This window comes from Podarcis filfolensis (genome assembly GCF_964270895.1).
Source record: "Podarcis filfolensis genome assembly, chromosome: 17".
NCBI classification, from domain to species: Eukaryota; Metazoa; Chordata; class Lepidosauria; order Squamata; family Lacertidae; genus Podarcis; species Podarcis filfolensis.
Window position 1 is genome coordinate 9,282,104 of NC_139621.1, and position 70,407 is coordinate 9,352,510.

Consider the following 70,407-nt stretch of genomic DNA (forward strand, 5'->3'; position numbering starts at 1 on the left):
CATAATACTCATCAGATGCCCTCCACCAAGCTGCTTTCTCTCCCCCCCCCCCCCCCGTATTCTCAATTTACGTTATACAGCACATGGCTGAAGCCAACAACCTTTTTTTTTTACATCTGTTGCTATGGTTGAAAATCTTGTACCTTATGAATTTGGGGGGTCCTTTCATGCATGGAATTGCCTCTACATTCACAGACTGCAGCAGCAGACACATCTATGGCTGGATTATGGGTGTTGTCAGCCAGAGAGCTATGTTCGGTCATTGACTATAATGGCAAGAAGAACTAGACTGGCCACCTTCCTACTAGTACATTCATCTTCTGGCTAATTCCATCTGGTCAGGGTGATTCACCCTCCATAAGGTTATTTAGCTTCCTCCTATGCTGCCCCACTTTTATATTATTTTTATCCACTAGGCCAGCTCACAGAATATCAGCCTTTCCAAATATAGCCTGGTCTTTATTTAAGCAGCTTTCAGGGTTTCTCCAGACAAATACAGTGCAACAGAACCCAGCAACATAGGGTGGGACACAGTTCCCAACCCTCATGGCAATATAATGGACCTGCAAGCTGGAGAGGGTGCAGAGAACACACTAAAGCAGGGGTAGGAAATCTCAGGCCCTAACTAGGATATTATCAAAGGCCACTCTGTTTTACAGACAGGATGCCTGCAGCAGACAGAAGTTTATTTTGCCATGCAAACTGGGACTCGTTCCCAACAGTGGTTATGTAAGAAAGAGCTTCACGATCGTGGAGTGCATATACTTCATTTGGGGATGATGGGAATTGTAGTCCAAAACAAAAACAAAAAACACCTAGCTGGTGGCCCAAGTTGGGAAACCGTCTCTAGGTGACAACAAATGGTGTTCTGTCCCTTTCTTTTCAAGACCTGGAAATTTCAGCTATCAATCTGGGCTTGTCCATCTGCCTCCTCACTTTTTGGGGTAGTTATCATAAAGCAACAAATACGGTTGTTTGGGCTGCAGACAGTGGGGCTTATGGTAGAAGCCTGTTTAGTACTTGTGGTGGTTCTAAGATACTCTGTCTCTGTGTCCTTGCTTCCTGAAAGGGTGAAAGCTTCCTTCTCTTAAAGTATGGGTAGGCAAACCAAGGCTCAGGGGCCGGATCCAGCCTAATTGCCTTCTAAATCCAACCCGCTGACTGTACGGGAATCAGTGTGCTTTTATTTCAAATGCATCTCTGGGTTATTTGCGGGGCATAGAAATTCATTCGGGTTTCCCCCCACCAAATATAGTCTGGGCCCCCCCACAAGGTCTGAGGGACAGCGGACCGGGCCCCTGCTGAAAAAGTTTGCTGACCCCTGTCTTAAAGTGACCAACACACTGGTACCTCAGGTTAAGAACTTAATTCGTTCTGGAGGTCTGTTCTTAACCTGAAACTGTTCTTAACCTGAGGTACCACTTTAGCTAATGGGGCCTCCCGCTGCCCCTGTGCCACTGCTGCACAATTTCTGTTCTCATCCTGAAGCAAAGTTCTTAACCCGAGGTACTATTTCTGGGTTAGCGGAGTCTGTAACCTGAAGCGTATGTAACCTGAAGCGTATGTAACCCGAGGTACCACTGTAGACATGTGAGCTCAGCTACTCAGCAGCCCCTCTGCCTGAGTGATAATTCCTGGCATCCTGATACCTGAGTGCCAGACAGGTAGCCATTCCAGAAATAACAAGCCCAGATGAAGACAAAAGGGTGTGATTAACTTGGCTGGGAAACAGGGAAATGTAAATATCTCTTTTGTTACACTTGATGGGTGTTTGGTGGAGGGCAAGGGGAACTTTGGGGCAGGGTCCAGGATGCTCAGATTACTGCCACCAGACCTCCCCTTTCATCATGTACGTAACCATGATGTACTAGTGATGTAGTTTGGGTGGGGTATAACATGGAGATTAGCAGCTAATAAAAGTTTGGGTTCTCTTTTGTTTGGGGCTTCCATCTTGTTTCACCTGGTGGCAGGTGGGAGTCTTGTCACGACAGTCTTCAATAAAGACCAAGTCTACTGGCTGCTGTTTTGCTCTGGTATTCCTGGCTGGTGTCCTTTTTTTTTTTTTTTGTCCAAGGGAGCCCTCAGATTTCTCCATTAACAAAGGTCAACAACTTCAACCCTAAATAAAGGTCAACAACTTTGGGGGGAAATCCTAAAAAAAAGGTCAACAACCTTGGTCGGCCCTCATGCATGTTCACTTTACAAAATCTGGCCCTCTTTGAAAAACGGTTTGACACCCCTGGCTTATAGGCCATGGCAGCCTCTTCATTTGCCTTCCCTTTCATATGGAAAAGCCAGCTTTTTGTTTCTCCCGGGTTTAGCCTCGCTGGCTTTTGGCTCACCACTTTGTTGTGCTTTGTATTGTTGTAAACAAAAATTGCCCTTTTCCCTTATGGGGTATCCAAGAGCCCATATAGAGTCCTTACGTAGGTTCCCTATTGGTAGGAGAAAATAAAAGTGCTGGTCTCCGTTTGAAACGAGGCCTTGTGGAACTTCGTTAGAAACCAGGCCTTGAACCGACCCCAGGTAAGGGGGGAAAGGGAAGGTTTCGGGCGGGCCTCCGGTGTGGCGCCCGGAGTGAGCTTCGAGTCGGCGTTGGCTCTGGAAGCGGAGCTGCTTCTGGGCCCTTGAAGGGAGCGCGGGAGGGAAGAGGAGCACTGCGTCGCACCCCGCTTCCGAGTTGCCCGCCGCATCAGCGGGGACAAGCGCGGCCGGTTGGGCGCCCGGACGTCGCTTATCTCGGCCCTCGCCTGGAACTCCTCTGCGGAGCTCCATGACGAGAGTCGCCCGCCCCACTAAGGGGGCAAAACCAGCCGGGCCCTTGGCCTGCTCTGGCTCACTTCTGAGAGATGCTCAGGAAGCAGACCAGCTTTTGAAAGTGGGGTGTATGAACTAGGCCCCAAGGAGCACCTTAGACCAGTGGTTTCTGTAATAAACGACAATCTGCCCTTATTCCCTTATGGGGAACACAAGAGCCCTTCTAGAGTCCTTTGTAGGTTCTCCATCCGTCAGAGAAAATAACAGAGGCCAACCAGAGAATATTGAGAAGCAAAGCAGCTAGTAAGCCTGATCTTTATTGAACTGTTGCAACAGGGTCCTCACTCACCACACGAAGGAGGGAGGAGGAACCCAGAACAATGGCCTGCAAGGCCTTATAAAGACTTTTGAAATTGCCACCCTGTAGATCAAGACCACCCCTAGAAACATCATACATACATCACAGAAAAGGCGGTCTAAAACAGAAATTTGAATGTTTTTCTCCTGTCGTTGTTTATCTCCTGTCTGGCAGGTTACTTGATTGGATACCCTGGGGAGCCTGGCCAGTCTTTTGTAATGATAAATACTTAGTTTCTGGGCCAGGTCACAGGCTCACACCCTATTCATATCTTAAATGTGTCCTTAAGACAGGATTTGTGAGGAAAGAGACAATGGGGAGGTTTCCCACTTTGACCTTGAAGAAAACATTTACTCAGTTTAGGAATCAAAATGGTTCCAGGTCGGTATTCCTGTGCTGATCTATGTACGTGCTTGGTTGGTACACTTATGAACATTACCATATATCTAAGACCTCAAAGGGACACGGGTGGCGCTGTGGGTTAAACCACAGAGCCTAGGACTTGCTGATCAGAAGGTTGGTGGTTCAAATCCCCGCGACGGGGTGAGCTCCCGTTGCTCAGTCCCTGCTCCTGCCAACCTAGCAGTTCGAAAGCATGTCAAAGTGCAAGTAGATAAATACCGTATTTTTCCCTCTATAACACGCAGATTTTTTCTCCTAAAAAGGAAGGGGAAATGTGTGTGCGTGTTATTGAGCGAATGTGTGGTCCCTGGAGCCGAAAAATCAGGCAAAAATCAAATCGCGCTTCACGGAGAAGGGAAATCTGAAAAGAGGAAGTGGCTGCTTTCCTGCATTCTGCCTCAGGGTCTTACTGCCCACCCTCCTCTGTTTCCTTGCTGTGTTTGCTGAAACGGAACAAAGAGCAGGGAAAGCCCCTCCCCTCCAGGCAAGCAGAGAGGAAAGCAGACTGTGTTCCTTCTATTTCCTCTCTGTGCTCCGGTGCTGCTGGGGGAGAGGGAGAGAGAGAGAGGGTGGGAGGGAGGGAGGGAGGGAGGGAGAGAGAGAGAGAGAGAGAGAGAGAGAGAGAGAGAGAGAGAGAGAGAAAGAAAGAAATGGCTGGGGTGGGGGGAAACGTTTGCCTTTCTTTTCTCCCTCCCGTTAAATCCCTCTCCTGCATTCTTAGCCAGCTGCTTCTCTGCACACCACCTCATGTCCCTTCTTTGTTTTTCCTTCGCTCTCCATTTAAAATGTGGTTACAAAGCATGGATCCTCAGGATCTTTGCATTGGGTCACCCCAAATTCACCATCAGATCACATAGCATGTCCATGGCTACAGCCTGCACCAAAAAAACCACGCACCCACTGTTGCCTGGGGCTGCAATGGTGCAAAAATGTGGTTACAAAGCATGGATCCACAGGGATCCTCAGGATCTTTGCATTCGGTCACCCCAAATTCACCATCAGATCACATAGCATGTCCATGGCTACAGCCTGCACCAGAAAAATCACGCACCCACTGTTGCCTGGGGCTGCAATGGTGCAAAAACGTGGTTACAAAGCATGGATCCACAGGGATCCTCAGGATCTTTGCATTCGGTCACCCCAAATTCACCATCAGATCACATAGCATGTCCATGGCTACAGCCTGCACCAGAAAAATCACGCACCCACTGTTGCCTGGGGCTGCAATGGTGCAAAAACGTGGTTACAAAGCATGGATCCACAGGAATTCTCAGGATTTTTGCATTGGGTCACCCCAAATTCACCATCAGATCACATGTCTGTGGCCACAGCATGAAGCACAAAAATGATACATCCACTGTTTCATTCAGAATGTTTTTTCCCTTGTTTTCCTCCTCTAAAAACGATGTGCGTGTTATGGTCAGGTGCGTGTTATAGAGCGAAAAATACGGTAGGTACTGCTCTGGCGGGAAGGTAAACGGTGTTTCCGTGCGCTGCTCTGGTTCGCCAGAAGCGGCTTAGTCATGCTGGCCACATGAGCCGGAAGCTGTACGCCGGCTCCCTCGGCCAATAAAGCGAGATGAGCGCCGCAACCCCAGAGTCGGCCACGACTGGACCTAATGGTCAGGGGTCCCTTTACCTTTAAGACCTCAAAATTCCTATCACAGTATCTTATCAGAAGGTCCCACAGCTAGGTAGTCTGCCGGTCTCGTTCAAACGGTGCATTTCCTGAGTCCTCCTTCAAAAAAGTAAGCAAGCCTTTGTGGCATCCAACCTGCGGAGCTGCGAAAGGGTTAAGGGGCTGAGCCGCAGTTTCCTTATCAGCTCTGCTGCGAAGGCAGGTTAAAGAATCTTTAACCTCTGTCTGCTAGGAGGAGGAAGTGTCACATGGCTTGTGGGGGGGGGGAGAGAAGTTAGTGTGGGTCATCACTTCAGCATCTGTTTCTCCATCTCACTCAGTTTTTCTGCTTCAATACTCCCCTGACTGGTGTTGGAGGGAACTCCCCCCCCCCATCCGCCCCAATTTCCCGTTTCCAGTTACTGATAAAATGTCCCATGTTGCAGCGGAGGTGCTTCAGTTGTTTTCAGATGACAGAGACTCCCCGGAGAGAGAGGTGCTGAGTTAACACCCAGGACGATCGGATCCGAGCACATAAGTTTTGACAAGACGGATCTTAACAAAAACAGCAAGTAAGTTCCTCTTGTTACAAGTAGTTTCTCTTTCTGGTGCTTTCTCTACTTGCTTTCCTACCTCGCTCACAGGTCGCCCCTGATCTGTCCGTCGTCCGTCCCCCCTCCCTTTCCTTTTCCTTTTGTCCCCTCCCGGAGAAGAGCGCAAACGATGGATCCGTTTCAACGTTTTGTCACCGCTTGGACGCCCATGTTAATACAACCTAAAAACACGGGCTACCCATTAGGAAAGGCGCAAACAAGAGCAAATGTAAGGGATGCCAGCGTGGTTAAATTGAAAAGTCAGGAAAGCTATACAATGCAACAAGGCTTTCTTTAAGAAGTGAGTGTTTTGGGTGATGACAAAGAGAGAGCACAGGCTCTGGCAAGCCAAGTGTAAACCTAGACTGAGGAGGTCTCTGAAGAGCAAAGAATTAAAGCTGTGAAACTGAATAATAAGGGATGTTTAAAGTTCAGCAGAAGGGAAATCAGAGCAGCACTGGGATTATTACAGCTCTAATCTTAATCCAAGAGATGTCGACCCAGGGTGCAGCAGCTGAAAAAAGAAAAAGAGAGGCAAATTTCATGCTAGGGATCATTAGGAAAGGAATTGAAAACAAAACTGGCAATATCATAACACCATTATTCAAATCTATGGTGTGATCACATTTGGAGTACAGTCATACCTTGGGTTGCGAACGCTGTGGGTTGCGCATTTTCGGGTTATGGACCGTGCCGAACTCAGAAGTACCGGAATGGGTTACTTCCAGGTTTCGGCGCTCACGCATGTGCAGAAGCACTAAATAGCGCTTTGCGCATGCGCAAAAGCGCTGAATCACGTCACACGCGTGTACAGATGCAGCGCTGCGGGTTGTGAACGTGCCTGCTGCATGGATCACGTTCGCAACCCGAGGTTGCACTGTGCCATGTACAGTTCTGGTTGTTTCACCTCTTTGTGACATCAGGGTGCTGGACCAGATGGGCCATTGTGGGTTATTCTTAAGTTCTTTCGTTAATTGCACTGCGAAAAAGGAACACCTGTCTTTTTTACTCTCTTTAATCACCAAATCTGGGTTTGATGTTGACATAATACTGCAAAATAGGAAAGGTAGTGGCTTTTTAATAAATCCCAGTATCTAGGAGATTAGCAAATGGTATATAACCTCTTCTGCTTTTTATATCTCTCCATACCACAGCATGGCTGTGTGCTACCATGTTTTAAGGCTGCAATCTTGTGTGCACAGTTGCTGAGACCAAGGGCACTACCAGACTTCTATATTCTTTGTTATTCATTCACATCAAATTTAGGCTGTGCAGTTAAAGCGGATTTGAAGCTCTTGTGAATCACACCCGCTTCCCCTAAATATCGGGTTTTTCGGATAAGGAAAGTGTGATAACTCTTGATTTGATGCAACATCCTCTAGCGTCTCCCCAAACTCTATCAGAGTGAATGCCCAATGGTGTCTAAATTGTAAACAAAGGAATTGAGATGAGTGCCCCTCAGGCAGGTCTACAAATTCTCGGTAGACATGCACAGGAATGCACTATGAATGACAATAGCTTTCTAATGTAATCTTGGAGTGAGCAATGGTTGTTTTTTCAGGGCAAAGTGTGATTAGATAAATATGGGTGGGGTTCAACATGCTATACTGCATTAATGTTCTATCTGCACAACAAGATCCACTTGCCAGACAGAATGTCTCTCTCTCTCTCCCCCTCCCCACTCACCCTTCAGAAACAATTTTGTGGGAAAGTCCTGTTACACAAACAGAAGTCCTTGTGCAGGCCTTTCACTGACGGGTTTGTTAAGTGAATTCTGCCCTATGTATCAATAGAAAGGCATTTTCGCAAGGGACATGTAAAAGGTCACTGGGTTTTTGTATGAGTGTTTGTAAATATGAAGAAACACACACACACACACACACACACACACACACACACTCCCCGAGTATGGTATCAATTGAAAAACAACACACTGGGTAAGGTATCAATTAGATTTTTTTTAATGGGTAATTGGCTGGTTAGGTACATTAGCTAGCTGGCAGGACAAAAATCTTGGGTTGGTGGATAAATATTTCCATTTTCTATGGGTGCTTCCAGGTGGCTGTTCATTGTTGCTCAGACATGCAAGTTTTTCACAGCATCCACACAATATTGTCACATTTTGATGCCAGCCATATCTTGCCCCCCACCATTTAATCATTATTTACCCCATGCATGGAAAATCCAGTGTTGTGGGGAGGGGAACTGCTGCCAGTGTCCCACGATCTGCAATATCCAAGTCACCCATTTGTAATATTAAACCCTCACCTGGAAGCATTCTATACCTCATTAGCAATATCTAGAAATATTTTGTTGGGGGTCTTCACTGTTCTTGACATCATTTCAAAGAACACAAAAAAAGAAGCACAGAAGAAGTAGAAATGTTACATCCTATTGGACTCTGGTTGTTTTTAATAAGCACTGCAATTTTTCAGGAATGTGTGTTTGGAACAAACATGGAATAAAACTCTTTAGTAGTGAGACCAGAAAGGAGAGCAGTGCTCAGAGTCGGGGGGAAAGGGGCTTCCAGTAAAAGATAGTAGCAACGCAAGCAGATCTGTGGTTGACCTTTTCCAGGTAAATGTTCTCTTTCTCTATATCCATGTTGTCATCTCATTTCCTCACTTTCAGATGATGAACTTCCTCTACCTTCTGGGGCTCTTCCTGGCTGCCCCACCAAGCCTTCATGCACGCTCTTCCTTGCGCTTCATCGCTGTGGGAGATTGGGGTGGGGTGCCCAATGCTCCTTTCTACACAGCTCGCGAGGCAGCTGTAGCCAATGAGATGGGGCGTACGGCAGCTTCGCTGGGAGCAGACTTCATCTTGTCCCTCGGAGACAACTTCTACTACAGTGGTGTGCAGGACGCCTATGACAAGCGCTTTCAGGTCAGAAGGTGGGGTGTGTGTGGAGAGGCTGGGGACACCATCAGGAGTCCTAGAATAAGATAAAGCACAGAGTGCTGCTGAGTTAACTTGGACACAGCACACAGCCTTCACAGTACCAAGTTGGGGGCCCTGGGGTTGAGTGCCAAAGGTAAAGGTAAAGGGACCCCTGTTAGGTCCAGTCGCGGATGACTCTGGGGTTGCGGCACTCATCTTGCTTTACAGGCCGAGGGAGCCGGTGTACAGCTTCCGGGTCATGTGGCCAGCATGACTAAGCCGCTTCTGGCGAACCAGAGCAGTTCATGGAAACGCCGTTTACCTTCCTGCCGGAGTGGTACCTATTTATGTACTTGCACTTTGACGTGCTTTCGAACTGCTAGGTTGGCAGGAGCAGGGACTGAGCAACGGGAGCTCACTCCGTCACAGGGATTTGAACCACCAACCTTCTGATCGGCAAGCCCTAGGCTCTGTGAATCTCCCCCACCCCAAATCCTGAATTACCTACATGAATTTATTTTAAAGTGTATCCAAGGCACCACCAGCACACTTAGCAATCCTCACTTTTAAGCAGAGGTTGGATTGCTATCTGTCTTGGATTCTTTAGTTGAGATTCTTGCATTGTAGGGGGTTGGTCTGGATGACCCTCAGCGTCCCTTCCAATTCTACAGTTCTGCGATTCTATGATTTAGAACCCACCCTTCAGGCAAACAGGCTCCTGGAGTGCCTGATCAGATCAATATAAGCTCCTGCTTCTGCCCTTAGGCTTACAATCTAAAAGACACAGCACAAAAGGAGAAAATGGGGGGGGGGAGCAAATTTCAGGCACCACTTTTATTTTAATTTTTACTTCTTTTATTAAAACGTTTAGAGAGTGTCAGTGAAATGAAATGTTGCTGTGGAAATGGTTATATGTTAGATAAGGCACAACTGAAAACCACGCCATATAAATCTTCTCTTTCTTGAATGCACACACATATTTGGGCACTATTCAAAATATCAGTATTTTGCTGGAGTTTTTCAGGCGCGTGCCATAAATTTAAGCTCGTACAAAGAGCGGATTATAGCTTTTTGTTGCCTTAACGCAACAAATCTGCGTTTTTAAAAAAAGACTTTGTGTGGTTAAGGAAAGCAACAGGGAGATTGCACTGAAAAGTGTGGGGTGGGCAAATTATAAATGGGGAGGTGCATAACCTCTGTACAAGCAAAGGAAGGAAGAGAGGCATAGTCTAACCTTCAGCGTAAGCTCTCTGCAAGCAAATCCGGATGAATGCGCAATAAACGGATTGTCTGGAGGAATCCATAAACAAAGGCGCTCCTTTTTCTATTGCAGGAGACATTCGAGTCAGTTTTCCAGGCGCCCTCATTGCGCAACTTGCCCTGGTATGTGTTGGCTGGGAACCACGACCACTCAGGGAATGTCACTGCACAAATTGCCTATAGCAAGATCTCCAAACGTTGGTAAGACTCCACTGCTGTAAGGCCTGTGATTTGTTCTTGTTGTTAGTTAAGCTGCAGAGAGTTACCAGGTGTGGAAAAGTATGGGGACAGATTTTGCGGGAGGAGGGGAATGTCTTCCAGTGTCCTTGTCTGCACTGTGGGCCCCCTAGTATGTTCACAGCAGAGGTAGGATTTGATCTGTAGGCTTTGCAGCCGACACCCTTAGCCACTAGAATACACCAGCTCTCTTTTTTGTATATTCTTATTTATTTTCAAGACTAAAATCTAGGTGGAGAATAATAAGAAATGCCTTGAGCACTACAGATACCTGTCGTTTTTGAGTCAGTAACAGCTACTGCAAAGGTTGACGAATGCATTACATCAAGAAACAACAGAACAAATTAACTATTCCCCTCCCTCCAAAAAAATTTTTTTTTTGTTAGCAGACCATACACAGTGCATCCTCTATAATTACACTTCAGCAAAACTCTAGTATAAGTCGAAGGCAAAGATAAGGTCAGGGCAATTGTTTACGTGACAAGATATAAAAGGATAACATCATTGCCAGTAATGCGGTGAACATGATGGAAATACCATACCGAAACACAAATACAGATGTTAAGCATTCCAAATTTGTATACAGTATGAGGGAGGATGCTGTGTATTGTCTTCCCTATTAACATAATTAATAAAAGAGCTCCAAGTTGAAGTAACTTTGTCTGTCTTGTCGGTTTTGGAGTTAGTTTCTCCCTAAATGCAATATACCACACTTTGTGGTACACCAGCTCTTATCAAGCATCTTTAATATTTGTTTTTAATTCTCTGTTACAGTAACAAAACAAACAACCAAGCAAAGCTGCCCTCACACCGCAGCTTCATTGATTTAAAATTTGCGCCACAGATTAAGCAATACAAAACCTTAAGTGGCTATCAAGCCTCTTTCCTTGAGGAAAAATCTCTCTCAGCATCAAACACCTGGACGCTGTAGAGGATTTTGTGATATTACTTACTTTATTTAATTATTCTATCATTTCAGAGCCAATGTTTCTATAAAATGCATTCAAAGGGCAAGGTAGGGTGCTGGTTATAGGCTTTTGGGGCCTCAATACTGAACTGGACTTATTCTGGAGTAGACAAGTGTAGGATTGCTGTGTTAGTTGACTGCATAGTCCTTTAAAAAGCAGGTCACACAACTTAGCTGAATTGTATATTGTGTTCTCATCAGAGCAACTGAGGCATTGAATTTGTAGATTATTCTCCAGTGATGTACAGAACAGCTGAGAAAGGGAAGTACTTAAACGTTTCCCGATGGTGTCCCCCCCCCCAAAAAAAATTCACACCCACATACCAGACAGCTGCTTTCATACCCACGGGGGGAAAGATACCTAGGCCCACATATCTCTTCCTCTCAGAGGAGAAAAACAGTTTGAGGATATTTAATGCACAAACAGCCGGGGAGGGAGTTAGTTATTTCTTCTCCTGCCTCTATTCCAATGAAATTTGGAGCCCTGCCAGCTGCATTGCATAATTTTTAAAAAGCCGAACAGGAGACACTTCATAGACCTCCCTGATCGCATCTACCGTATTTTTCGCTCCATAAGATGCACTTTCCCCCTCTTAAAATCTAAGGGGAAATGACTGTGCATCTTATGGAGCGAATGTGTGGTCCCTGGGGCTGGGGAGGGGGGAACCCGGGCTTCCCCCACCGCCAGCCCCGGGGAGCAGCGGGAAGGCTGTGCGCAGCCTTTCCGCTGCTCCCCGACCTGCTCTTTGGGGCTGGCGGTGGGGGAAAGCCGGGCTTCCCCCGCCAGCCCCGCCAAGCTCCTGAGCAGCTCTGGGGTAGCCCGTGAAGCCTCCACAGGGCAGCGGGGAGTCTTCATCCCGCTGCCCTGGGGAGGCTTCACGCAGCTATCCCTGGCTTTTGCGGGAGGTGGGGGAAGGGACAGAGCGAGGCTCTCTCACTTCCCCCACCTACCCCCAAGAGCCGCATTTTTCTTTCTTGAATTCCCCCCCCCCCCAAAAAAAGTAGGTGCACTTTATGGTCAGGTGCACCTTATGGAGCGAAAAATACGGTAGTTTAGCCCAGAGTGCCTGAAAAGGTGCTGCTTCTCCTTGGAGCTGTGAGGTGATCCTTGCAGATCTGCAGGTACACGTCCTGGCTCAAAGTAATCCCCCTTCCGTTTTGATGTCTGGTTAGGCTAGCCCTTGCCCTTGCGTGGGTTCTCCATCCCATCTCATCCACAGAGCTTTTGTGGCTGTGGAAGCATCCCACCAAAAAGGCCTTGTGATATAGAAGCACCTTCTCCTTCTTCTGCCTTTCTAACTGTTTTGCCTCCCGCTCTTTTCGCTACCAGGCACTTCCCCAAAAACTACTACAGGCTGAGGTTCAAGGTGCCCGGCACCAACGCCACCGTTTCCATTGTCATGATCGACACGGTGACTATCTGCGGCAATTCGGATGACTTCCAAAATGAGCAGCCCCTGCAGCCACAGGAACTGGGCGCGGCCCGCTCCCAGATGTCCTGGCTCCGCAAACAGCTGGCCACCTCTCAGGATGACTACTTGTTGGTGGCTGGGCACTATCCAGTGTGGTCGGTGGGGAAGCACGGCCCAACCACATGCTTGGTGAAGCATCTGCAGCCGCTGCTGCTGAAATACAAGGTCACAGCCTACTTGTGCGGCCATGATCACAACCTGCAGGTGAGCCAAGGAAGAGAGAGCCACGTCATCTTTGCTTAGAACTTTGCTCTTGCACACTTCCTATAAAGACGATGCCCCATGTGGTAGAAAGTGGTAGATTTGGGCCTGGGTCTTGGGCTTCCTTTGTTGTTGCTGTTTTGTCGTTTAGTCGTGTCTGACTCTTCGTGACCCCCTGGACCAGAGCACGCCAGGCACTCCTGTCTTCCACTGCCTCCTGCAGTTTGACCAAACTCATGCTGGTAGCTTCGAGAACACTGTCCAACCATCTCGTCCTCTGTCGCCCCCTTCTCCTTGTGCCCTCCATCTTTCCCAACATCAGGGTCTTTTCCAGGGAGTCTTCTCTTCTCATGAGGTGGCCAAAGTATTGGAGCGTCAGCTTCATGATCTGTCCTTCCAGTGAGCACTCAGGGCTGATTTCCTTAAAAATGGATACGTTTGATCTTCTTGCAGTCCATGGGACTCTCAAGAGTCTCCTCCAGCACCATAATTCAAAAGCATCAATTCTTCGGCAATCAGCCTTCTTTATGGTCCAGCTCTGTTTTACCATCTGTAAAATGGGGAAGAATAATGATCTTGCTGCAGGAATAAGTGAGAAAATACACGCTAAACGAGCACAAGTGCTATTGAAAAGAGTGAGAAGGAAGTTCTTACTTCATGACCTGTGACTGTTGGGGTGCTGCTCCTGGTTTACGGCCTCTTTCCCCCTTCCTCCAGTTTCTGCCTCATAATGCTATCCCAACACCTGCCTTTTGCTTTTCATTGCACACTGGGAGAGCTGGTAGAAGTGGGGAAGCAGATGGGCTCCTTCACTAACTTCCCATCCCATGTCTTGTTTTTCTTCTCTTCACCAGCACTTCCCTTTGACCACTGACCCTTGCGCCATGTGCGCATCTCCTGCTGCCACCTGACGTACCCTTTCCTCAACCTCTCTCGTCTTTTCCATTCCTTTCCTTCTCCCAACTTGGTATATCTGGCACAGGTAGCAAGTCCCTCTGGAGAGGAACTGTGCCATTTGATGGTCTGTGTAGAACTTGAGCACTAAACATAAAAATGTGCCCCTACAGCCCTGTCTCTTCCTATCTGGCAGCCTATCTTGAACATACTTTGTCATCATTATTGTTGATTGATTGATTGATTGAAATCTTATGCTGCTTTTCATTCAAATGAATCCCAAAGCAGCTTACAAACAATAAATAACAATAACAAAATAGAGCATAATACAGGCGTAGGCAAACTCTGGCCCTCCAGATGTTTGGGACTACAATTCCCATCATCCCTGACCACTGGTCCTGTTAGCTAGGGATGATGGGAATTGTAGTCCCAAACATCTGGAGGGCCAGAGTTTGCCTATGCCTGGCATAATAGAACATCACAAGTACAATATAAATCATATAAGATCATGACAACTATTGCACCCCACTGCCTTTCCTTCTTGGAGCAACACTGAGCTTCAGCAATAGTGAGCTTCTCACAATCATTCCATGGGCTGGAAGTTGTACCCCTGTCTCTTAAATAAAGGTCTGTCACATATACAGTGGTACCTTGGTTCTCAGACCTAATCTGTTCTGGGAGTCCATTGGACTCCCGAAACCGTTCAAAAGCCAAGGCACAACTTCCGATTGGCTGCAGGAGCCTCCTGCACTCAAGCGGAAGCCATGTCAGACGTTCAACTTCTGAAAAACGTTTGTAAACAGGAGCTGATTTCTTCAACAACTAAGTCGTTCGAGAACCAAGGTACCACTGTAATGTTTTCCCCACATGCATGGGCGGGGGGATAGCTAGGCAACAACATGATGGCTTGAGACACCCAAAAGTTATGCGGCGGTGATACTGGTTTGAGCCTGTTCCTCCCTTTCTCCAACAGTACCTCCAGGACAAAACTGGCTTGGGCTATGTCCTAAGTGGAGCGGGGAACTTCATGGATGACAACAAGCAACACCTTCATGAGGTCCCTGCTGGATACCTGCGCTTCTTCTATGGCCACGCCTCTTCTCAAGGGGGCTTTGTCTACATTGAGATTAATGCCAAAGAGATGAGCATTACCTACATTGAGGGCAAAGGCAAGTCTCTCTACAAGACCTCGCTGCCCAGGCGGAGACGTTTCTGAAGATGAGACAACAGTCAGCATTGGCCTTATATTAAATGTCTGGCTTGTAGGGACACAGTTGGCCTCTCTGACACACACAAACACAACACGCCTTCCTCCTAGGGCTGAGAACTGGCATTTCTGGGGAGTGTAGCCATTGAGAGAGCTCTAACATCTCCTGTTTGTGAGGCACTCCTACTCTTCTGCACACCTCAAAAGATCCGCCTGTACGAAACCAGTTGTGGTTATGTAGTTCCACCTTCCTCCCAGTAGAACCTCATCTCTTCTGCATCCAAAGCACTCCTTTCTGAATGCTGCCTCGTATGTGGCTCCTGCCCAGATATCAGATATTGATAACATACCAGATCCAGAGTCATCACTGGTCCAGCTTAATCACCACCTGGCTGGTGGCTACTATGAGCCTTTGTCATAGGTGTTAGGTAAACGTCATAGATGTTAAATTTTCGGCATTTCAAAATTTGCAAGAATGGAGGAACAAGCCATAGCGGGCAAGGGTCAGAGATCTGCTCGGCTTAAATGAAATCCATATCCTTGCTCCTGGCCATTGTTCCAACCGTAGGATGAGGCCTGCATGCAGTCTTGCTATGCCCCTTGTTGTTTCCGGTGGGCAAAATGAGAAAGGAAGAATGTAGAATTGCCACTTAACCACCCCCAGAGCCCTTACAAGCTGCCTATCGCACAAACACATGAGAGGTAGAAGAACCAGACAACACTGAGTAGTCCTAATTCATTCCTCTCCTAGTACAAAAAAGAAGAAGAAAAAGCAGGGACTGTTCCCTCACTTACTATATAGCCTACTCCTGCAGCATGGTGTCTGTAGCTGCCCTGAACGTTCAGAATTATCTCAAAGAAGAATGAACTTTTGCCTACTTAAGATCACCATTCTGAAACTATCTGCTGGCTCATCTGTTTCAGGTGTAAACAGTGGGACTCAGCTAGCTGTTTAGGGTTGGGGCTGAAAAATAACTTTGCTGTGTCTGAGCAGCACCCAGTGAAGCCAGGAGGTGTTTGGATGCAGATGACATTTGGATCTTTCCCCTTTAACTTTTCAAGTACATGACACTCCTCTACGCACCTCTTATGTAGAAATTCTGTACCACACAGACGAGGCTTTGCAGCAGGAGTTTTCCTCCTGTTGACAAACAGCTCCTGTAGATCGGGAGATGGTGGCGATTAGGAAAGTGTCGGCATGCAGAACACCCAGATTTAAGGTCCTCACTTTAGTAATTTTATTGCCCAACCCCATGTCCTTTCAAGACAGTGGACTTAATGATTCAGTCGTTCATCCTATCCTGGTGAAACAACACTCTTCAAATGAAGAATGCAAGTTTTTCTGTGTGCCAAAGGAAGAGGAGCTCCGTCTGCCTTCTAAACAGCCGCTATTGGATGAATGGGTCTCTTCCTTTCTGGATTTTTCTTCTGACTTTTCTGTTTTGTATTTGATTCTGCTCCAGACGTTAGTTGCTGTTATGCATTTTAAAGCCATTCACTTGCCAAGATGTTTATCTGCAAGATCAATGATTCTATGCAACCAGGATCCAGTTTTATTCTCTATATGGGCTCCTTGGGTTTGGTTGAAGAAAACATAGAATCTTCTAATGTTTTCTCCTGACTAGCTTTTCAATAAATTACTTTTAATATTTTAAATTAAAATATTTGGTGGGCTTTCCCCCCACCAAACTGAATTTCAGTAGGGCCTTTGTGAAGAACAGTTTGCGTGCCTAAGTTGCTGTTTTTTTAAAAAAAGCTCAGAGTTGTTAATTCCAGATCTACTGGAAAACAGATTCCCCCCACCCCAATATCCTTTCACAGAGAAACCAGGACTCTCAGGGCCAGCTCTACCATTAGGCAAAGAGAGGCAACTGCCTCGGGCAGCAGGTGTTTTGGGGGGCAGCAGTAGCAGGGGAAGGTTATTTCAGTTTTGAAATACGGCAGTATATACAAGATGAATGGAGTATGTGAATGGAATACAAAACATGCATGGGGTGAGGTACCACGACCTAATATTTCACTGCTAACATATAATAAAAGAAATGTGGTGCCACATAATCACATTTCGTTTACTAGACATAACCAGGGAAACGTCAATGGGTGGCAGACATTTTCCCTCACAACAGGGAGTTAGGCCTTTCCCCCTCATTCCTTTATCTCTGCTTTTATACAAACCATGTCTACCCTTTCTGTTTCCAAGGACATAAACCAAAAGGAAAACTGTTATTTTACATTTAAGCCGAATACTGGTGCCAAGAGACAATGGCTGCAGTGCAGGTGGGGGAATGAACAGGTCGTATTTGGCCTTTTAAATCTTGAGTTTAAACAGACTTAAAAAACCTGAAGGTTTTCATTTCTGGCACACACTAGGCTAACAGCTTCATTTCTTCTTCTTCATGAGCAGGATATATTTTTCTCCAGTCATGAACATTCAGCTTTCATATTTATCAAGACATTCCAGACAAAACCAGGCTTGTTAGACACAGGACCTAATTCACAAATTAACAGAAACAAATTCCAAAAGGGGGAGACACGTTATTTTGCTACAGCAGCCCCCCATCCCCTGTTCTGTGGCACCTTAGAATATGAATATTACGTATGTGTGACATAAACACAATAAAACTGTCAATAAAAGCAGCCACATGACTGCTGTTTTTCAGGTTCAAAAAGAGTCAGAGAGATTAAGCACATAGCTATCATTGCAGAAGAAGGAGTGATGAATTTTGCAGTTTATAAAGATAGGTGAGGGCAGGGGAGGACTTAAAAGAATCCAAACAGATCCTGGTGCCTCCATAAGCTAATCGTGAGATTGCCCCCAGTCGCACTGGCCCAAACATTGTATCTGCATTGCAAAGGCTGTTCCACAAGGTCAGCTGCTCATCTGCTAAAAGGTGGTTGCATTTCTTCTGAAGCAAGCATGTCCTAAGTAAAGGTAAAGGGACCCCTGACCGTTAAGTCCAGTCGCGGACAACTCTGGGGTTGCAGTGCTCATCTTGCTTTACTGGCCGAGGGAGCCAGCATTTGTCCGCAGGCAGCTTCCGGATCATGTGGCCAGCATGACTAAGCCGCTTCTGGCGAAACCAGAGCAGCGCACGGAAACGCCGTTTACCTTCCCGCTGGAGCGGTACCTATTTATCTACTTGCACTTTTTGGTGTGCTTTCGAACTGCTAGGTTGGCAGGAGCTGGGACTGAACAACAGGAGCTCACCCCGTCACAGGGATTCGAACCACAGATCGGCAAGCCCAAGGCTCAGTGGTTTAGACCAAAGCGCCACGCGCGTCCCTCTAAGCATGTCATAAGAGGCAATAAATATTTCCCCTTCAGAGTTGCAAGTTATTGACCATTAAATCTGAAGAGCTGAAGATGTGCAGGAACATATGAAGCTGCTTTATACTGAGTCAGACCATTGCTCCATGTCTACACCACTTGACAGCGACTCTCCAGGGTATCAGACGGGGGACATTCCCACCCGTACTTGGAAACACCAGGTCTTGAGCAGGGAGCCTTCTGCATTCAAAGCTCTACCACAACCCATAAAGTCCTTTGTAAAGGTTGGGTGACAACTGCTGCCTTTTAGGAGAGGACATAACACCATGGCTTTATATTCTGCCTGACCTAAAATTTATTTACAGCACTTTTATCCCACCTCTGAATGAAGAGCTCAGTTTCTCTCCTCCCCATTTTCTCCCCACAACAAGCCTGTAGAATTGACTCAGAGAGACCAAGGGTCATCCAGTCAGCTTCATGGGGATTTGAATCTGGGACTCTTCAGTCCTCGTCTGATACTCTTAACAACTACACATTGGTTCTATGACTTCAATTCTGCAGCACTTGTAAACTTGTTTTCCAGTTTCTGGCTACTCTCAAGAGATACCAAAAAGGAAGAAGTAAGATGTTATCTCTCAGGAGCTGGCTTCTCTTCACTAGAGAAGTGCAAACGTTGAGTCATAAGGTTCTTCACTCCCCGTCTCAAACTGCCATGTCATTGGGAAATTTGTTTTAAGCTTGCATACAAAAGATGACACAATAAGGGTCCAAGCTTAAGTGTGGGGCCAGTAAAGTTCCCATTTTGGTTTTGCCAGCAGTGCTGGGAGCCTTCCTCAAAAACTTGTAAGCGGTATGATGTTTCTGGGGGTGGCCTGGAGTTTGAGGGTGGGCAGTTCCAAAAGTCTATGTAAGGGCGGGCACACCTTGATTCTGGGTCCTCCTCTCTCCTGCGGGGGGAGCACCCTGTTGCAACAGATCAATAAAGATCAGGCTTACTAGCTGCTTTGCTTCTCAATATTCTCTGGTTGGCCTCTGTTACTTTCTCCTACCAATGGAGAACCTACAAAGGACTCTATAAGGGCTCTTGTGTCCCCCATAAGGGAATAAGGGTAGATTTTGTTTATAACACTGGTATAGCACAGAGGCGAAGTGTGTGTGAGAAAAACCAGAAATTCCTCAGGTGAAAACTCCACATCTTAGTCATTAGTGCAGGAGATTAGCACCATGTGGCCCAAGTATTTTACTTGAAGTTACCAGCTATAAATTGCTAGTGGGTGCCATATGCATGTGAAAGTTAGCAAGTCATCCGGGAGCCCAGATGGAGCATGTGGGACACTTTCCAAAATGGCTGCAAGATGTGACAGTAAAAAAATTCCCCCAAGAGGCCAAAAACCCTAACTATTGCTTTGCAGGATAGAACACCACATTTCCAAGTGCCCCCCAATAACATCTGATGCAGATTTTTTAAATTTGTCCTATTACATATCATGTAATGGTTAAAAATGCCACCCATATCTCCTAAATTATGGATTGTAGAGCAAAATAACCCCTTTCTTCAACACCACCTGCAAACAACAACAACCATTAAATAACCCCCAAACCAGCTTCACATCTGAATATAAGATGAGCCCTGCTGGATCCCATTCAACTAGGTTGGCCATATGTGCTAAATGTGCTTCTAAATTATGGGATGTAGAGTAAAATCACAGCAGAAGCAAAGTAAATGTGATGTGAACACAGACTTGAGTGACAAAATAGGAAAAGCCTTCTGCACCCAGAAACGATCAAGTACTATCAGAAAAAGACAATATCAATGCAGGATATCTGGGAGAATGAGAATGTCTTTGCCTGGAGCTGAAAAGATGAAAATGTTGGCACCAGGCAATCCTCTCTGGGGAGAGCGTTCCACAGATGGAGCAGGGGGAAGGCTGCTGCTAAAGAGGTTTGTTCACTCGTCATCCTCCAAACATCTCCTGAAAGTGCCCCCCAGAGAAGGGTCTTCAGATGATGAAGAAGAAGAAGACTTGCTAGTTGCTTCTTACACAAAAACGGTCTCCAAGGGACTTACAACATATTTATAAGCATAGGCACAGGTAAATGTATTGTTAAGAAGTTTGCAGGCAAGCCTTCAGTTTTCACATGTAGTCCTGAAACAAGCCCTTTAAAAGAAATATTTCCAAACTTGAGACCTGAACGCACTCCAGAATCTGGCTTCTGAGGGTTAACAAGGACAACAGATAAATCAAAAGTAAAAGTTATTGTACCAAAGAGGAAATTGGCTTATTCCGTAAAACACCACCAGTAAACAGCACACTTAACAATAGACTAAGTTCAAAAGAGTTTAGATTTATCTGAAGGGGGAACTAGTACAGACTGTAACTAGACCCAACCACTTGCCTTAGAAAAAGGTTTCTCAGGGGACAATGGTAGTTTGAATGGTAAATTCTGAGTGCTTTGGGGGAGTTTTCAGGCAAGGGCCAGAAGAATGCAGGTGGGTCATTTTGAGGCGATGGCTGAGAGTTAGTAATGGGTAGCTACAGGTAGTGATGAGAAAATGAGATTTTGAGCTGAAGCAGCCAGGGAAGAATAAAAGAGCATGTCAAGGGGAAGAAAGAGAACAAGTTGATCCAAGATCCAGCTTGGAATAATAAGATACGGGATTCCCTCATATGAGCCTGCCTGGGTTCTGAGACCGTCAGGAGAGGCCCTTCTCTCAGTCCTGCCACCCTCATAGGTATGCTTGGTGAGGACACAGGACAGGACCTTCTTGGTGGTGGCTGCTCCCAGACTCTGGTACTCCCTCCCCAGAGAAGCCAGACTGGCACCTTCCTTATTGTGCTTCCACCAGCAAATGACGATCTTCTTGTTCCAACAGTCTTTTGGGAACCGGCTGCTTTTAATGAAAGGGCTGGTGCCCTGCTGGTTTTATTCTAATTATTTGTATGCTTTAAACAGATTTTATATATGTATATGATTTTAATTCTACTAATGTTTGTTTTTAATTATTATTATTCTTTTCCTGTTCTTAGCTGTAAAATGCATTGAGTCCCTGCCAGGGAAAAGGGTGGGTAATAAACAAATAAATAAATTTCGAGTTGTAGCTAAGGGTGTGCATAGGGTTGCAGCCTCGTTGCTTAAGAGTTGCTGCGTCGCGCCTCCCTGCGCGATAGTTCAGGCATCCGGCTGGTCGCCAGTAGAACGAGGCGCTGGAGACGGACCTCTGTCGGTTTGAATGAACAGAAGCAGTTCTGACGTTTCATTCATAATACATCCGGGTCCTTTTGTCGGTCGGCTTGGCGAATGGGTGGTTAGGAATAAACACAGATATACAAGCGGGTGCAGACTGACAGATAATACGGTGAAATGGCGGGTTCTGTTTTGTTTTAATAAAATCTCCTCTAGGGCGGAAGTTAGAGCTGTCCGCAGAAATCACCTGGTGGAGGGGGGGATCTTGGGTTTTAGCATAGCTGTGTGATTGCGGAGCATAGACCCCCTCCCCCCCCAATAACAGCTAACGCAGGAGTTCCTGCGCTTTCTAACTCTGCTCTTATTTTGTGTGGGAAATGTGTTTTTTGGGGTTTTTCCAGTTTATAAGTTTAAAAACAAAACAAAACACCACAACCTGCCTTGCCTGGGACGGAGCAGAAGGCTACTGTCTGCTGTTGTGCACTATGATCTTATACCTGTTTTCTGTTTCTGTTTTCCTTTTTCTTCCCCGCTCGCCTCCTCAATCAAACAGGGCTAAAATCACTGAATCTTCCTTCCTTTCCTTCCTTCCTCCCTCCTTTCCTTTTCCCCCGCAGGCTTTCCCGAAAGGCGCGACCTCCCGCCTTCCAAATCATTAAGCCGCGTCGGGCGACTCTACCCTTTTCACTATCTCTACGCCTTCCCAACCTGCCTTCCCTGAACCCGGCGGGTGGGGGAGGCGGGAAGTGTCGCGTTTCCCTTCCGGGTGGCGCGCCGGAAGTGCTGGTCTCCGTTAGAAACGAGGCCTTGTGGAACCTCGTTAGAAACCAGGCCTTGAACCGACCCCAGGTAAGGGGGGAAAGGGAAGGTTTCGGGCGGGCCTCCGGTGTGGCGCCCGGAGTGAGCTTCGAGTCGGCGTTGGCTCCGGAAGCGGAGCTGCTTCTGGGCCCTCGAGGGGAGCGCGGGAGGGAAGAGGAGCACCGCGCCGCACCCCGCTTCCGAGTCGCTCGCCGCACCAGCGGGAACAAGCGCGGCCGGTTGGGCGCCGCTTATCTCGGCCCTCGCCTGGAACTCCTCTGCGGAGCTCCATGACGAGAGTCGCCCGCCCCACTAAGCGGGCAAAACCAGCCGGGCCCTTGGCCTGCTCTGGCTCACTTCTGAGAGATGCTCAGGAAGCAGACCAGCTTTCGAAAGTGGGGTGTATGAACTAGGCGCCAAAGAGAACCTTAGACCAGTGGTTTCTGTAATAAACGACAATCTGCCCTTATTCCCTTATGGGGGACACAAGAGCCCTTTTAGAGTACTTTGCAGGTTCTCCATCCGTCGGAGAAAATAACAGAGGCCAACCAGAGAATATTGAGAAGCAAAGCAGCTAGTAAGCCTGATCTTTATTGAACTGTTGCAACAGGGTGCTCCCCTCACACGCAGAAGGAGGAGGACCCAGAACAAAAGTGTGTCCACCCATATATAGACATATTAAATTGCCTGCCTTGGAGTCCAAGACCACCCCCAGAAACATCATACTTACATCACAGAAGGGGTGTAGCTCAAGAGAAATCTGAGTACATTGTTTACCTCCTGTCATTGTTTATCTCATGTGTGGCAGGTTACCTGTTAATGCTTACCGTATTTTTCGCACCATAGGGCGCACCGGATTATAGGGCGCACCTAGTTTTTAGACGGGGAAATCAATAAAAAAAATCTCCCCCCCCCCCAGCTCCAAAGAGCAGCGTACAGGCTGCGCACAACCTCTCCCTGCCGGAGGGGTTGTGCGCGGCTATGGCACAAGCCAAGGCAGTGAGCGGGATGGATTGCGCTGGCTGTTTTGGCTTCCTCTTTAGCTCCGCGCAATCTCCCTGCCGGGAGAGGCTGCGCAGGGCTAAAGAAGCCATAGCCCCGTAATAAATACTTAGTTCCTGAGCCAGGTCACAGGCTCACCCTATTCATACACAGATATACCCTTAAGATAGGTTTTGTGAATGTAAAGACAATGGGGAATCTTTTTCATTTTCCTTTGACCTTGCAGAGAAAACATTTGGTCAGTCTGGGAGCCAAAATGGTTCCAGGGCTGTTTTCCTGTGCTACTTCAGACATGTGGTTTATATATTTATGTACGTGTTTGCTTGGTACATTTATGAGCATTTATTATATATATAAGACCTTAATTTTTTTTATTTCATTCCCAACCTTTTCTTGACATTGCCTCACCTAAGCTTCTCTCAAATCCTGATTCTTCCCCTGCTTGTGACATATAATTCTTATTATTCAAAAAGTGAACTCATATTCACATGGAAGAAGCCTAAAAGGCTATTCACTATTAATAACACGTTCTCAAATTGCCCTCCTTAAGAATCAGATTGCCCCTCTTAAAAATCAAATTGCCGCACATTGGGAATCATGACCTTAAACCAAGGTTGTAGTCGCCAGAACGGAATGTCTAGTTGCCACTTGGGGACAAGGCTGAAGTCTTTATTTTATGTGATAGTTCAGAGGACCACCTTGAGCTAGATTGAGAGCTTTGAGAACTTAAAAGAAGAGAAGCCGCTCGATCCAGGGACAGTCCACATACTTATTGGCTTACACCAACCTTCCCCGCACCCCCCCCCCCAGCAGTGGTGACTGCCCCTGCTCAGGCTGCGCAGAAAAAAGAAAAGCATTTGGGTTCCAGAACTTTATTCCCGTAGTGCAGATAAAATAAGCTTTCCCCCAGGACAGGGTACCAGTGTGTGAAAACAGTCCAGATCCAAGGATCCCCAGGCATGCAGCTCCCGATGGTGGAGATGTTCAGGCGCCATCCTGGGCAACTTCACTTGGTTGCAAGTGGTCAAAAGCCAGGTGCAAAATGTGCCTGGCGCCGTGCTGATTTCAAACATTGTAAGCAGCCCTTCGCACTTTATAACAGCCCTTTGCTGAGGTGGCTGTTCAAAGGAGGTTGGGGGGGGGAGAAGGTTATAGGTGCCTTTTCAGAGTGGTGTTATAGTTATTTATACCCCAGTTTTATATGTATTTATACCCCGCCTTTTCCCCCTGACCAGGAACTCAAGGGGGCTTACAGGAAAAAAAGCAATCATTAAAAAACAACTGAACAGTAATAAAATTAAAACTATACATACACACAGACATATATACAGTGTGTGTGTGCGCACGCGTGTGCGCATTCAGTTCATTGCTGGGTACCCTTCTGTAGTCAGTCCTGTTTTTGCTCCCTTGATTATGGGGTGAGGTGAATGGGGGGCAGTCAAGAAAAGCCCCTCATGTGGTCATTGTTTCTGGGTCACCCAGTATGGTTGGCAGGAGAAAGTGAAATAGAGTGAAATCTCAAAGAATTGTAGAGTTGGAAGGGTTCACAAGGGTCATCTAGTCCAACCCCCTGCAATGCAGGAATCTTTTGTCCAATGTTGGTCTTGAACCCATGACCTTGAGATTAAGTGTCTCATGCTCTAGCTACTGAGCATGCTGATATAACCAAAACATAGGGGCTTTTTGTTTTGCGTGATTCTTGGATTACTCCTGTTATTGGCTCTGCTCTGCCCCTGAGTTATCATACGCAGTCAGGTTCCTGCATCCTGGCCACCACGTACTCTTCCCGGCTAGGCTGCATCTTCTAGTCAGTGGAACTGCCAGTCATTGGCTCTGCTCCCTCAGCTGCAGTTTTCTGAATCTGGGCAACCCTAATCCTCCAAAGTGATCATTGATCTTGTTGGTGCAACAGCCTTCTGAATGCTTTAATCACTCCTTAATCTTCTATACCCGCCTTCACCTTCCTCAACCTGCTGCCCTCCAGAGGTTGTTGTTCTGCAACTCCCGTCAGTCCCGGCTAGAATGACTGATGATTGGGGGTGGTGGGTGTTGCAGTTGAAGCATCTGGAGGGCACCACGTTGGGGAAGACCCTTTGACATGAAAAGGACTTTTGCTGAAGCTTCTTCTCCTGCCTCCACCCCCCTTCACATTTGTTTCTCCTTGCTTTGCATGCTATAGGCAAAAATGGGCCGTAGGAAGTCAAAGCGGAAGCCTCCACCCAAGAAGAAGATGACTGGGACACTTGAGACCCAATTTACTTGCCCCTTCTGTAACCATGAGAAATCGTGTGATGTTAAAATGTAAGTTGTGTAAAAAAGGAAACTGAAGCTTAATAGGGTGCAGACCTGTGTATCCTGGCCCTCACAAGGGAAGGTTCAGAAAATAGACATGCAGGAGGACATTTCTTTTTAGCTGGGAACAGAGACATTATTAGAACTGGGAAGGGAATAAAGGAAAAATAGCTGGTAGGCCAGCACTTTGCTGGTAGTTCAATCTGCTCATCTTCCATGTATTGCATTGTACACAGTGCCACAAACAATGCCTCCAGAGCCAAACTACAACGAGAAGACTCAGGCTCCTTTGCCACCCTTCCCCTATATTCAAGGGTGTATGAAGAAAGTGTTTGTGGCAGAATCCAAAGGTTTTAAGAGAGAGTGACAAAAACTAGAGGATTTTTTAAAAGAAACCTAACAGGAACAAGACTGAAGCATTCAGAAGAACAAGTAAATGATCTATTTCAAGGAGTTGGAGAATTCTCAAGTGCACATAAAAAATATCCATTATTCCTTGGTTGTATCTGTATCCTGTATTTCCATGAAAAGGTGATCAAGGCAGCTAACTAATAAATACAATAACAAAGGAAAAGGAAAAACAAAAAGCAGGTAAAAAAACCCTAGAGGTGAGGCTAACTGGGCCTCCTATTAGCAAGGAGTTCAAAATTGTGGGAGCAGCTACCAAGAAAGTCCTTTCTCAAGTTTCAGACGTTGGCTGAACAAGGCCTTCAGATGTGGGGGGGGGGGGGAATGATTAAATAAAAAGAGAAATGTATGAAGAGTGCATTATTTTATTCCCCACTAAGCATATCAGATTTTAAGTGCAGAGGCCAACAGTTCTTCATTTCGAAGTACCTCTTCCAAATTCGTCCTTGTTTGCTTTCCTTCATTGTTGGCATTGAAATGATTTTAGTACTAATGCAGGGCGGTGAAAATGGAATATTTATGCTTCTTGTGCTGGCCTTGATCTGGCCTTATGTTTTCCCAAGTCCCCAAGCAGAATTGAACTCTCCACACATTAGCTGATGCCGAGGGAGCTCACTCCTGCTTTCCGCAGGCATTGGCTGTGTGTCCTACTTCCCCAGGCAAAGCAGGATTGGAAAGCCCTTTCCATCAGAATGATTCACAAGTGGGCATGGTTTGGGTAACATGGTTTGGGAGCCAGATTGGAGCCCTGCGTGGCATAAGATTGGCTCTTGGGCCAGAGGTTCCCCATCCATTCTGTAGGGAAAGATTTGTGAAGGGTACTTCTTATTTTGCTATGCCTCTAATTGAGATGGCTGTAGGAATGTTTGTGCCTACTGTTCACTGCATGTTAAACAATATTCCATACTCAAAGTCATATGAATGTACCATCTTTTTCCTCTTTTCTGGCTTACACTTTCTCACATACGGGTATTTTTCAGCTATAATATGTTTTTTTGTGTTTCAGGGACAGGGCTCGAAATACGGGTGTGATATCCTGTACCGTGTGTCTGGAAGAATTTCAGACTCCTATAACATGTATCCTTTGAACTTCAATTCAGTTTTATAATATTTTATTCTCTTCCCCCATGTAGACTTGGCTCCTACTTTTTCATGTCAGTAATTCGTAACCTAGGGTGTAATGCTTTCTGCTTGGTCTCGGCCTTTACATGTTTTATCTTACCCTGCATAAAGACCTGGAAATAGAGAGTTAGCATCAAAATTGATCAGACATAGCCTTGGCAGAGTGGTTAATCAACTGAAACACCCCACCACCACAGATATTTAAAATCAGCTAAAGTTCCACTCTTGTACCAGCTTAACTATGGTTCATAGAAGAAATCACTTGCAAGATTTAGCAGTGTTTTTGACAAATATACACATCCAAAACCAATAGTATTTTTTTATGTGGGGGGCACTTATGGTAGATTCTTCCTTGACATTTCACCCTAAAGATCTTTCAGAACCAGTGGATGTTTACAGTGACTGGATAGATGCTTGTGAGGCAGCCAATCAATAGCAACTGGAGAGGAACTTGCCAGGAATTCAACAACACTTCTTAATTTGGGAGGGTGGACGTTATCTGTTACATAATGCATTGGAAGATCCAACAAGTGGCTGGGAAATGTGACTCTTGTGCTGTTTGTTTCTATCCAGTAATCCTGCCCTACATGAATATTATGGGATTGTGCCCCTGGAATTAAGGGACTAAAGACTATAAGTAGGATCTGCAAAACTTTGGAAAGGCCCGCGGTTTTGTAAACATACTGATCATTGGGATCATTGTTGCATTGGGTGCATTCTTATCAAGGGCCGCTATTCAATCTCTGTTCATTTCAGTGGGGCTTGTATGGAAGGAGCATCCATGCAAGCTCCTTTGTCGCTGGATATTCAGCGGTAGTCCTTGGGAAATTGCATACCTTGTTGCCATGGTTGAACAGCAATGCTGAGCAAGCAAGAGTATACAGGAACAGAACATGAAATAACCCCCCACGTATAATTGCTTTAGTGACTCACTGAGTAGTAGACCTGGTCACTAAGGAAACATTTCTTTCAGTAGGTTGGTGCCAATTATGTAGAGGTGGCAGTATGTCATCCTTGGGTTCCTGAAACTGCCAGAAGAATTTCTTATAATTCTTTCCCTACCATCATTTCTTTTTTTCTGGGTGTTTTTGTGCACAGGACTCTTCTTTCCTTTCACAGGAAACAAAGCAAGCTTAGCTCCTTCCCAGCAGTTGACTAGGCAGGAATCTGACCTTACCTCTGACCTTAAGACTATGGGACCATCAACATGATGGAGGGGGGAAATCATGACTCTTCCTTGATGCTACTGTTTTAAATGGGGACTCTTTATCCCACGAAAGAAGTGTTGCTTTATTTTAAAAGACTTATTTAAAAGCCAATTTAGTAGCCAGTGATGTTAACTGTGCTTCTGGGTGCTCCATAGGAGTAGCTGTGGGATTTTAATTGTACTTTACTGAGGAGAATTCTGCCTACATCACAGAGATTGTGCCATCATCGGATTAATAGGTACTGGTGCAAAGTACATAGGTGATAATTGAACACTGAATCCTTCCAGTGTGTATGTTTTTTTGTTTGCTTTGCTTTTTATCCTTCTCACTGCGGTGAGCATGAACTCTGCTTTCCAGAAATAGATCACTTAATTGCCAGTTTGGCTTCCCTTTTCTTATTAGCCTCCCTAATAACAGAGTGCTCACAAAATACAGGGGTCACAGCAACCACCACATATGATTTACTTTCGAGTGAATGGCAATACGGACAGAGGTTTAATTCTGAATTTGGCAGTCAATGACAGAGGATTTTGGCCCCTTCTCACCTTACCTCCCTCACTGTCATGTGGCCTTGAATCAGGAGGCCTTTTTGGGCTGCCTTCGATGGTAAAAGCAGCCTCCAGCTGTACATTCCCAAACAACCACTGCTGCTCTATCAAGTCCTTTGTCTTTTTAGATCTAAGCAGGAATTAATTCCTATTGGACAGCAAATTCTTGTGCCCTTGTATGTAAATAATGTCCAAGAAAGCAGGAACCCACTTGTTTTAAATGTATTAGAGGAGCCTCTGCCAGTAACTGAGTAATTATCATCCCCTTTAAATAAATTCTATAATGGAAAAGCATCTGTTCAGTGTTTTCTGTTACTGCTGGTGTTGTGTTGGGTCCCACGTTAATCTTTTGGGATTATATGAAGTCAGTACAGCTTTTTGTGTTAGCTGCTTCTGTGATAGCAACTTTGTGTTTGTCTTCGGTTTTGTAATTGCTGCACATTTTGAAGAAGACAAGAGTGCCTTAAGCTGTGTGCTGGGATACTCTTGGCTGTTGCATCTTCGATTCCCTGTAAGTTTCCATGACGCTTTGGGTAAATTACCCTCTTTCAGCCCAGCTTCATTTTACGTGGATGCTGTGGGGCTAAAATACCATTCTGAGCTCCGTAGAAGAAGGAAATCAAAGAACCACAAGGCTGAACTACCATTAAGGAAAATATTCTTGGGTTCTCTCCTGTTTGCCTTGGGGAGACCAGCTACTACTCACGTCCTACTTCTCAGCCAAAGGAAGAGTCAACTGGAGGGCCATTGAAACAAGTTTTAAGGTGGCCCTGTGGCCTTCCACCTGGCCTTGAAAGGAATGATGTCCACATTTTGACAAGCGGCTAAACACCACATTTATAAGCTGGAAGAGAAGCCTTTTCCCATTCTCTGCAGCCCTGCATCACTTTGAGAGAGAGCACAATTCTTGCTATAGCCCATCCTGGCTGTCTTTTTCCTGCACAATACCCAATTCTCCTCAAAAGAGAATGATAGGTCCTGTTGTGGAGAATTGAACCTCTACCTATCTACTGAAGCTGGCCATCACACTTAACTTGTCTGGTAAAGATTATTATGAAATTATTACTTATATCCTGTTCTTTGTAAAGTAGCATGACTTCTTGAAGTAATCTATTTTTTTCCTATTGACCTTGGCAAAAACGGAGCAAATGGCTGCATTCCAGGCCAAGGTGAGAACTTCAAGAGTACCAGAATGGAGTGTTTGTGACAAATCAGCTGACTGGGCTTGTTTGCTGTGAGAGATTAGACTGAGTAAATAAAACCTGTTGGGACTTTGCACAGTCTTCTAGGGTAATCAGGGCCCCCAGACAACTAACCCTGTTTTCTGTGTAACCTTTGTACTTTGGCAGGGTCACCTTGCTTTTTCAATAAAGGTTGTAGGACATGTGGCATGGAACAGTATGACCAGAGGTCTCAACCACCTTTTTATTTTACGTTTGTCGATTTTTGTGTTTGACTTGTTCTGTTGGAAGCTGTCTTGTCTTAAAGGCGAGGTAGAAACGTGTCAACTAAGTATTGGCTATTCACCTATTTGGAGGTCGGCTTGGGGAATCCAATCCGTTTTGGATCCAATGACTATATAATAGAAACTGCTGTAAAATTAACCAAGTACCCTGTAGGTTTCTTTGACATGGAGAAAAGTATTTGGATTTGTTCATGCAAATACAGGTGTTTATGTGCTTAGTTCCGGTAACTCCCAACTTGCACATTCAGCTTTATGCAATTTAAAATAAAGGGGGGCAGGTGTCCAGGGGAAAAAGACTTTGACAATCCCACCCATCACTGAACCCAGTGTGTTTTGACTATACACACTACCCCCGAAATGTAATCTCCTAAGTTGAGAGTCGCCTGTATACTGTATTACCTTTTTATCCTTGTTGTAAAGGGTTGCCATGTTTGGTCACTTCCAGCCAGTGGAGTGGAGATGCTTGCCTAATGGTCACCAAAGGATCCTGAATAAGCTTAGGAGACATGGAATAAGAGAGGTCCTCTTGTAGATCAGTAACTGGTTGAGAAATAGGAATCAGAGGAGAAATAAATAGACAATTCTCCCGATGGAGGGAGTCAGAAAGTAGAGTTCCCCAAGGGTTCTTATTGGCACCTGTGCTTTTTAATTTGTTCATACATGGTGTAGAGTTAGTAGTGAGCAGTGAGGTGGCCACATTTGCTGATGATACAAATTGCTAAAAGCGGTTAAAACTAAAAGATTGTAAAGAGCTCCAAAAGGATCTCTCCAAACTGGGTGAATGGGCAGTAAAATGGTAAATGCAATTCAGTGTAAACGAACTGATGGTGACTGACCAGGAAGAAGACGTAGGGTCGTAGTGGATACCTCAAAGAAGATTTTGATCCAGTGTGAAAAAGCTGAATTCCATGCTAGGGGGTCCATTAGGAAAGGGATTGAAAATAACACTGCAAATAACATAATGCCATTAAACACATCTATGGTGTGGCCACACTTGGAATGCTGTACAGTTTTGGTAGCCTCACCTAAAAAATAATATTGTAGAGCTGAAAATCATTTCAAAGAACCAAGGGAACAGAGCAACTGGTCTATGATGAAGGCTTACAACATTTGGGGCTTTTCAGTTTAGACAAAAGTTGAATAAGAGCTGTAAAAAGTTGTGGACCGTTTGAAGAAAGTGAGTAGAAGTTTATCTCCTTCTGCAATACCGGAACTTGGAACCATCTAATGAAGATTGGATGGAAGATTCAGGACACGCCATGGAAAGTACTGGTGCATAGTTAAACTATGGAACTCCTACTGGGAGGCAGTGATGGCCAGCAACTTGGATGGCTTTAAGAGAGGATTAGAAAAATTCATGGAGGAAAAGGCTATCAAATGGCTACTAACCACAATGGCTACACTCTGCCTCCACTGTCTGAGATAGTGTGACTCTTTAGGGCAGTCGCTGGGAATCACAGGTGTGGGAAGAGCTCTTGTGTTCAGGTTCAGCTTGCAGGCTTCCCATAGGCACCTGGGTGACCACTGGAAACAGGTTACTGCACTAAGTGGGCCATTGGCCTGATTCGGCAAGCTCTTATGTTCTTACACCAACCCATGGACAGCAAATGAAACATAACTTCCCTTATTTTGTACAGTACTTATTTTCTGAGACCTGCCAAGCGAGAGACTTGTTTTGAGTTTATCTGTTCCCAGAAGAAGATTCTAAACTGCTCTAGATCTTCACACAGTATAGCTTGAGCTTACATGCTTTATTTTTTTTTTTGCAGCATAGTAATAACCCTTTTTGTAGAAATCTGAATTTTCTACTTAAAGCAGAGGCTGCCCATTATTTTCAGGCTTTCTCTGTAACTACAAAGGCTAGAAACTTTGCTCATTTTAAAATGACAGCCCATTTGTCCCATGGATTTTTATGCCGTTGAATGCGGTACAAATCACTGAATACATTCATAACCAGGCAGGCGTATTCTCTCCCATTCTGCATCGTCGGCTGACTGCTTTCCACTTGACAGTAGACACTTGCAAAGAAACACAAGCTTTAAATTGAGTTGGAAGAGAGCAGAGTCAAATCTAGTTTAGCACTTTAAAAATTGCCCTTTTTTACATGAATTTTCTCGTAGAAGGTCCCCCAGGCTCAATCCTTGGCATACACTTGGGTTCCAGAGTTTGAAAAGTCCTTTCTGCCTGGAGGTCTTAGAGATTCCCTGTAAGCCAAAGTAGATTGTTCTGGACTACATAGACCAAGAGCAGTGGTTTTCAACCAGCGTGCCATGGTGCCCTGGGGTGCCTTGAATGATGGTCAGGGGTGCCGTGGGCAACACTGGCCTCTGTCCCTCTTTCCTTCCCTCCCCCCTCTGATGCCCTCTTGCATCTCTGCCTCCCGTAGGCTTGTGTGGCTGTTTGTTGCAGCAGCTCTGGCTACAAGCTGCCCAGGGGATGCCGCCCTGGCCCCTGTGGGGCAGTGTGAGAAGGCACCTCTCTTTGGGGCGGGGGGGGGGGCGCAGATCAGAGACCAGGGGCGGCAGCTGCCCGGAGGACCCCCAATGAGAAGGGAAAAGAGAGGAGGCTGAAGGAATCCTCCACAAGGGTGTTCGAAAGAGGGTGAGAGGCTGCCAGCTCTGCAGGCAAGGGGTGACATAACTGGGTTCCTGAGCCCCACAGGGGTGCCACAGAAAGAATGGTGCTGGTCAAGGGAGCCGTGGACTCAAAAAGGTCGAAAACCTCTGACCAAGGGATAAGGAAGACCTCCAATCATATTAGAAAAGTGTTTTTTTGTTTTTTTATTGTGCTGCAGTGAAATTAAAAAGTGGTCATTAGCAGAACATAACAAAAAAAAATGTTTTAGAGTGGGGTTTTTTGGGTGTGTCTTAGCTGCTCAATATGTAGAGCACCTCTGACCCCAGTGAGAGAAGTGAGGGGCAGGGGCAAGATTTAAAGACAGGAGCTGCTTTCATTGGCAATATAGACTTTGGCATTTCCCCCAAATGTTGGTTTGTAACAATATCTGGTACCACATACTAACTACAGTGTGAATCAGTGAGCAAGTGCCCCCCGGCTAAACACTAGATTTGCCACCAGACAACACGGTGATGCAGTTAGTGAAGACAGCGAGCTTTTTCCTGTTCTAACTCGGATGCCACGCAGGTAGTTAAGCACCCCAATCCTTAAACCGAGACTGCCATGTTTGGACAACTAATCTAACTGATTAATCAAATGCTTTGGTCAGTTAGAGGAGACTTGTTGGAAAATTGCTTTTAAATGTAAGTGATTATAAATCCATAAGTGGTGGCAGGGGGCTTCTTATAAGAGCATTCCTCCTTGGTCCTCACACAGGTGGAAATAACAGTAAATGCCTCCCCTCCCCCTTCAGGGCTATTGTGATATATGGAAATTTAAAATCCATGCAGTTAATCGATTACAGAGCGCGTATTGAACTGGATGATAGCCAAATTTACTCGTGTAAGTAAATTCAGTGGGATTTATTTTGGTCTTCCGTGGTTAGGCTTATCTCAAAACTGGTTTTGGCTTTATAGCAGGTGATTCATTTGTCTTCATTTGAAGCATGTGAATCTTAGTTAATAGAAGCATTTTAGTTTCAAACATGAATTAGTCCCATGGCACTTCTGCCAGCCTTATTGAAGGTTCTGCACCTCTGGAATTTTAAATTTCTTTTCCAGAATGTGTGTAAATGCGCTTGCAGTGCATGGAGTTGCTTTGATTTCTGTTATTTACTATGAAATTGGGCGTGTGTGCTGGAAATAAATGTGATATATGGAAATTTAAAATTCATGCAGTTAATCGATTACAGAGCGCGTATTGAACTGGGTGATAGGCAAATTTACTCGTGTAAGTAAATTCAGTGGGATTTATTTTGGTCTTCCGTGGTTAGGCTTATCTCAAAACTGGTTTTGGCTTTATAGCAGGTGATTCATTTGTCTTCATTTGAAGCATGTGAATCTTAGTTAATAGAAGCATTTTAGTTTCAAACATGAATTAGTCCCATGGCACTTCTGCCAGCCTTATTGAAGGTTCTGCACCTCTGGAATTTTAAATTTCTTTTCCAGAATGTGTGTAAATGCGCTTGCAGTGCATGGAGTTGCTTTGATTTCTGTTATTTACTATGAAATTGGGCGTGTGTGCTGGAAATAAATGAGATTGATGGCAAGGAAGTGGCTTACTTGATAGGAGACCCATTGGTAAACAAGAGGCATTCAGGAGGAGGAATGGATAAGTTGCCATGCATTTCTGGGAAATTCCAATTTCTGAGCGCTAGATTGTTTTTGTGGAAGTTGCCTGCATAATGGAGCTCAGTCAAGAACCATTAGGACTGTAAATTCTCTGTCTCTCCTTTTTAGTGAAGACTAGATTACTGATAACCTGGTAAGTTATTTTCCAGATTCTCCCTGAAGATGTAGAAGATGAACGGCTTTGGTTTACAATTGTGTGTAATTCTCACCAAATGATCTCTCACATGAATCTTGGGATAACTTCAGACACTGTGAACATACCCCTTTACTGGTTAGATGCATCCAACCTCCTTCTACAGTCTCCCTCCGCAGTTCACATACTCTACCTAAATACGTTCCGTTTCCAGGAAGCCAATGGCTGATTCAGTTCACCGGTGCTTTTCTACAAACTGTTAGTATTTAGGAAGCAAAAATGACTGGAACCCCTGGCAAAGTAGGCAGGGGGGGGGGGCTTGCCAATTTGCTCCTAACCTGATTGTAGACAGAGCAAGGCGGATGATGGGGCTTGTACCAGAACGGCTTCTGTTAGGGTACAAAACAGAGTGAAGTAGGCAATATGTTCACCAACAGAAGCTGTGCCTTTGATTACCTGCTTCTGCCTTGACCCAAAACAGCAGCAGCAGGAGCTGCCACAAGCCACAGGGAAGAGATGACTGATGGCTCTTGTTCAGGAAAGAGAAAGAGGGAGAAATCAAGAGTGCTCATTGCCTCGTATTTGCTTCTCCCAACCCATTAGATTATTATTATTATTATTTTTACTGTAACATTCCATCCTAGTGGCTTTGAGCCACATCAGTGCATGCTTAAAAGTAGTGGCAGTACGTCATACATTAAATAAAGCGTGAAAGGGATCGAAGTGAAGCTTTTAAGGCTCGGTGGTGGAGACTTGGAGGGGAGACTTGGCTTTGGCATGGTTTGAAGAGTCTCTAGTGAGCTGGTTAGCAGTTTAGGGAACTGTCTGGATCTTCTTATATTCCCAGGTGAAAACAGCCACCTGATGGTGGATCTTCTCTTTGGGAAGTGCCCCTTTTTTTCTTTTTCTTTTTTTTTAAGTGCTGGTGTCTCTGTTCTATGTCTGTCCCATTATTCCTGCTGGCTATTCTGAGTTGTAGAAGTTATGATGGCTGTGGTTGTACTGGCCTTCATCTTCTCCGATCATGGCATAGTTGGGTGTGAGGCAGTACTTGGAGTCGTAGACCTGCCGCGGCAGCCCATACACAGTCATGCCCTGCTGCGATGCCCCTTTGTTGCTGCCCATCTGCAGGGAGATGTTCTGGGTGTCGCAGTGCTCCATGCCCAGGGCGGGCTCAAAAATCTGCCGCTTGGTTCCAGGGGCCGTCATGCCCGCCTAGGGATGGATATGGGTGGAGGAGGAAGAAGAAGAGAGGAAATGGTGAACCTGGGAATGTAAAACGTCTTAAGGAGAAGAATGGAAAGCAGAGCAGGCTTCGCATGAGGCCCCCTTCATACACTCTCTGCTGCTACAGTGGTACCTTGGTTCTCGAACAGCCTAGTTCATGAACAACTAGAAACCCGAACGTCGCAAACCTGGAAATGAGCGTTCTGGTTCTCGAATTTTCCCCGAAGTCGAACATGTCCTGAGCTTCTGTTTTTAGTGTTGCGCTTCTGTTTTTAGAGAGATTGGGCTGATTGGAGCAGTGGGGAGAAGCGTTCCAGCAGCGCTCTGAAGCCCAGCTGCTTTGACGGGAGAGGGAGAGGGAGAGGGAGAGATCTGGAAAGACCACTCTGATTGGGGCGGTGAGGAGAAGCATTTTAGGGGTAGTTTTTCAACAGCCTGGAACGTATTAATCCGTTCTGCATTACTTTCTATGGGAAAGCGCACCTTGGTTTTGGAATGTTTTGGTTTTGGAACGGACTTCTGGAATGGATTAAGTTCGAGAACCAAGGTACCACTGTACTTAGTTCAACTTTATTAGTGCCAATGGGATGCCAAGCAAAACTTTGGTTTTCTTTTTTGAACAACCCTCATCATCTTCTCCTTGCATTAAGGCTGAGCTTATTGGCTTTCTAGGACAACAAATACCTCAAATCGCTCTTCTGAGTTTACCTTGATCTTCTTGGGGACCTGAAAGTACTCGTGGAACACTTTTGAGATTAGCAGTACCTGCTTTCTGGATTATGAGGAAAGAACAAGCTAGGACTTGTTTACTGGCAATGGTATCTTCTTGAGATAACTGCCCCCGCCTGGCCTGAAGTTGCTTCAACTTCAGCTCACATGTTTCCAAGGCTGCTGTAAGATAGCATTTCAAAGCAAGGCAATTGGCTCAAAAAAGAATCATGGACTCTTTTGGAATGTTTTATCCCTGGTTAAATAATCCGGTACCCAAAGAGCAGCAGCATTGTCTCTTCTTGGCAGAGTACCCTTATTTTTGCATTATGCCTAAAAACCTAGTTGTACAAAAGTGCTCAATCCACAGTAATCTGTGAATGGTCCACAAGGGGGTGTTGCTTAGAACCCACAAGGGATGCCCCTTGCTCTTGTAGACAGGCAGTTATATATAAATAGATCCCCAAGTAGTAACACATGTTCCCAGCTGTTCCCAGAAATTGACTTCTTCTTAACACCGCTGCTGTACTTCATTACATCTGTGACATTTCTAAGAACAACTGCAGTGTGCCTGTTGTGCTTCTGCCGTAGTGGAGATAATCTGGTGGTGTTCCACTTGGTGGGGGAGCATGCAAAACAGAGTGCAAAAGATGGTGCCTTTCCCAGAGTCATGAGGGTTTGGTTTTTTTTTTACAGAGAAGAAGAATGTAACCCAGCAATGCAAAAAATCTAATTGGGACACTGGGACTGTCTTTTGAGGATTTTACACCATCTTACTGTGTCTAAGGCTATTTTGTCATCTCTTTCAGGTGCCATCAACTTTAGGCCCTGTGGCCACATTTGAAATGTTGAGAGAGTGCTCTGGGTACCATTTCCTCTGTTTCTTCCCATGCTCCCTCGTGACACTTTCCCTTACCCCAAAGAAATATCTCTCTCTCTCTCTCTCTCTCTCTCTCTCTCTCTCTCTCTCACACACACACACACACACACTTTATTTTTCCATGGGGTCTGGGTAGAAGTTAGATCCAGCAGAATTAAAACATACTCTTAAATTTGGATCCCACCAAAGCCACAATCAAAACAAACCTTCCACTGGAAGATTGCATAGTATAAACAAAATGCACCACAGAAACATGGCTCCTCATAGTCAAAACAAAAAAAATTTTTTCCTTCCAGTAGCACCTTAAAGACCAACTAAGTTAGTTAGGAGAAATAGACTGGAAAGAGAAGCTGCTGAATTGCAACTCATTACCAAACTTAAAACCATGGAGAGACCTGGTCTGAACAAAGACATTGGATTCTTATCTCATTATACATGACAAAGCCATTTTTCACCTTCTCACCCCTTGCTTTTTCCTGTAAGACCTATTGCAGTCGTTAAGAGTCGTCAACAGGCTCATCACAGCTATCTGCCAACCACCCATTCCCACCACCCTTCTGAGTAATACCCCTCCCCACCTTCTCACTATATAGAAGGATCTGGCAACTTCTGTTTCAGTGTATCTGAAGAAGTGTGCATGCACACGAAAGCTCATACCAAGAACTAACTTAGTTGGTCTTTAAGGTGCTACTGGAAGGAAAAAAAATTTTTTGTTTTGACTATGGCAGACCAACACGGCTACCTATCTGTAAATGGCTCCTCATAGATTTTTTCCCCAAAGAAGGACAACAAAGCCACCAATAAATTGCAGAATACATCAGTTGGTACAGAGGTGACCTGAGATTTGATGGTGGTTTTGAGAATCTCTTACCGATCCATGAGGATTTGTGCCTTGTATCCATGTGAACCATGGAAGCACTGGGAGGTACTGGATCTGTGATTTTTACAGTGCAGCCAATAGAGACAGATGTGATCTGTGATTTGGTGGTGGACAGGCTGGGTGAACTCTTGGGGAAAACATGTCATTTCAAGAGAATACATCTTACTGGATCCAACTTTTATGAGTGCACCTTCTGGTTGTCTGGCACTACATTCTTCTGATTCCTGCAGCACACACTCTTTTGTCCCCTGGCCAGTTCACCCACTGCATCCTCAGTGGTTCCCTTTTTCTCTTAAAAAGGTAAAGGTAAAGCACCCCTGACAGTTAAGTCCAGTTGTGAACGACTCTGGGGTTGCGGCGCTCATCTCGCTTTACTGGCCAAGGGAGCTGACATTTGTCTGCAGGCAGTTTTTCTGGGTCATGCGGCCAGCATGACTAAGCCGCATCTGGCGAAACCAGAGCAGCGTATGGAAATGCCATTTACCTTCCCGCTGGAGTGGTACCTATTTATCTACTTGCACTCTGATGTGCTTTTGAACTGCTAGGTTGGCAGGAGCTGGGACCGAGCAATGGGAGCTCACCCTGTCACGGGGATTCGAACTGCCGACCTTCTGATCGGCAAGCCCTAATCTCAGAGGTTTAGACCACAGTGCCACCCGCATCCCTACCTTTCTCTTAGTTGCTCCAATTCCTATGGTTCAACTTTCTGGATGCCCTCTGAGCCTTGAGAAGCACATAGAGCTAAAAGAGGGAATGGGAAAGAGTGGCACAGAGTCCTTCGGCTCTGAGCTTTTCAAGGAGGAAAAAACAAAGACCCCCTTGCCACCTCATGATGAAGGGGGTAGGGGGCAAGGAATGTTGCAGAGATACTTCGTGGGCACCAGGAGAAGTCCTTCAAGGCCACCATTGCAGTCGTGGGGAAACTCCAGCTAGAGCTGGAATACTAAATAGTCAACACACATATTTATTCTTGTTCCCCCCTCCATTTCTTACCTGGCTAGCCCCCTTGTTGGTTCCCATCTGTAGACTGATGGTGGCTTGATCTAATGGTTGGTCTGTGCCCAACTTAGGGTCATAGAGGTGCCGACGTGTGCCATATGCTGTCATGCCCTGCTGGCTGGCAAACTTGTTGGTGCCCATCTAGGAAGCAAAAACAGTGTTGGCAGTTAGACTGGTCGTTCTGTCTCCTCCAAGTCTCCCTAGAAGAGTGGTCCCCATTCAGCTACCCACAGACGGAAAGCCCCAACCCTGCCCTGTCACTTAGACAATGTAGAATTCCATTTATTTCTGGTTCTGTCACAGATTTCATCCAGATTTCAGGAAGATCTTACAGCTGGGGGGTTCCTGTAATTTGTTCCGATCACATTCCTGTAGATTATGTCTGGAATAGCCTGGCCATATTGCATCAGTGTAAGGCAGTGTAAGGCTTCTTTTTTAAAAAAATATGATTTTTATTAAATTTTCTGTTTTACAATTTCAGATAAACATTTTACATCCTATCAATAACTTTCCTTCATTTCTTTCCATGGTTCATTTTGCATATTTTACAAAAACTATACCAATTTTTTACACTCTTGCATTTGTCTTAATGCTGCCAGCGTTTCCAGCTGTACACAATTATTTTCCATATATTCAATAAACGTTTTGTTCTTCTTGTTCTCTTATTCTTTATGTTAAGTCTGCAAGTTGTGCGGCTCTGTTGGCAACTAAAGTTGACAGAGTAAGGCTTCTTTTTTTAGGCCTCTGTTGTTCTTAGCCCAGTTTTCTGTTCTCCTTCCTATTTTGGCTAATAACCCTTATTATAACCCCTTTTGGTACCTGTGTTCTGCTCTGTTATTGTTCTGACACCCTGATATTTTTGGATTTGACCCTGTTTGAATTCCAGCAGAAACAGTAGATTTAAGAATATCAGTAACATGTTGCAGCTGCAGCTTCAAAAAAATTGAAAAAAAGGGAAACCCCTTTCCATTTATGCCTTTTTTTAAAAAAATGGATTTTTTTAAAAAAAGAAAAACTACACATGCTGCTCAACCAAGTTAAAATGATTAAAAACTATTAATGCAAAATTCCAGAAAATTACCTCCACAAGAGCTACTGAAGCTACATTTTAAGTTCTGCTCCAGTAAACATTGGCAATGTTCACACATAATGTGAAGCCAAAGTGCTCTGCTCAAATCTTTTGTCTCAGTGTGGTTTCGCAACTAAGCCAAGGCAAGCCCCCTCAAATGTTGGGCTTGATTTTCTCTAACATGCCTAAACTAGGGTTGCCATATTTCAAAAAGTGAAAACCTGGGGGTAGGGGGCAAATGTTTTTAGTTTTGCCCAAAGTTTTTGTTTTTGTTTTTTCTTCAAAATTTCAGAAATTAATGAAGTTTTGGAGCTATTTTTAAGGAAATTCATTTAAGCGATTCCACCCAGGCACTGTTTCTGATGGCTGAATGCCAACTACGTTCTGGAAATTCTAGACATTTGGCAACCCTACCTAAAAGGTAAAGGGACCCCTGACCATTAGGTCCAGTCGCGGACAACTTTGGGGTTGAGGCGCTCATCTCGCTTTGGGAGCCAGCGTACAGCTTCCGGGTCATGTGGCCAGCATGAGTAAGCCGCTTCTGGCGAACCAGAGCAGTGCACGGAAACGCCGTTTACCTTCCCACCAGCGCGGTACCTATTTATCTACTTGCACTTGATGTGCTTTCGAACTGCTAGGTGGGCAGGAGCTGGGACTGAATAATGGGAGCTCACCCTGTCGCCGACCTTCTGATCGGCAAGCCCTAGGCTCTGTGGGTTAGACCACAGCGCCACTCGCGTCCCTTATGGTAACCCTACCTAATCCCCTATTAAAAGCATCTTTAGTATCATCTTCTGCCTCTAGGTGGCAATGCAGTGCTCATAAGTCAGCTTCCCATACATTTGTGCTATCATCTGTGTCTTTGAGATGCTCGAGCGGAATGCAGAGCTGGCCCATCCATAAGGCAGGGTTAAGCAACTGCCTCAGGTGGCGGAAGTGCAAGAGGCAGCACCTTGCCCCACACACCCCGTCACTGTTTCTGCTGCCACTGGAATATGGTGGTACCTCGGGTTAAGAACTTAATTCGTTCCAGAGGCCCGTTCTTAACCTGAAACTGCTCTTAACCTGAAGCACCACTTTAGCTAATGGGGCTTCCCGCTGCCGCTGCACAATTTCTGTTCTCATCCTGAAGCAAAGTTCTTAACCTGAGGTACTATTTCTGGGTTAGCGGAGTTCGTAACCTGAAGCGTCTGTAACCTGAAGCGTCTGTAACCCGAGGTACCACTGAGTTTCAGAGAGAGGGAGGTGTTCCAGGGTGGGGTGGGGTGGCTGCAACAGGAAGTGGCACAATTCCGTTTCGCCTCCGGTGGTGAAATGGGACAGGCTATCCCTGGTTGGATGCACTGAATCTGCAAGCCTCCACCTCCCAAACTACTGCTACTTCCTGTGACTTGTGGCTGCCAGGTTTGGCATGACCAGTGCCGGATTTACATATAAGCTAAACAAGTTTAAAGGGGGGGAAACTGGATGTACATTTCCAAAATATAAGATAAGAAACAAATAAAACAAAACTTTTTTGTGCTGTGTAGGCTCCTATGATGTAAGTAATGGGCCCCGCCTGCTAGCCTGCTCCCTAAAATATCACTGGTTTGCTCATTTCTATATATAAGGTGCCTACATTCTGCATGGACTGGTTGTGTGGCAACATGTGCAAATGGCTTTAGATAATTAATGGCTTTAGGTCCATAAATTACCATATAGCATATATTAAAGACAAAAAAAAACCAGCAACAATTTGTTGTTGGCAAACGACAGCTGGACATATAAAGGGCCCCATTGTCTTCAGTAGCTGAGGGGCTCATCAAACCTAAATCTGCCCCTGGGCACGACTACACTAATGGTCCTTTGGGACATCCTTGCAGTCCATTTATCTTCTGTTGGGAAGAATTCCCTACTGAATAAATCAGCAGGAAGTTCTGGAGTCACATACCTGCAGCCCGATGATGTTCCGTCCTTCCTTCAGCTTTTCAGGCAGGAATTTGCGCTGATGTTTCTCAGCGTATTTCACGCCCATGTTCACCTTGATGCCTTTCGTCTTGGCCTGTAGGAAAGCGAGAGGCAGAAATCCCTTCAAGTTTTGCCCTTGCCCTGTGCTAATGCCTAAAGGGTAATGTTAAGTTGTGGGTGAACATATCAGACGACACAGCGATTCTTCAAACAGCTCTTGTTTATTCACAGGCCAGGACAGAACTGAACTGAAGGGTTCAGTCAGCCTGCTTATATAGAGCTCCAGTACAACGTAACTGTAACAATTTTCTAAAACTATCCAATCACTGAATGTCGCTTTCGATCCCTTATTTGCATAACTATCTACAGTATCCCCCTGCTGGCCCAGGGTGAGAACTTCAGTACATAACAGGTAAGATGCAAGTTTGTCCTCTCAGGTATATAGCAGAAGCTTCTGCTTTTCCAAGAGTGAGGAGGGCTCTGTTTTGAACTCTTGCTGAGACCAGCAGGTCGCCTTCCTTGCTCAGACCTGCTGGGCTTATTGTAGCTTGGATCAGATGGGCCAGGCCTCAGCACTTAATTTTGAAGAGACTTTTCTTAAAATGAGAGGTGGTCACCTGTCCTAGAATCTCTGTGCCTTAAGTTCTAAGAGGGTGTGAATAGGTTGTGGGAGGAAAAGCTCTCTTTATATTCCAGGGCTTAGGATCTTAAATTGCAGACACATTCTGGGGCTGAGCCTTGCTGACAAAACATGTCGTATTTTTCCATGTATGAGACAAAGTTTTTTGACTCAGAAATCATGTCAAAAAACTGGGGTCGTGCTTTACATGGATAGTGGCGCGGGTGCGTGCTGGTTGGCAGCCGCACAATCCCCCCCCCCCATGCCGCTGCGAGAGGTACGTGCTCTAGGGAGTGTTTCCCACAGCGCCGTGGAGGGGAAGCTGTGCACTGCCAGCCAACTGGTTGGCGGCCCGCGCTCTAGGGAGCTTCCCGCCCGCAGTGGCGTGGGGGGAGCGGCTGCCCACTTTGCCAGCCCCCAGGAATGGCCCTGCTAGGGTGATGGCGTTCGTGCACAACTTTGGGCCATCTCCCCTCATTTTCTTAAATTTTATTCCCCAAAATAGGGCGTGTCTTATACATAAAGGTAAAGGTACATAAAGGTAAAGGGACCCCTGACCATTAGGTCCAGTCGTGACCAACTCTGGGGTTGCGGCGCTCATCTCGCTTTATTGGCCGAGGGAGCCAGCGTACAGCTTCCGGGTCATGTGGCCAGCATGACCAAGCCGCTTCTGGCGAACCAGAGCAGCGCATGGAAATGCTGTTTACCTTCCCGCTGGAGCGGTACCTATTTATCTACTTGCACTTTGACGTGCTTTCGAACTCCTAGGTTGGCAGGAGCAGGGACCGAGCAACAGGAGCTTGCCCCGTTGCGGGGATTCGAACCACCGACCTTCTGATTGGGAAGTCCTAGGCTCTGTGGTTTAACCCACAGCGCCGTCCCGTCTTATACATGGGGACGTCTCATACACGGGAAAGTATGGTAAGCTCTAGATATTGAGATGAGAGTTCCCATTGCCCACCAGTGTGAGAGAGGAAAATAAGCATTGCCCTTTAGAGGAAAGGAACAAAGGCTGAGCAAACGTAACAAGCGCAGACTAGTGCACAGCACACAGGTGACGTTGCTAATGCATGTTGCTGCCATCTAGAGCTGGGTGATATCTTGATAGATTTTCCAAAACTGGGTTGAAGTCCATATCATGAATCCATTTCATAGTTTTTGACGTGGCAATATATTGCGAATCCTGGGGAGTGGGTGTGTGCAAAAATCACAATGTGGGGAAAACCGTGAAGCCAGCCAATGCCTCTACATAGCTCCATCCTCATTTCAGACATTGTGATATATCAGTACAGCCATACTCTGGATCCCGAATGCCATGGAACTCGGACGTTTTGGCTCCCGAACGCTGCAAACCCAGAAATGATTGTTCCGGTTTGCAAACGTTCTTTTGGAACCTGAACGTCTGACGGGGCTTCCGTGGCTTCTGATTGGCTGTAGGAACCGCAATTTGGTTTCTGAACATTTTGGAAGTCAAACGAACTTCCAGAACGGATTCCGTTCGACTTCCAAGGTACAACTGTATATTGCAATGTTTAGCTGGTGATATATCATGAAGTTGAAAACCAGCTTTATCCTTATTTCAGACATTGTGATATATCAGTATATTGTGATGTTTAGCTTGTGATATATTGCGATGCTGAAAACCAGATATCGCCCGTCTCTGCTGCCATCCCATATTGAATCAGAGCCAGTGGCAGTGAGAGCCACAAACTAAGGGTCTCCTATTTGAACCTTATCTTAAGCCATGAACTCTCCAGGTGGCCTCAGTCAAGCGACTGTTCTCTTGACTCCATATGCAATATGGGGATGATGTTGGCTGAAAAAAATTACTGAGGACGTGTTTGTGAAACACTTTTATCACTCTTATTAATTGCTGTTCCATCACTGGTCTACTTGCATTTTTACCAGGGAAAATGGGCAGATGGGGTCCCAGGCCACTTACCATGCTAGCCAGAGCAATTAGAGTAGACTGGACTTGGGTGTGGTTTGTGTTCTCAAAGAGGTCGTTGGCTTCAAAGATGTCGTGGGGCCTCACTCCATATTTTGTGATTGCCTTAATGAAGTTGCCAATGTTCTCCAGCTGCAAAAGAGGAGAGGCCAATGAATAACCTGCCGGGTCTTTTCTTACCCTAGCTTGCTTGTCCAAGCGATGACTGCCTCCCACAAATACCCCATTGGCAATGGACAGTGGCATTTGAGCAGATAGATCTGTGGCCATGCAGATATTGCCGGATTCTCGCATATTCCCCTTCTCTGGAGAGAGCGCCCTCTTTTTAGCTCAAGCCCTATCTTTCCCCCACACATGCACATATGTTGCTAAATCAAGGCTCGCAGGAATAATGGACAAAAGTCAAAGAGCAAAATGCGATTGGGGCACGTTATTTTGTGTGATCGTGCAGAAGCCTTTTGTGGGAGATAAAGCTGATGGCCATAGAGAAAAAGCTTGGCCAAGGAACTCTTAATGCAGAATTTGATGCCCGGTGCATCATTAAAGTTTTTTTAATCAGTAAATTCTTTTTCACTCCACTTTCCAAAGCAGGATTTGGAGAGGCAAACTTAATGAGGGATACATGGATTAGCAATGAATTAAAAAGGTAAAGGTAAAGGTACCTCTGCCTGTACGGGCTAGTCGTGTCCGACTCTAGGGTTGTGCGCCCATCTCACTTAAGAGGCCGGGGCGCAGCGCTGTCTGGAGACACTTCCGGGTCACGTGGCCAGCGTGACGAAGCTGCTCTGGCAAGCCTGCACCAGCACAGCACACGGAAACGCCGTTTACCTTCCCGCTAGAAAGCGGTACAGTGGTACCTCGCAAGACGAATGCCTCGCAAGACGAAAAACGCGCAAGACGAAAGAGTTTTCCGTTTTTTGAGTCGTTCCGCAAGACGAATTTCCCTATGGGCTTGCTTCGCAAGACGAAACGTCTTGCGAGTTCTTGCGAGTTTGTTTCCTTTTTCTTAAAGCCGCTAAGCTGTTAATAGCCGCTAAGCCGTTAATAGCCGCTAAGCCGCTAATAGCCGTGCTTCGCAAGACGAAAAAACCGCAAGACGAAGAGACTCGCGGAACGGATTAATTTCGTCTTGCGAGGCACCACTGTACCTATTTATCTACTTGCACTTAGGGGTGCTTTCGAACTGCTAGGTGGGCAGGAGCTGGGACCAAAGACGGGAGCTCACCCCGCCGCGGGGATTCGAACCGCCGACCTTTCAATCGGCAAGTCCTAGGCGCTGAGGTTTTACCCACAGCGCCACCCGCGTCCAGCAATGAATTAGAGGGAATGTTTACCTGGTGCCAGTTCTGTGTGGACTCGTTCACCTTCCTCACAGATCCAGGTTGGAGTTTGTTAATGAGGCTGAAAGACAGAAATGGGAAAACTAAGTTTATTTCTTAAGTGTCGTGTGTTCTGATCAGTGTAAGGATTACTTCATGTGCCGTGTGTTTCTCCTTCAAGGCTTCCCAATCTGCAACTCTTTTGATGCAAGAACACACCGTACTGAAGAAGTGTGCATGCACACGAAAGCTTATACCCAGAACAAAGTTAGTTGGTCTCCAAGGTGCTACTGGACAATGTTTAATTTTTTTGATTTATTTCGACACCGTACTTTGGAAGAAGAAGAAGAAGAAGAAGAAGAAGAAGAAGAAGAAGAAGAAGAAGAAGAAGAAGAAGAAGAAGAGGAGGAGGAGGAGGAGGAGGAGTTTGGATTTGACATCCCGTCTTATCACTACCCGAAGGAGTCTCAAAGTGGCTAACAATCTCCTTTTCCCTTCTTCCCCCACAAAAAACACTCTGTGAGGTTAGTGAGGCTGAGAGACTTCAGAGAAGTGTGACCAGCCCAAGGTCACCCAGCAGCTGCATGTGGAGGAGCGGAGAAGCGAACCTGGTTTACCAGATTACAAGTCCACTGCTCTTAACCACTACACCACACTTTTTCTATACACAGGGAACCTCCTTATAGAAAACAGCTTGTATATGCAGCAGCCCTAAAATGTACTTATAATCATAGCTGTCAACTTTTCCCTTTTCTTGCGAGGAATCCTATTCGGAATCAGGGAATTTCCCTTAAAAAAGGAGAAACGTTGACAGCTATGCTTATAATACAATCAGCAGAAAGAATGCTCCTTGTTATATAGAAACATTGGGATCATTCCTTATTGTAGAATTGGGTAATGAATACTGCTGCTTTTCAGTTTACAACTAGATCCTCTGGATCAGATAAAGGTCTGCATGATCCATTGCTCAAGCTGTAAGATGATGGTTACAAAAAAAACAAACATAGAAAATATAATAAAACATAATAAAAAGATGAACAGCAATCCTATTCAATTGCTATATTATCTTCTGATACTTTCTTGTTTAAAACAAGGCAATTAAAATCTCTTACTACTCACAACAAAAGCCAGTTGATGATTATTGCTGACTTTTCCCATTTTTAAGTTGTTTTTTCTTTCCAACTATCAAACTATCTTTAGGAGGAAGACAAGTTTTTAAAAATCTAGCTTGATGCTAGAGGGAAATAAGAGAATGGCAGGTGTTGCTTTCTAAGTTTGAGTGGTGTTGAGCTCATTTGTCAGAGGGATTTTAAATTTTTTTTTATTATTCAAAATGATAAATAGGTAAAGCAGTCTCAAGGAAGGCAGGAACGAGTCCACCACTCTGCCAATTGGCTGGGGTGGTGGATAGGATTGCCAAACGACCAGGGGAAAACACCAACCATCAGCTAGGTTGTTTGACCTCTGAGCTGGTTGCCAGAACATTTTATGTAAAACCTAGCATTGCAGCTGGCCTGAAAGTTCTTATGACAGCTGGACTTTTTCTGTAAAATCCATCAACATAATTTCTGTTAGTTAGGGTTGCCACACATCCAGATTTTCCCGAGATTCCAATAGTGATATTTGCAATGGGGGGGGGGGGATTTTGAAAAATCGACAAAATCTTTGGGTTTTTGCCAGCAGAACTAGGAAGCGTGTGGCGTGTGTGTATCACTCTTTGCCTTTTTCGGTCAATTTCCCATAAAAAGCTCAACTTCCTTTTAAAATGTGGTTCTTTATGGGGGGGTGTTCTTGGGTTATTGTTCTTAATTTGATATTTGATTTTATATGTTGTGATCTTTTCTGCGAAACGCCCTGAGACCTCCGAGTATAGGGCAGTATATAAGTTAAACAAACAAACAAACTTTTGTGTCTGGATTTTTACTTCTTGAAACATGGCAACCCTACATTAATGAATCAGAATATCAGAATATCATTTATTACGGCCATAGGCCCATACAGGTAAAAACAACACATAAATAACAGCTTGTGCCGTAAGGAGAAAAAAAAAGCAATCGCTAAAACACTACTATAACAATAAAATACTATAAAATGGAAAGGCATACTACGCCTTAATTAGCTTGTAGAGCTCCTTGGCGTCGCTTTTGGGAAAGGACAGCAACTAGGAACCTAGCCACCTTCAGGGTCGTGTGGGTATCCTTGTCCTGCAAGATTTGGGCAAGGTGGAATTTTGGTGGGGTACCCTCTAGTTTCTGTATGATTGATCCCAACAAATTTGCCCGTAGCACATTAAACAAGGGGCAAGTGAACATAATGTGCTGGAGCGACTCCGGCGACACCTTATCACATTCGCACACGGCGGGGGCTTGACCCTTTGAGAACCTATGTCTCAGGACATTGGAGGGAAAAACGTTAAACCTCGCTTTGGTGAAGGCCAGTCTATGTGCAACAGTCGAAAGGGAGGAGAGGTATGATGGAACGCAGTAAGTTAAAGTGATACCAATGTTCTGGGGCGAACAAACACCTCCCCCCTGCGTATAATTTCGCTGTAAATCGATGTCATCCAGTCTTTGGCGGATCAGTCTCTGAGCAGTGATTTGGTCTAGTTTTAGGGAATCTGAGGGAGAGATTCCATAACTCAGGAGTTTGGCGTGAATTCTGCTAGTCCAATGGCTGGAGAATTCATCTCGCCATAAGCATTGGGCAAGGTAATGGTTTGGTAATCTATGCCACAATGATAACCAGTAATTGAAGACTTGCTTCCACAGGCAAGTTTCTAGGGATGCGACCTTCAATTCTAGTCGCATGGCTGCGTTGCTTACGCACAGGGGGAGCATTAGGAGCCGACGTAGGAATTGGCTTTGCAGAGTCTCAAGGGGAGCAAGATCTGTCATCACGGCCCAGAGCGGGGCAGCATAAGCAAGCACGGCAACCACTTTTGCCTTGAACACCTTTAGGGCCGAGGGAACATGCAAAGCTCCGTCCGAAAAGAAGAATCGGAGGAGCGCATATGACAAGGTTTTGGCCTTATTAAGTAGATGTTGAATGTGAGCTTTCCACCCCAAATTGTATTGAAAAATGACTCCTAGGTATTGAAATTTTAGGACTTGCTCTATTTTTGCCCCACCAAGCTTCCATTTGTATAATCTCCGGCTTCTGGAGAAGATCAGGATCTTGGACTTGGCATGGTTGATGGTTAATTGATTGAGTTGACAATACGTGGCAAAGATCTTCAGAGCTCTGGTTAGTCCAACACGTGTATAGGATAGAATTACCGCGTCGTCCGCATATAAAAGGAGTGGGCAGCGGTAATCCGCTAGTCTAGGCGCGTGTGTACTTGGAGATGAGTTGACTAGGGGTGCTCGCATGTCGCCGATGAATAGGTTGAATAGGCAGGGAGCCAATATACATCCTTGGCGCACTCCCTTGTTTATTGGTATCGAGTTTGTAAGGTCGCCCGCTGGAGTGAATCTCACTCTGGCAAGGGTACCTTCGTGGAGCTGGCTTATGAGCCATAAGAGTCTTCTATCAATGCCCTGTTACATTAATGTTTATGCTTCAGCTGTGTAGCTTATTTGCAGAGTCAGGCCGATGACCCCAGAGCAGCGTATCATCTCACGTGCTGCAAGGTTTGTGTGTCTTTTGTCCTTAGGTAAAGGTAAAGGGACCCCTGACCATTAGGTCCAGTCATGACCGACTCTGGGGTTGCGACGCTCATCTCGCTTTATTGGCCGAGGGAGTTGGCCAGCATGACTAAGCCGCTTCTGGCGAACCAGAGCAGCACACGGAAACGCTGTTTACCTTCCCGCTGAAGCGGTACCTATTTATCTACTTGCACTTTGACTGCTAGGTTGGCAGGAGCAGGGACCGAGCAACGGGAGCTCACCCCGTTGCAGGGATTCGAACTGTCGACCTTCTGATCGGCAAGCCCTAGGCTCTGTGGTTTAACCCACAGCGCCACCCGCATCCCGTCTTTTGTCCTTAGACATCCTGTAAAGTCATTGAGGCAGGGTGGGAATTTGGCAAGGGGACTGCTCTTGCACCCTCTGTCACTAGATCCAAGCATAGGCTTGGCCCATGTTGTCTGATCTTGTGACGGGGGCCCTCAGATAAGCACACTTTTTGCCACTTACAGAGGAACTCAATGCTACATTAAAACAAATGGTCCATAAGCAGAAGCATTTCTGTGTGCCCGACAGAACAGCCTCCCTCTCCTCTTTCCATGTGCTGCTCTGTGGGTGCTCTCAAGCCCCCTGAGCCAATTGGGAGGGTACTTGGGCGCACGGGGACGGGGAGCCCCAATGCACTAGTGAAAGTCCTTGTGCCTTTGCACAGGCTCCCACTAGTGGAACTGGGGAATCAGCTATACGGAAGCCAGAGCGCACGGAAATGCCGTTTACCTTCCCGCCGCAGTGGTACCTATTTATCTACTTGCACTGGTGTTCTTTTGAACTGCTAGGTTGGCAGGAGCTGAGACAGAGCAATGGGAGCTTACCCCGTGGCGGGGATTCGAACTACCGACCTTCCAGCAAGCCCAAGAGGCTCAGTGGTTTAGACCAGTGTTCCCCAACCTTGGGCCTCCAGCTGTTTTTGGACTACAACTCCCATCATCCTTGACCACTGGTCTTGCTAGCGAGGGATGATGGGAGTTGTAGTCCAAAAACAGCTGGAGGCCCAAGGTTGGGGAACACTGGTTTAGACCACAGCACCACCCGTGTCCCAAGAAGCGTAGGGTGTGCTTCACAGAGGCAGGATCTGCTGTCCCTTCCAGTTACCTGAAGTGTGATGTCCTGAGGCAACTGCCCTACCTTGCCTCATGGTTGTGCATTATTCAAACCCACTATGAACTCTCTTAAACTGTTGTCTCTTGCCAGCGTTGGGCACATTTTCCCTGTAGGTTACGTACTGCTTGGCCCTGTCATACAACTTGTCTATCATAACAACACCTGCAGGTTCTGGGTGCCAGCATGTGGGTGGTGATATTCTTTGGTGTCCACCCTTCAAAAAAGCACCCAAGACTCTTGGAGGTTACAAAACACGTCCCCCACCCCTAGTTCCTTACTCGCAAAGGATGACTCCATCTTTCAGACTTTCCATAAAGTTTTCTCCGATGCGCTTCCCGGTCAGCTCCTCAATCCATTGCCGCAGTTCGTGCTCCTTCTGGGGATCATATTTTTGTGCTAGCTGTAGAGGAACAGAGTAATTTGGAATTAGGTCCAATATCTGGTGAAGCTCCGGCCACTAAAGTGATGCTAATGTCCAGCGTTTTGGTCACATTAGCATCTGCAAATGACAGCAGACCTGGAAAGCCTTTTTTAGCAGAAAGCTGCAATCTCCATTTCAGGGAAGGGCCTGTTAAGGCTTGCAAGGGATTAGGAGAATTAATTGAGGATAAGACAGTCGATGGCTACTAGTGATAATAGCTACATATTACGTTCAGTATCGAAAGCAGCATAGCGCTGAATGCAATAGGGAGTAAACAGCAGCAAGAGAGGACTATCGCCCTCACAATTCCTTCTTGTGGGGCTTCTCACAGCCAATCTCGCAGGTGGTCACTGTGGGAAGGAGCAGGGGAGGATCTTGGTAATATGGCACCCAGCGTGAGGCCAAAAATTGACACACAAACACTCAGCCCTTATGCTGGCTTCCCAAAGCTGGCTCAGCAAGGTGCTGGGCTTTGGAAAGGAGGTGCAAGGCTCTGGCAGGGTCCTAGAGCCCTCTCAGCTCCTTCCCAAAGCTGGACATGGGCTAACTAGGCTTTGGGAGGGAGGTGGGAACGTGCCTTCTTGGCACAGCACCCTGTGCACCACCCTAAATCCACCTCTGGAAACAGAATGCTGGACTAGATTGGCCCCCTTTGGTCTGATCCAGCAGGGCCTTTTATGTTCTTAACTGGCCAGAGGTGGCATCATTGTTTACTTTGAGAAGTAAGGTTCATGGACAGCTAAGGAGTACAGCAATTCAGATCACGATGAAGCATTATGGTCAAGATCTGCTCATTTTCATCACCAAGGAAAGGCAAAATATTTGCACAACATTAACAACTCAATATTGCATGCAATACTGTATCCAAATGCACTGATTTCTGCCTTAAATTGTGCTATCTGCACACTTTAATTCTGAACTTCTTAAGTATGTTCAAGCTAGTTTCTATGTGGCAACAAGGAGTTGTGAAACTGAAGCTGGCTTTCATTTCTTTGTTAATTTTCTACATACAGGGGAATTCCTGCTAATGGGGGTTCCATTCATGACCACTGCGTGTCAGTCCATTCTGACCTGGTTTACCCCATTCTGCCCCTGCCCCACCCCCCTTTCAGTGCCGAAAACAGTGTGCACATCAGTGGTCATGTGCTTGCGATCATGCACAAGTGGTAAGGTGCCAGTAGACGCACACACACACATTTTCAACAATGGGGTACAAATTGTTTGGTATGTTGGTTGCACTTCTGTGCTTTGGAATGTGTGTACCTTGGATTGCGAACGCTGCGGGTTGCGCGTTTTCGGGTTACGGACACGCAGAACCCGGAAGTACCAGAACGGGTTACTTCTGGATTTCGGCGCTCGCACATGCGCAGAACCGCCAAATCGCGTCACGCGAATGCCCAGATGCAGCGCTGCGGGTTGTGAACGTGCCTCCCGCACGGATCACGTTCGCAACCCAAGGTTCCACTGTAATTTTCAGGGGTGTTTAATGGCTACATATGTGGAACCAGGACAAGGCCAATGGTGGAAGTCCAAAAACGTGGTACCCTTACAGGCCCACACCACGAACAGAGAAGTGGCACTGGCAAGCTGTCACGAGATCTTGCCCAAATCTCATGATATCTCGAGAGGGCTCCACAAGTTCTCACTGGAACCTGCCACTGTTGCTTCACATGTAACTCAGGTAAGGGAGGCTTCAGCAGGAGTAGCACGGCAGCACCTTTTAATTTCACAGGTGGTGAAATAGGGCAACCCCCTCCCCCAGACCAAGATGTGGAAATGGAATTAAGAAAGGGCTCGGCGGGTGGCACTGTGAGGGATGCGGGTGGCGCTGTCGGTTAAACCACAGAGCTTAGGACTTGCCGATCAGAAGGTCGGCGGTTCAAATCCCCACGACGGGGTCAACTCCCATTGCTCAGTCCCTGCTCCTGCCAACCTAGCAGTTTGAAAGCACGTCAAAGTGCAAGTAGATAAATAGGTACCGCTCCGGCGGGAAGGTAAACGGCGTTTCCGTTCACTGCTCTGGTTCGCCAGAAGCGGCTTAGTCATGCTGGCCACATGACCCGGAAGCTGTACGCCGGCTCCCTTGGCCAATAAAGCAAGATGAGCGTCGCAACCCCAGAGTCGGCCATGACTGGACCTAATGGTCAGGGGTCCCTTTACCTTTACCTTCTAATTTTCTTATTAGTTTTGATTGCAAGCTGTTAAAGACCAGATCTGGACATAACAAGTCAAAATTTGTCTTAAACCATGGTTTGATAGGAATGGATTTGCTCCTCTCTGCTGTCCTCCTACCACATAGGTCTCTATTCTGCCCCTTGTGAGCGTGGTTCTCTCGAGTCGGAGTGTTTGTTTCAAAGAAAACCAAGGTTTATTTCTGGCTTGCTGATCATAGTGGGTTGAAACAAGGCAAGGCATAATATCGCTTCTTTGAGATGTGCCAGGATGGGAGACCGGGAGCATGTTCATCAGCAAAGCACATTTTAAGACAAACCTGACTTCTTGCAATGTACAAACCTGACCAATATCCTGATTTTCTGCTACCCACCCCTGGTAAAATATTGTCCCAACGATGTGTGTGTAAGATTGCAACCATGGTTATCTTATCATGGAATGCGAGGAGGGTGAAAATGCCTGTTCCACCAAAGGCTTTGGTTCTGTGCACACCTCAAAGCAAGCATGTACAGATAAGGCTGCAAATTCCATCAAACTTTTTTTTTAAAGTTAATGGTAAGTTTGTCAACATATTCTGTTTCTGAAGACAACACAGAACAAACTGTTGCAGACCTAATGAATATAGTGTTCAGCAAGCCAAGCAGAGCTTGCAGCAACATGGAGTGGTGTCCGACAGGAGGATGCTCTGAGAGTGATCATTTATAGTGGATATTACCTGACCTAAATGTCTCTATTTTCAACTCTGTTGGACTGTATGTTAATGCTGTGGAAACTTATACCGACCATAGAGAGCAACGAGTCACCAGTATTTGGGTTTTTATGTACCTCTGGGAAAAGCAACCTTGGCGCCAGCTTGCCTCTTTATTTGGAAATGTGCTTGCAAACCAGGTCCTGGCATTCCTTCTAAGGGCTTTTTCAGCCCCCCAAGCAACTAGGGTCTTGGATTCTACTGGCCCCATGGGAGTGTGCTGCCTGAGTGACAGGAGAAAGCTTCGAGGAGTTTATGATCTGCTGGTTTGCGAAAAAAATCCATGACGATATTTCAGCCACACTCTGCCAGCCAGCCCAAGAAGCCAGATGATTAAGCCATTAAAACCAAAACCGCTGCAGCGACAGTCATCTGTGCTGCCCTTGTAGGTTTTTTTATTTAAAAAATAAATCTCCCAGAGCAGGCAGGATCACACGTCTCATCCCTGCTTCAGTCTGGCAACCAGCACCTGGAGAAATCTCATGCGGTTTCTCTACCTGGCCCAAGAAGGGATTCCAAAGGATGGTCCAAGGGAAGGGAATCCTCCCTCTGCTAAAAAAAAAAAACAAAATCAGGAATTTGTGGAAGCTAATGTACCAAATAAGGGACACGGGTGGCGCTGTGGTCTAAACCACTGAGCCTTGGGCTTGCTGATCAGGAGGTCGGCGGTTCAAATCCCTGCGATGGGTGAGCTCCCGTTGCTTGGTGCCAGCTCCTGCCAACCTAGCAGTTCGAAAGCACACCAGTGCAAGTAGATAAATAGGTACCACTCTGGTGGGAAAGTAAACAGCGTTTCCATGCGCTGCTCTGGTTCACCAGAAGCGGCTTAGTCATGCTGGCCACATATCCCGGAAGCTGTATGCCGGCTCCCTCGGCCAGTAAAGCGAGATGAGCGTCGCAACCCCAGAGTCATCCGCAATTGGACCTAACAGTCAGGGGTCCCTTTACCTTTACCTAATGTAGCAAATGTGCATGCAGAAAAATAAGGTCTTTATGACCTATTTGTGATATAAGACCCCCATTAGGAAGCCCCCTCAATCTATTGTGCTGACTCTACATCCTTCTTTTAGTTACGCTAGATAGGGTGCTTCTGGCCCTCAGCTCCTCTTGTCTTTTGGGGTCTCTTCCCACACAGTTTTCAAGTCCTCCACCAAACCCACACAGTTCCTTCTTTGGAGGCTGGGTGAGCTTTAAATCCCTTCCCCTTAGAATATGAACCCTATTTCATGGTTATCATGAAATCATCTTTCAGTCATCACACCAAGGGCTCATCGCTTGTGCTGTGCCTAGAAAACATGGGTCTGAGCAGTTTTGCGCTTGACCCACGCTTTCTTGGCAGGGTCAGTCTGGGGGAAACCAAATCGTTGTTTGTTCCGATTGAGTGATAAAGAGTGATTTTCCCCTGGGGTAGGTGGGTGGGGGAGGGAGAGAGAGGGAGGGAGAGAGAGAGAGCAGCGAGAAGAGAGCTGAAATATACTCAGAGTCGAGAGTGGATTTCATGCTCTTTATTCAGCTCATAGTAGTGAGGAGGAATGGAAGTTACCCCAGAATGTCTGCTTTATATACATTATTATACAATGGTTCCCACGTGATTGGCTAATTCCGGGATTGTCCTGTAGGCCAATCAGGTTGCAGATTCACTTCCACCTGGAGCTGGATTGGGTGGCTCCTGTGGACCAATCAGACTGCTGCATTCTGTGTCCTATTGTTCTAGGACCAATCAGACTGCTGCATTCTGTGTCCTATTGTTCTAGGACCAATCAGACTGCTGCATTCTGAATCCTATTGTTCTAGGATCAATCAGACTGCTGCATTTTGGATCCTATTCAACTCAGTACATAACAAGAGCTAAGTGTGGATAAGCCCCAACTTGTCCAAACAGTGGCAAAGGCTTCACCTGTCACGATATAGATTGTATTGGTTTGGTTTGGTCTATCTTAAACCCCAAGAAACTGAGGAAGAGCAACCTGGGTTATATATCCAGATGTAACAAGCGAGTGCTTCTCTCTTTCACGCCTGGCTTTCTCACTGCTCAAAATCTTCTCTGAGCTTCTTTTTGGCACATAGTGGGGTGACGTTTCAAATGCCTGTATTTTCCTTCCCACTAGGTTTAATTCAGTGGGGAGAAAGGGGCAGGATTTGTATTAGAAAAGTCTTCTCGTTCCCTTTGTGAATTTTTGATCCAGATTGCAGCTCCCTGCAGCTGCTGTAGGTTACTTTAAAACAACAACAAAACCCACAATGACTTCAGGGTAAGGATTCCTATGACGTAATCTGATCGAAGCCAGCCAACGCAGCAGCGATCCACAATGCGTTCCACTAAGATTTTGATTTGGGGAACAGCTCATTCTAATACAGCAATCCAATAAGGAAAATCTAATACAGTATTTCCTAAGCCCTTCTAAAGCTGGCAGGACTCTGAGCCTCTGACAACATTCTGTTCTGATGGCTCTCATCCCATGCTCCTGGCCGGTTGTTGCAAAGGCTGGAGAGATTTGCTTTGAATTTTGTGGGGATTTCTGCAGGCTATAGGACTCTCCCAACCTGCTGCTGTTTCACTGCCTCTAGATTTTCCCTCATAAGCTGGCTGTATGGTTGAGTGCAGGATGCAATGTTTGACAGAAATAGGAACAAGGGTTGGTGCTGACCTTTAAAGCCCTAAATGGCCTTGGTCCAGTATACCTGAAGGAGCGTCTCCACCCCCATCATTCTGCCCGAACACTGAGGTCCAGCGCCAAGGGCCTTCTGGCGGTTCCCTCACTGCGAGAAGCCAGGTTACAGGGAGCCAGGGAGAGGGCCTTCTAGGTAGTGGCACCTGCCCTGTGGAACGCTCTCCCACCAGATGTCAAAGAGAAGAACAACTACCAGACTTTTAGGAAACATCTGAAGACAGCCCGATCTAGGGAAGCTTTTAATGTTTAACAGACCACTGTATTTTAATACTTTGTTGGAAGCCGCCCAGGGTGGCTGGGGAGACCCAGCCAGATTGGGGGGTGTCAAGGCTGCCCAAGGTCCCAGCTCACAAAGGACCAACGCTGCTTTCTAATTAAATACAAAAGTCTTTATTGAAGTTCAGTTTCACTTCCAGAGCCGCAGCGCGCAGCCCCACGTCTCAACTGTCAGACCGCTGACGACCCTTCTGAATCTCCTCCCCCTGTACACCAATTTAAGACCCTCGCCTTGCTCCACCTTTTCCGCTGCTCCTTCCTCCTCTGGGTCCGCCTGCCCGCCGGGGTCTCACCCTTCCTAGCCTCTTCTGCCGCTGATTCCCCTGAGCCTTCTCCCTCCCTCCGGCGGGCTTTAGGAGCTGGTTCCCCATCCGGGTCTCCTGCTGTCCCCCGCGCCTGTACATTTGAACTTGGCGCGCGCGCCCAGCCAGCAGTTTTCCTCCTAACCGTTTCACTGCTGCTGTCACTGCTTCCCCCTTCGGGTGGGCTAGCTGCAACTGACCTCCCCTCCATTCCCCCACTCTCCGATGGAGGCGTGGTCAGCCCTGACTTACTCTCCCTCCCCTCCGGAGGAGACGCTGGCCCTGACACATGTGACTCTTCCCCCCCACTACGCTCTGGTGGGGAAACTGGTCCCGATCCTCCACTGCTGCTTTGGGGTTCCCCTCTGGCTCCTTGTTTCTGGTGCGTCCCCCCTGGGACCCCCCTTGCCCTGACCATCGGAGCCCCCTTCTGGGAATCTTCTGATTCGCTGGAGAAGCTCATGGAATCTCTCGGGCCACTGTCATACTCCCCTACGCTGCCCTCGGATTCTTCCCCTTCGCTCTCCAATTCCTCTCTCCCCAGTGCTCCTGCTCCTGATTCCCTGACAGGGGGTATAAATAAATTATTATTATTATTATTATTATTATTATTATTATTATTATTATTACAGTGGTACCTCGGGTTACATACGCTTCAGGTTACATACGCTTCAGGTTACAGACTCCGCTAACCCAGAAATAGTGCTTCAGGTTAAGAACTTTGCTTCAGGATGAGAACAGAAATCGTGCTCCGGAGGAGCAGCAGCAGCGGGAGGCCCCATTAGCTAAAGTGGTGCTTCAGGTTAAGAACAGTTTCAGGTTAAGAACGGACCTCTGGTACTAATTAAGTACTCAACCCGAGGTACCACTGTATTATTACTATTATGTGGGATTTTGTGTAAGAATCCTGTAGCAATGCAGGAATATAAATGAAAGCATCCATGGCAGATGGCCATCCAGCCATTAAATATCTAATATATATAGTATAGCTGTTAAAAGATACATGCAAATGCAGCCTGAGAATCTTATATGTAATTTGCTGTTTTTTTAAAAAATAATAATTCTATTTCGCATTTTACAGTTGAATCACAAATCTAAATTTGCACATCCAATTTAAAACATCCAATCCTTATATCTGACTTTTGTTGTTATAGAAATACTGATGGAAAACATAGGCCTCCTGCATCGTTAGCAGCCTCAACTGCCTGTCACTGATTGCCTCTCCCCCTCCCATGTGTTCTTCCTCGGGTTTTGTTAATTTGTATGTTTTGTTGTAAAATGGAAAATGATAAATCAAATTATATTTACAAAAGGGAAGAGTGGATGGATGAAGGAACCAGTCAAAGCAAGGCCGATCTTCCTTTTCCTGTTTGAAAAGGACACCCCCCCCCTTGCAAGGAGGTGAGGAGGAACCACAGCAAATGCATGTAGCAGTTTTTAAAGACTTTAGAAATTGCCTGACCTCTTAGCCAAAGCCCAAAGGCCACCCAAAAGCATCACAGAAAGAGATTGTCTACAACAAGGATCAGCAACCTTTTTCAGCTGTGGGCCGGTCCACCGTCCCTCAGACCATGGGGGGGGGGGCAGGACTATATTTTGGAGTGGGAAAAACCAAGTGAATGCCTATGCCCCACAAATAACCCAAAGATGCATTTTAAATAAAAGCACACATTCTACTCATGTAAAAACACCAGGCAGGCGTCACAAAAAAACCCAGAGGTGCATTTTAAATAAAAGCACACATTCTACTCATGTAAAAACACGCTGATTCCTGGACCGCCTGTGGGCCGGATTGAGAAGGCGATTGGGCCGGATCCAGCCCCCGGGCCTTAGGTTGCCTACCCCTGGTCTACAACAGAAATTTGAGAGTGTGGATAATAATGTGTGCTGATTGCCTTGTTCTGGCCTGTCTGGGCCATTTTTTTGAAATGGCAAATAATGTAATTCCTGAAATCATTGTCCCAGACCTCCCCTATTCATACACAAAATACGCTCTTTTGACTGGATATGAAGGACTTGTAACTGAAAAGAACTATTGGAAAGGGTTTTTCCAAGATATGTCCTTCAACTGCAGAGACAATACTGTATTTGGGATCATTTAAGAGAGTGGTTTCGGGATTGCTCTCTTGTACTGTTTGAGACATGTGGTTTATGTACTTAAGTATGTGTGTTTACCTTGTGCACTTATGAACAGGGCTTTTTTTCAGTCGGAACTCAGCGGAACCCATTTCTGCGCCTCTCAGGTGGGCGCCATTGCCATTCTAAGAGAATGAGGGAGGCATTCTAAGGACTCAGCTAAAAAAGGTAAAGGGACCCCTGACAGTTAAGTCCAGTCGTGAACGACTCTGGGGTTGTGGCGCTCATCTCACTTTAATGGCCAAGGGAGCCAGCATTTGTCCGCAGGCAGTTTTTCCGGGTCATGTGGCCAGCATGACTAAGCCAGCATGACTAAGCCGCTTCTGGCGAACCAGAGCAACGGAAACGCTGTTTACCTTCCCGCCGTAGCGGTACCTATTTATCTACTTGCACTTTGAAGTGCTTTCAAACTGCTAGGTTGGCAGGAGCTGGGACCAAGTAACGGGAGCTCACCCTGTCACGGGGATTTGAACCGCCAACCTTTTTGATCAGCAAGCCCAAGGCTCAGTGGTTTAGAACAGCTGCAATTAAATGTTTTAAATGTGTTGTAAAGTGCAATATACAAATGTGACACTAGATGGCAACTGTGAGCTATGACAAATTCAATGCATTTTTCAAAATGTTTTTTTTTTAAAAAGTATTTCCACAGCATTTTTAAAATATTTGTGTAGATTCCACCATGGTGAGTTCCAGCACCTCTTTTTCTAGCAAGATAGCATTGCTTATGCACATTCATTTTATTTATGACCTTAGAATTCTTATTAACACCATGAACAGAACTAATTCATTAGGGAGCAAATGAAAACGATTAAAGTCCAGAGCAGATCAGATGTAAAGTAGCTCCTTTGGTGGTAGAATCCAATGTGATTAGTTAAAAGGTGAACAAGAATGCGGTCTGAGAGAGTGAGAAGAGAAAGACTTTTGAGGACATGCAGTGAGTCAGAGGAAGAATTTAACAGAGAGATCAGGGCTGGAATGTCAGCCTAATCTCCTGGCGATGTATCCAGAAAGGAATTTATAAACCAGAGGTACTACTGATTCCATGCCCTCAACCTTGGTCCCAGAACCATGCCTTTGCCATTAGGAGTCTGAGCATCTAGACCAAGGGTGACAAACGAAAGTGGACCTTCAGATGTTTCCAACTCCCATCAGCCCCAGACAGCATGGCCAATGGTCAAGGATTATGGGAGCTGTAGTTCAGTAGTGACGTAGGGTGGGCCACAGGAGCAGCTTCTGCATTCATGGCAAGCAGGCTGCTCAGCTTTGTAAACGGACTTCCTGCGTTGGATCTCAGAGGTACTCTGATAGCATTGCTCCTCTCCATTCTTGGTACTTGGCAACCCAGGCTGCAGCTGAGAGAGAAAGCATTCCTTGGGCCCTCTCTCTGGACGTGAGGCAGCCTCATACCTTCAGCTAGTGCCAGGGAGCTCTGCCAACCCAAACAGGCTGTGTCCCCTCTAGGAGGAATTCACCAAACTTGGGAGAAAAATGGGGGATGCGTCCGTCCCAGATCCACAAGGATTTATCCCTCTGCTGGCATGTTTCAAAGACATAGTGGGCTGAGCAGGACTTTTGTGTGGACATTTGGCTAAACACTAAGTGTTAGAAGTGATGTTAAGATTCCCTATTTATTTGTTTTATCTTCTTGGGGGCTAAGCCTTACTGAAACATAACTCAAAAGCCGCAAGCTGATTGTTATGTTTGCAACCAGTGCCTAAAATAATGCAAGTGAGGTGTGTGGGGTTTTTTTGGGGGGGGGAACCTTTCCCAATATTGATAAGCCCCTTCACTGAGCTCTTCTGAACACTGTTTTCATATTTGGTTTGGAACTCTAAAGCATCATGTCTGACCATTTTGGTTACTGCTTCCCCCGCTGTACGCAGCTTAAAACCCTACAGCTAGCTGTTTGCAAAACAAATAAGAAAAAAGGTTAAAAAGCATTGCCAAGCATTCTGATTTTTCCGCCCGTGAGAAGTGGCTTAACTGACTCACTTGTGTGAGTCAGCAGGAGTTCTTTGTTCTGTAGGCACAGATGAGACTGTAGTGTTCTTCAAGCTATATCACATAGGTAGCGTTCTGACGTAATGGCAGGTAACCCAGGTAGCTGCCAGGATGCACTCAACGAGCTACTTAATAGCTGGAACAAGGAGTACCAACAATGTATTGTCATTTGTAATGTTGTCCGTACTGAACTGCATGACCAGCATTGTGTGGACACTGGGTTTTCTTAAATTACAATTTGTGGGGAAACTTAAAGCCTCCATGTCCTTTCAACAGACTGATGTGTGCACGAGTAATTGTGATATTGATACCATAAAAATAAGTGAACACCATGAGCAGGGGTGCCAACTGGAATAAAATATTGGGGGGCCCAGGTAAGCCCTGCCTCACGTGATTGATCACATGACACAGGGCACACACACCATTTGAATGCCAATGCCCATCCACCTAGGAGTTGGCTCCTACTATAGGGTTGCAATATGTCCAGAATTTCCTGGACACACCTTGAATACTGCAGTTGGAAGCAGTGTCCGGGCAGAAATCGGAAAAATGTCCGGGGGAAATCCGGACATATGGCAACCCAGGTCGGCAGTGTCATTTTTGCCAAATTTTGCTCAAAAACTTTTCACATTTTGAAAGATGTCAACCCTATCCTATGATCATGAGGTTAGTGAATGCACAGCCCACATTAGAACAGCTAGTGGTGTCTGGTGCTCCATTGGGCTTGGTGCGCAATAGTAGGCAGAGCCAACTAATTCTAGTCTTGCCCCCATCCTCCTCTCTTGATACCCGGAAAACACTTGAGACTAAGGAGGAGAAGCCGACAGGTAGTTGTCATCCCTTGGACCAGTTCCAAGTGAGAAAGGAGGCAGATGGGAGCTGGCAGAGAGCAGGCTGAAGTTGGTGGGGCAGTGCCCATCATAAAACATACAGATATTGAAGTTAACCCTTTATTCAAAGAAACACCCCTTCCTAGTAGGTCTTGCCCTAACGAAGCAGTTGCAAGGACCGAAGGTCCCCGTCTTCCCACTGCTCCCTAAGTCTCATCCTTTCCCGGGACCTTCCCAAGCAACCTTAGATTTATCCACCTTGTCTGTCTTTGGGAAGGACCTCTGGGAGACCAGCGGAAAGGCAAGCTTATCGCAGCAGTGGGGCGGGGAGACTCCCTGGCTTCTTCAGCTACTTGTCTCATCTTTGCCTCTTGGGCCTTGTCCTCTCCAGCCTCTGCATCTGCCTCTGATTCTGAACTGTTCTCTGCCACAGAGTCTTCCTGCTCACCATACCCTGTTACTTCTTCAGCTTCCGACACCACCTCCTCCCAGTCTGCTCCCTCTTCTCCCTAAGGATCTGTTGTCTTGTCTCTCTTTGCTCCTCCCTCTTCATCCTCTCCATGTTCTGGGAGACCAAGCAGGAGGGGAGCTAGTCATAGCAGAAGGGGGAGATTCCTTGGCTTCTTCAGCAGCCTGTCTCCCCTCTGCCTCTTGACACTCCCCCCTCCCACTCTGCTTCTGCCTCCAATTCTGGACTGCCTTCTGCCACAGCCTCTTCCTGCTCACTAAACCCTGTTATCTCTTCAGCTTCTGACACCTCCTCCTCCCATTCTGCTCCCTCTTCTCCCTCTGACCACTCACTGTCGTCCCACCACTACTCCCCTGGCACTGAGCCTTCTACCACTGGAGGCTCCCCTGAGGGTACCCTAGCTGGTGTCTCCCACTGCTCCTCTGCATCCAGCCACTCCATGACAGCTCATTTATCTAACCATAGTTTATGGCCAGCATCACGTGTGAACAAGGTTAACTTGTTCCAAAGTTGAACAAATGCCAGGGGGGGTCAAAAACTTTCCACGCCAGAGACTGTTTGGTCTATCCCTGCACATAGATTGATCAGTGGTGTGTGTTAGTGTACTTCAACCAAGTTCTCCCTCTGCATTATCTGGCCTCTTTAGTCCCTTGAAATCTATGGTTTTCTGATGTGCTGCAGTTGCAAGAGGTCAGAGGTGAAGGAGAATAAAATATTGTTAATGAACCAAAAATCTCTTCTGGTATTTGAAGGTGCTAAGGTAAAAGGTAAAGGACCCCTGGACGGTTAAGTCCAGTCAAAGGCAACTATGGGGTTGTGGCGCTCATCTCGCTTTCAGGCCGAGGGAGCTGGCGTTTGTCCACAGACAGCTTTCCAGGTCACGTGGCCAGCATGACTAAACAGCTTCTGGTGCATGAACCGTGACAAGTGCCAGAGTGCATGGAAACACTGTTTACCTTCCCGCCGCAGTGGTACCTATTTATCTACTTGCATTGGCATACTTTCAAACTGCTAGGTTGGCAGGAGCTGGGACACAGCAACAGGAGCTCACCCCGTCGTGGGGATTCGAACCGCCAACCTTCTGATCGGCAAGCCCAAGAGGCTCAGTGGTTTAGACCACAGCACCACCCGTGTCCTTGAAGGTACTAGCAACTTTCAAGAGGCTAAGGGTGCTTTCGTGTGACCTGTTTACTGAGCATTGACTCAGACATGTTTGCAGGGAGGTTAGGCAATGTTGGCCATTTAGTGAGCATTCAGGTTGATATGCTAGCAAAGAGGCTAGACAGTGTTGCATCAAAGCAAGTGTTACTCACACTTTCCTGTCACTTTCCTTATTACAAACAGTCCAGTCTTTTAGAGAAGCACGTTTGTTGGGTAAAAGCGCCAACCTGAATTTTCCAGTGGGTGATTGAATCCCACCCCAAAATAGTGAAAATTATAATAGTCTGGAACTGCTGCCAATCAGTTTGGGCACTAACTGAAAGCTAATGGGACAAAGCACATTATGTCCTTTGTTTAGAGAGGTGATCAGATTTTTCTGTCATAGGAACTTAGGAGCATCACAGCAGCGCCATTGCTACAGGAGGGGGAAACTGAGGTTTTTGCCCTGCGTGAAGCCTCCAGAGGGGCATCATTGAGGCTCGCAACCTGTGTGTGTACACTAATGCACATGCAGAGGGGCAAACTGGATCTTTATTTCAGTGGAAGCTGAAATAAAGTCTAATTTCACCCCTACGCCCATGGGCATAGCCCAAGGTTGGCCAGAATAGGCAGCGGCCCCACCTCAATAAAAATCCATAGCTAACTGAGATTCTGCCCCCACCCCAAAAAAGGCCTGCTCCCCCCCCCAACAAAAATCCTGGCTACGCCCATGCCGACATCCCAGAGCTAAGGGAAGAAAAGAGGAAAAATTACACTGAGCAGCCAGTCTTGTATGGTTAGGGTGGCTTACTTGAGCTGCACATGTAATAGATGCTTAGAACACAGGTAGGGACGTGGGTGGTGCTGTGGGTAAAACCTCAGTGCCTAGGACTTGTAGATCGTATGATTGGCGGTTCGAATCCCCATGGCGGGGTGAGCTCCCGTCTTTCGGTCCCAGCTCCTGCCCACCTAGCAGTTCGAAAGCACCCCTAAGTGCAAGTAGATAAATAGGTGCCGCTTTATAGCGGGAAGGTAAACGGCGTTTCCGTGTGCTGCGCTGGTGCTGGCTCGCCAGAGCAGCTTCGGCACGCTGGCCACGTGACCCGGAAGTGTCTCCGGACAGCGTTGGCTCCCGGCCTCTTAAGTGAGATGAGCGCACAACCCTAGAGTCGGACACGACTGGCCCATACGGGCAGGTGTACCTTTACCTTTACCTTAGGCAAACTAAGGCCTGGGGGCAGGATCCGGCCCAATCGCCTTCTAAATCCGGCCCGCGGACGGTCCAGGAATCAGCGTGTTTTTACATGAGTAGAATGTGTGCTTTTATTTAAAATGCATCTCTGGGTTATTTGTGGGGCATAGGAACTCGTTCATCCCCCCCCCCAAAAAAAATATAGTCTGGCCCCCCACCAGGTCTGAGGAACAGTGGACCGGCCCCCTGCTGAAAAAGTCTGCTGACCCCCTGGCTTAGAAGGTTCTTTTCTCAGTTTCTGCTTCTTTGCAGTCTGATTAATTTGAGCTGGTTTGCGGCATGCTTATCGGTTCTGATGAGAATGGGCTAGGATTCTAACAGGAACTCTTTGGAAATATTTTGATTGCTCGGCTCTGTACTATATTCGCTAGCCAGGCCCACGTCTGTCCAGGAAACTTTGAAGCAAGTGCTTGGACTACATAACTTGGATGCAACCATCAGACCTGGTACTGACAACACAGCAGAAGCAGGAATGCACACGAGTGAAGGGAAATACCGCATTTTTCGCTCTATAACACACACCCGACCATAACACGCACGTAGTTTTTAAGGAGGAAAATCCGTAGGCATGCCACCCGTAGGCATTCCCTCCATAAGACGCACAGACATTTCCCCTTACTTTCTAGGAGGAAAAAAGTGAGTGTTATGGTGCAAAAGATACGGTACTTGCATTAATTTGCAATCAGAAGTTGCCTTAACCAGCCTTCATTATAGCAGCTGCTGGATTTTTACCACTTCAGTGAGAGCTAAGCATAAGATGCAAGAGTACGGGGCCTTTTCTGTCGTTTCCTCATTTGTCCTTTTTTTCCGCTTGTCTTTTCATCCCTTTTCCCCCACATTCCCTTGTGGATGTGTTGTTGCTTATTATCCACTGTTATGGATTTCAGAGGGAACACTGAGAAATTTTTTATTTGGGACCACAGAAAGCTTACCAGAAAGGCTGCCTAAATATGAGCTGACACAGCTGCAGTACATATCACCCAGAACAGTGTATATATATATAGCATAACACAGAACAGTAATTTGCATGTTTAATTCTATATGGCAGTTAAGAATCTCTTTGCAAGCGTGCTATTCTAGTTTCCCGTTTTCTTATGACTAAAACTCTAGCAAAAAAAATACCCGTTTAAAAAAGTTGAAGCCATTTGTCATATCTGTATCTTATTCCTTCCTCTGAGGAAATTACTGCATGTGGTTTCCATATTTTATCCCTATTCCGTATTTTATCTTTACAACAACCCTGTGAGGTGGGTTAGGCTGAGAGAAACTGACTGACTGGTTCAAGGTCACTCAGTAATAAACTTCATAGCAGAGCAAAGTTTGGGTCCTAAGGCACTCTGGGTCGAATCCAGTACCCTCCCTGCGGAAACCATATTTGCTTTCTGTCAAACACACACACACATACACATTTAAAAGAATATGAAAAGTAATGGACTAGTTTGTAGGCTTTGTGCTTGTGGAGCTGCATTTGAAGAAGTGGAGACAAAAGCTTGTGGAACTTTCTGGCTCTTTCCTTTTGTGCTTAAAAATCTGAAGCTATCATGTGATGTTCATGGGACACTGTCTTTACAGGAATCCACTGTCACGGATTACTCTGTGTGTTCATCACTGCTTCCAACACAAGAAGGCAAAGCAGGATGGGACAATCTCTGTGCACAGCTTCACAGAAACAAGCAAATAGCTGTAGTTTGTCATGCCCAGAGCAATGTGAATTTTGCCTTGGAAAAAGTTTCTCCGTGCTTCCCAGACAGGGTGCCATGGTAGCTCTCAAGCCTTGTGTTTCCCAGGGACACACCACGCCCAGTTAAATGGGTGTACTGTGTTATGAGGACATGAGAGCATGAGGGTATGAGAGCAGGCAAGATGAGCTTGCAATATGGGCAAAGAAGGTAAGTTTTGTGCTTCTAGTGAATTGGGTCTGGTGGGACAGAAGACAGGGATTCCAATCTGCGGATGTTCCTCAGTAAATATGTCCCATTTTAGGTTGCCAGTTTGGCCAGGGTAGAACCCCTATTCTAACTTTCTTAGCATATCATTAATCTAATGTTTATTCCAATGATACTGGGTTCTTCACACTGGTCGTGAAGACACCACCTTGTTCTGGCTCTCTGGTTTGAAGAGTAGCTTCCTATGGCGTCTCTCTATGCAAAATGAAACATTCTTCCCTATCTCCTTAAGGGAGGAATGTGGGTACAACTCTTACGTCCCTGGCAGATAGAGGTTTCTTGCTTTCCACCTGAGCACCAGAACTACTCTGTACTCCCCAGCAATCCTATGCTCACATTCCAACACAGGTGCTCTCTGTGCAATCACCAATTGCACCCCCAAAATAAGAATCACGAGGATCCCCTGTCTGATATCCTACTGGGAAGGCTACTCACTTTGTTCAGGTCCTAGCCTCTCCTCTCAGTCTCTTCTTTTCTAGGCTAAACATACCCAACTCCCTCAACCATTCCTCATAAGGCTTGGCTTCCAGACCCTTCATCATCTTGGTCGCCCTTCTCTGCACACATTCCAGCTTGTTAATACCCTTCTTAAACTGTGGTGCCCAGAACTGGACTCAGTACTCCAGATGTGGTCTGACAAAGGCAAAATAGAGAGGTACTATTATTTCCTTCACTCTGGACGCTATACGTCTGTTGGTGCAGCCTAGAATAGAAATAGCTTTTTGTGCTACTGCATCACACTGTTGACTCATCACACTAAGCTCTGTGGTCTACCAAGACACCTAGATCCTTTTCACTTGTACTAGTGGCAAGCCAGGTGTCCCCCCCCCCCCATCTTGTTTACAAAACTAGATCAACTCTCCCCACATCTAGTTCCCACCCATACTGCAAGAGTTCCTATTTAAGTTGGAGAAAACTAAAAATATTTGCTTTTGTAACCAAGTTTGCTCTCTGCACCATTCTGCTGGAAGAGTTCTGTGCAACTCAAAGCTTTGTTTGCAGACTCCCCATATCACTTGGAAGATGCACAACGCATGCTTAGGATGCCAATTGTCTCACTAGAGGGAGGTACTGTGCTGAAAATGCTTACTTCCCAACAGTCAAGAGCTTTGTTTTCTCATCCATGGCTTTCCAGCAAATGGTAACTGTGTTCCCTGCCTACTATTTGACAAACTGTGGCTCTTTCTGTTGTCCCTCTGCTAGGACAGAGGAACTGTAACTCTATCTTTTTGTAGGAAACCGCTGATGGTTTGCAGGAGCTTGCCTGCCAAATCCTGGACAGCCTGTCTCCCAACTTCTCCTTAACAGGTAACTCCCATCCTGCAGGGAAGTTTGTTCTTGTATCACAATCCTCACTGTTCCAAAAGAACTTTCGATTCTGGTGGCTGTGGAGGAGATCCGTCTGCCTGAGGAATGTGTTTGTTGGGGAGCGTGTTTATGGCAGTCGTGGTGGTCTCCCTCACCTGGGGTCTCAGGGCAGACATCCTGCCGCTCGCCAGATGCACACCCTGCCAAACTATGCCTTATATAGAACCAGCCTACGAAGAAACCCCAAAACTGACCATATATGGTGAGTCTGCTGCTGCCCAGACTTCTGCGGCAGAGTGCAAAGTGCAGTCCAAGACGGTAGCTGAAGAATTTAGCTGTGGAGGGAAGGGGGGGGGGGAGAGAGACCGGCCTTTTGCTGGAGCCAGAGTGCTCTGGTGAGCCCTGGAAGATGGAGGGTGCAAGGAGAGAAAGTGAATGGGTAGGAAGGTCTATATTCTCTAATCAATCGGGGCTTAGCCCCAGACATTTCAGGAAAATATGAAGCTCCCTTAAACGCATCAGTCCATCTAGCCTGGCACCGGCAGTGATCCTGCATTTTCAGACAGGAGTCTTTCACAGCCCTACCTGGAGACGCCAGGGTCTGAACCTGGGATCCTTTGCATGCAAACTAGGAGGGTGCTAGGAGGCAATTCTTGAGTCACAAAACAGCGCCTCAAACTTGCAAAGGCACCATTTGTATCTCACGGACGGGTGCCCCTTAAAAATTCCCTGTTGGAAATCTGGCCTGGCCCTAAGCCTAACGGTCTTTAACACAGCCAGAAACAAGAAACGAGCTAAGCTTATGGGAGTAAAAGGAAGATTCCATACATAAAGCAGCACCCCTAAAGCTGTAGGATATTGAAAGGCCCGTGGTGAGCAGAGAGCCAATCCACTTCACTGATTAGCAGGTAGTACAATCCTTGCCAAGCCATGACACAGCTGCCTCTGCTAGGGACAGAGATGTCCTATTTTTAAATGTATTTTATTGATTTTTTTAAAAAAATAACATGGAATAACAACCTCCACACCCAACCCTACTACCTTCCCACCCAAACCACCCTCCAAACACAGGTTCCTTATGGGAAAACGTTGCTCCAAAGTGTCAGGTGCGAGTGCCATTGTGAATGATGGTCCGCTGCATGTGTAAGAAAAGGATGGCCATGTCGCAATACAGTGGTACCTCAGGTTAAGTACTTAATTCGTTCCGGAGATCCGTTCTTAACCTGAAACTGTTCTTAACCTGAAGCACCACTTTAGCTAATGGGGCCTCCTGCTGCCGCCGTGCCGCCGGAGCCCGATTTCTGTTCTTATCCTGAAGCAAAGTTCTTAACCCAAGGTACTATTTCTGGGTTAGCGGAGTCTGTAACCTGAAGTTTATGTAACCTGAAGCGTATGTAACCCGAGGTACCACTGGACAGTTATCCTCTTCTCCTTTTCCAGCCGATGCCTTGACTTCTTGAGTTAATCTTTGAGAGTACCAGCGTCCATACTTTCTAACTTGTAGCATTTTGATGACTGAGATGTAAAATCTGAATGGCACCCCCCTCCCCACTGATTAACATAGGGCAGGGGCACAATCCAGTGGAAAGTGCTTCTGCATAAGCCTTCTTAAAATGAACAGACACTGTGTGCGTTCAGTTTTGCTAACCTTGCACAGGAGAACCTCCTGCTGGATTGTGCATCATGAAGAGCTTGAATTATGAAGAACGAGTGGGGGGCCCTCTCAAAACCCACAAGCCCCCTTCCCAGTTCCCTTCTTTTAATCAAACATGCCTCCATGACCTTCTTTAAAAAACCACAGTTAAAGCACCCAACGAAAGCAGTGGCCCAA

At 46.3% G+C, this 70,407-nt stretch overlaps 3 protein-coding genes and 1 long non-coding RNA gene across 6 annotated transcripts in view; 2 read left to right on the forward strand and 2 right to left on the reverse strand.

Annotated features, from left to right (window-relative positions):
* The first annotated feature begins 2,441 nt into the window (after positions 1–2,441).
* ELOF1 (elongation factor 1) lies at positions 2,442–28,969 on the forward strand. 3 transcript variants are annotated; one of them, XM_083594214.1, is made up of 4 exons: positions 2,442–2,526; positions 25,280–25,401; positions 26,807–26,877; positions 27,294–28,969. In XM_083594214.1, the coding sequence occupies exons 2-4, from the start codon at positions 25,286–25,288 to the stop codon at positions 27,356–27,358; spliced, it is 252 nt and encodes an 83-aa protein (XP_083450340.1). In that variant the 5' UTR covers positions 2,442–2,526; positions 25,280–25,285; the 3' UTR covers positions 27,359–28,969. The 3 variants fall into 3 exon arrangements, with proteins under 3 accessions (XP_083450340.1, XP_083450339.1, XP_083450341.1); XM_083594213.1 differs by lacking the exon at positions 2,442–2,526 and adding an exon at positions 22,034–22,149; XM_083594215.1 differs by lacking the exon at positions 2,442–2,526 and adding an exon at positions 22,735–22,862.
* Positions 3,059–5,316, reverse strand: LOC310753161. Its single transcript, XR_014543244.1, has 2 exons — positions 5,166–5,316; positions 3,059–3,568 (listed from the first exon to the last, which is right to left on the reverse strand). It is a non-coding gene; the product is annotated as an uncharacterized lncRNA (long non-coding RNA).
* Positions 5,396–16,495, forward strand: ACP5 (acid phosphatase 5, tartrate resistant). Its single transcript, XM_083593914.1, has 5 exons — positions 5,396–5,707; positions 8,360–8,614; positions 9,942–10,069; positions 12,403–12,748; positions 14,613–16,495. The coding sequence occupies exons 2-5, from the start codon at positions 8,360–8,362 to the stop codon at positions 14,853–14,855; spliced, it is 972 nt and encodes a 323-aa protein (XP_083450040.1). The 5' UTR covers positions 5,396–5,707; the 3' UTR covers positions 14,856–16,495.
* A 6,135-nt stretch (positions 28,970–35,104) lies between the features above and the next one.
* CNN1 (calponin 1) overlaps positions 35,105–70,407 on the reverse strand; it is a 38,264-nt gene continuing 2,961 nt past the window's right edge. Inside the window, exons 2-7 of the mRNA XM_083593753.1 lie at positions 51,182–51,303; positions 46,135–46,201; positions 44,795–44,932; positions 42,217–42,327; positions 39,212–39,358; positions 35,105–35,738 (exon numbers count right to left, since the gene is read on the reverse strand). Of these exons, the coding sequence (XP_083449879.1) occupies positions 35,487–35,738; positions 39,212–39,358; positions 42,217–42,327; positions 44,795–44,932; positions 46,135–46,201; positions 51,182–51,303 (837 nt within the window). The 3' untranslated portion in view covers positions 35,105–35,486. The remainder of the gene's footprint in view (positions 35,739–39,211; positions 39,359–42,216; positions 42,328–44,794; positions 44,933–46,134; positions 46,202–51,181; positions 51,304–70,407) is intronic.

Excerpts from the sequence above, each read along its gene's own strand:
- ACP5 (XM_083593914.1), top strand. The coding sequence starts at position 8,360 with ATGATGAACTTCCTCTACCTTCTGGGGCTCTTCCTGGCTGCCCCACCA. Across the intron at positions 8,615-9,941 it reads CCTATGACAAGCGCTTTCAG|GAGACATTCGAGTCAGTTTT; the intron begins GTCAGAAGGTGG and ends TTTCTATTGCAG. Across the intron at positions 12,749-14,612 it reads GCCATGATCACAACCTGCAG|TACCTCCAGGACAAAACTGG; the intron begins GTGAGCCAAGGA and ends TTTCTCCAACAG.
- ELOF1 (XM_083594214.1), top strand. The coding sequence starts at position 25,286 with ATGGGCCGTAGGAAGTCAAAGCGGAAGCCTCCACCCAAGAAGAAGATG. Across the intron at positions 25,402-26,806 it reads AAATCGTGTGATGTTAAAAT|GGACAGGGCTCGAAATACGG; the intron begins GTAAGTTGTGTA and ends TTTGTGTTTCAG. Across the intron at positions 26,878-27,293 it reads ATTTCAGACTCCTATAACAT|ATCTTTCAGAACCAGTGGAT; the intron begins GTATCCTTTGAA and ends TTCACCCTAAAG.